General features: G+C 40.0%; 1 protein-coding gene across 1 annotated transcript; it reads right to left on the bottom strand.

The window, feature by feature from the left end:
* Positions 1-32,780: 32,780 nt before the first annotated feature.
* Positions 32,781-56,442, bottom strand: LOC311590444 (vomeronasal type-2 receptor 1-like; the record flags this gene model as incomplete). The annotated part of the gene is made up of 6 exons (XM_084769418.1): positions 32,781-33,763; positions 35,697-35,820; positions 40,798-41,028; positions 47,973-48,845; positions 51,291-51,579; positions 56,210-56,442. 6 exons carry the CDS (start codon positions 56,440-56,442, stop codon positions 32,781-32,783), a joined length of 2,733 nt encoding a protein of 910 aa, XP_084625544.1.
* Between the last annotated feature and the right edge of the window lie 15,647 nt (positions 56,443-72,089).

Here is a 72,089-nt window from a genome sequence, read left to right as displayed (position 1 = left end):
CGATGGAGCAGGTGTGGGAATGGACATCAGAGCCCTCTGGCACCATAAATATTATTCAATACTTCATGGTCATGCATGACACACGTATTAGAAGTAACATCTGGAACACAGAGCAGACACCTGTTTCTTCTAAAAAGGAAGCTGGCCAACAGCATGCTATGAATAGCAAATATAAACAACCCAGAAAGCCAAAGAAGATTTTAAAAACTGACCAGAATGCTTACCCAGACAGTAGAAATTCATTCTGAGCTTTGAGTTGGTGTCAGTCATCAATTTCTAGTCATTATTAGAAGGAATGCCATTATTAGATCCAGCCATTAATTCATATATTTTAAATTCACAGTTGGACACTGATGTGCATAGTTTAACTCCACTCAAACCTTTGTGTGGTGCGATGATGTGCTACCTATCATTCTTTCTAAATTCATGTTATACCTCTGAAAAGTTGATTGACTATCACCTCCTATCCCAGTGATTTTATTCAGTTTTTGTAGGCTTTGTACTTTTTTAAACCTAATTTGTTTGTGGTTCTTCAATGCCTATACCTCCTTTCCAACTCACCTACCCTAGATAGGTGGAAAAGATGTTAATGGGGTATAGGAGAAGTAGACCTTTTTAAGACACAGTTCCTTGGAGTGATTCCACTCTTCTTCGTGAGAATTCCAGCAGACCCATTAAACACCAAACCATAAATTCAGCAAAAGTGACTGTAACCACAGCAGCTGAAACCTGGAGCAGCTGCTGGAACCCGGAACCTAGAAATGTTCAATGGAGCATTTCTCTCTAGGAGCATCTGTAAGCAGAGCAATCAATGTACAGCCAAATGATACAAAAACCAAACAGCCAAGCCTCCCTACTAGGATGTTTATCAGCTGGCAAAGACCATTCTCCCTCAAAAGGCAGTTTCTCTTCTAGGGCACAAACACCACGTCTCCTCTCACAAGTCTGTTTCCAGTGGAAAAACACTGCACACCCTCAAACAAGGCTGTTTCGCATTCTACACTTAGGATCAAAACAAAAGCATGTTTACGTCCACTACAAGTTTTATTGATTCATAGCATGTAAGTGGTCAGTTTGGAGTATAAAATGTGTCTCGGCACAAAAACAAACAAACAAACAAACAAACAAACAAACAACAATTTCCATAGCAGAGGTTCTAATATGATATGTGAAGTAGTTCAAGACTGGGAAAATATGAGCCAGACATACATACCATCTTCGTATTAGTTAAAACTCAGGAAAGTTCTTAAAAGCTATTGAAGGAATGGTATATCTGTGCTATATTTTTTAAATTAGAAAGTAAGAAGTCAGTTATGTTGAATTCTTTTTTTATTAAAATATTGAGTTTATTTTGGGTGTATATTTGTCTCCCTACCATATGTACATCTGACCACCACTGCTACTATGTCTTATCATAACATTCCACACATACTTAAAAACAAGTCAAAAGAGGTCCATCCCTGAAACCTGAACCGGCATTTTAGATAACACTTTCCTGGCAACTGAACCTGCACAACACTTATCACATCCAGTGGGGAAAATCTCTCTCTTTGCATTATAAAAAGGACAGCCGGATATCAACTGTTACAGAATGAAGTAAGATGGAATATTTCAAACGATTTAAACCATTTCCTTAAAGAGACTTCCGCCACTGCAAGAGATCTTGACTAGACTTCCGGTCAGTCACCCAGAAGCAATTCCTCAAGTAATGAGTGAATGAGCATGGCTTCCACTTTGGGAAGAGAACCACCTTTTTCTATACTTCATTGTATTTTTGTCTTAATGTCTTCTACAGAACTAGGTCTTTTTTGGAGTTTAAGGAGTTTTTTCCTGTCTTTGTTTTTTTTTTTTTTTTTACCTTATTAATTTATTCTTGTTACATCTCAATGGTTATCCCATCCCTTGTATCCTCCCATTCTTCCCTCCCTCCCATTTTCCCCTTATTCCCCTCCCCTATGACTGTTCCTGAGGGGGATTACCTCCTCCTGTATATGCTCATAGGGTATCAAGTCTCTTCTTGGTAACCTGCTGTCCTTCCTCTGAGCGCCACCAGGTCTCCCCCTCCAGGGGACATGGTCAAAGTTGAGGCACCAGAGTATGTGAGAAAGCACTATGGAATACTATTCAGCTATTAAAAACAAGGAATTCCCGAATTTTGTGGATAAATGGATTGAGCTAGAAATGATCATAATGAGTGAGTTAACCCAGAAGCAGAAAGACTCAAATGGTATATACTCACTTATATCTGCATATTAGCCCAAGGGGCATGTCCCACGAAAGCCTCACTTACCAGGAAACTGAGACAGAGGGGAGGACATTCTAGTGGGACTCTAGATGAGAGAAGCATGGGAGAATGGCAAAGTAGAAAGATCCAGAGGGTTCTAGAAGCCTACAAGTAGAACATTATGATAGGCAGATTTGGGCCCAGGGGTCCCGCTCAAACTAAGGCACCAGCCAAGGACAATACAGGCGGTAAACCTTAGACCCCTACCCAGATCTAGACAATGGACAGAACACTCTCCACAGTAGAGTGGAGAGTGGGATATTACTTTCTCACATACTCTGGTGCCTCAACTTTTCCTGTCTTTGAAGAACTCTTTTTTAAAAATATTATTTACTTCTCTTTTATGTATATATTTATATTATTACACATAGGTAAAATAAACTACATACTGCAAGAAGAACCACAAAACAATCAGGAATTATATTCATGTTGTTTTCATAGTGTTTTGACTGTCCGTATTTGGAAACCTTGAAGAAAGAATCTTTCCTATCTTGGTGAGTCTAAAATTCTGAATGTAACTCAATATCTGTCATATCTCATCTCTATCAACTTAAAACATATATCTAGACCTAAAAATATCTCAACCCGTAACAACTAAGCTTAATTGTGAAACTAAACAATTTGGTCTTCAACCCCATCAGAGACTTGAGAAGGAGTAAAATTAATTACTTGAATAAACAGAAAGTGCAGGTTAGCAGCTTCCAAATTTAAAAATAAATGACTGAGACAGTTTGCTGCCTGGAGAGTGATCCACAGCTCTATAATGTTGGAGCATCATCTTCAGCCTTGTGGCCCAGTGTCTGACAGACATATTTGTGAAGCAGGAACCATTGAGGACTTGCTTACCCTGTCTTGGCAGAGTTTGGCTGTCAATTCTGCCTGTATCCAAGCTTGCCAAGTTTTAGGTAGAATTCTGTCAGTGGCTGAAATAAGGCCATTTTCCCCAGGGACTTGTTTGTCATGTTTGAAGCCATCTCCATAAAGAGGTTCACTGATGCTCATCATCATCTTTGAGGTAGGCTGGATCTTGCCAGTAGTTAACAAGTCTTGTTGTCAAAGAATCATTAAAACAATATAAACATCTTTAAATGCCATATTCTGTAGGACTCTGAGGTTTTTTTTAAAGACCTTCTTTAAGTATTTTACCTTATCTATTGATAGAATTATACCTATCTGTTACATCTAGGATGAATATTCTTGTGATATAAATAGATAAGTAATTAAAATGACTGTGGTTTGATCAGTTGACAATTAACTTGTCTAACTTATTTATCCTAAATAGACTGCAGTAGGAATTTCAAAGAATAGGAGGTAAACCTTGTATTCTACTTGGGTGGTAGAGGTATTATACTTCATATTAGAGTAGAAATATGTATAATGTGTGTGAAGTATAATCTTAAATTTGAATTCTATATCAATGTATCAAAATTAAACTTATTTTGCATCAATATACAAATTTCTATACCAATGAATTAAAAATAACCCTGTGAGCACAGTTAAGGCCTTAAGTTGAGGAGGTGACTCAATAATCCACTTTTTGTCCTATCATCCCTATATATTTGAAGAACTCTTGACCCTTTGATCTGATCTTAGTGTTCATGGTCTTTTCAATGTTAGTTTAATTTCTGCTTTTTTTTTCTGCTGTATCTCCTACAGATTTCTTCACTGAAATTTTTTCTTCAGTTTCCTCATCAAGTTTTACTTTTTTTCTGCAAAATTTTGTTACCATCTTCAAAGGCAGATCCCTTCCCAGACATACTTAAGAGTTTTACATCCTCCTCATTTTCATCTTCTGACTCTGCATCTTCCACTACAATTGCTAGCTGTCCACTAATGTGCACAGGCCCTGAGCCACACTTCAACCTTAAGACAACAGGTGATGTAGACTCAAAGTCCCCAAGGAAAACTGTTGGTTGTACAGACTTTTTCAAAGTTATCAGTGTCCATTGCTTTTACCTCTACAAATTACAATTTGTCTTTTGCCCCTGACCCTAAACTGATCATTTCTAATGATAACTGGTTCTCATTTTCAACCTTATCCACTTTAAAGTGATAATCTTTGTGAGCCTTTTGTTCACAACCAAAAAGGTAGTTCTGAGGCTAAGAGAGCTTATGACTAGGTCCATAGAGACTTCCAGGAGCCAGAGCAGAGTACTTTGTGTGAGAGAGGCTGGGCAAAAAAAACCTGCCCACTGCTCCATGGAACAGACATGAGAGATGGAATCACTCCAAGGTCCCCTCGAATTCTTGAAATATCTAAGTTTTGTTTGTGTAACTGTTTCATTACTTAAATTTCATTTGTTGCCATTTCTCATTCATTAATATAAAGTAATATATCCTTAGGACAACTGAAAAATACACAAAACGAGATTCCAAGATGGCGCCGACCAGTAGGCATCATAGCTGATCTTCTCTGAGGAGACCAGGGACTTGAATGGAACCACAGACTGCTGGATTTTGAGAACTGTAGGTGAGTGGGGCCCCAAACTCCGCAGACCACCAGGGGGTCCAACCCCGGGACAAGCGACAGCCCCGAGGGCTAAACGCACTCCCCAAACTCTGAAAAGGAATCCACAAGCAAGCTGTAGCCAGCACAAAAAACCCAAATTCGCCATTTGGGGAGGAGATTTTCCGGAGCCCCAAGCCTGAGGAGTCTCAGCGAATAGGGTGAAACTACCATTGATCCTGTACATCCACACCGCGCCGAACTGCGGACGGCACCTGCCTAACCCGGGTGGAAACACAGGTGGCGAGTCTCACCAAAACCAACTAGATCTGGGGACCGCGTCAGCGTCCTGCGCTCAAGCTGAAGCCAGACACAAAGGTTTGACCCTGCAAACTGGGGCAGTTAGCAACCGGCGTGGTCTGCTCCCACAGCCCAGTGGGTCCGCCCACGTTATAGGGAGCCGAGGGTCACGCTTGCAGGGACTAACTACTGCCCTAAAGGGAACTGGCAGTACTCCCGCAGGAGATTCACGCCAGCGGTCTGAACTGCCTTTGGTGCCAGCTGCGTGGCCCGACTGCCGGCAATCCCCAAACAACTGATCTAACTGGGCCCATCTTTGTGGGCCTGCGACAGATCCACCCAGGTTATCGGGAGCTGTGGGTCTTACTGGCAGGGAATAACTGCTGCCCTAAGGCGACGCACGCTGCCTTTCTCTAGCAGAAAGGGAAAATACAGGAGATTTGTCGCCAGCCGAGGGGACGAGCTGCTGGCTCTGACTGGGCTCTACCTGAACAATAGACCTAGCAGGGGTCATTCTTGCGCGCCCTCGTTAGGACCGCCCACTTTATCCGGAGCTGTGGGCCTTGCTGGCAGGGAATAACTGCTGCCTTAAAGCGTCTGGGAGCGATCTAACCTGCTTTTGTCCCCAGCCACGGGGACGAGCTGCTGGCTCTGACTGGGCTCTACCTGAACAATAGACCTAGCAGGGGTCATTCTTGCGCGCCCTCGTTAGGACCGCCCACTTTATCCGGAGCTGTGGGCCTTGCTGGCAGGGAATAACTGCTGCCTTAAAGCGTCTGGGAGCGGTCTAACCTGCTTTTGTCCCCAGCCACGGGGACGAACTGCTGGCTCTGACTGGGCTCTCCCTAGCTGTATCCCACAATATAGGGAGCTGAGGCTCATATGTGCAGGGTATAACCGCTAATTTATAGCAAGCTGGGAGTGGCCTGGCATACAGGGGCGTGGAAACTGCTACCTCCTCAGATACTGCCAGTGGCCTGAAACCGTATGGTTACAGGCACAGATCCTGTAATCTCCAACAGGCAGATCCTAGCTGTGTCAGCTCCTGCAGACCCAGCAAGAACTCCCAAATTCATGGGAAAGGCTGAACGCTCCTAAGACAGCTACAACCCAGAAGATCTGATCCACCTGGGGTCTTGGCTACAAAGCAACAGGAAAGACAGACAGCTGGGATCAACCTACACAACCAGAGAGCTTGTGTGCTGACCTCACTCTAGATCCCAATACTGCTGACTTGAGATACAGCAGTAAGGGGAAAAGGCCCAAACAGAAACCTACTTCGCGGGACTCAGCCTCGAGCCTAAGGTGTTGAGAAAAATCTACAGGAGTAGAATCTGAATCACCAGCCTGGTCCAGGGAAGTACTCCCTGTTCCCCACAGGTAAGGGCACCCTACCTATAAGCAGACATCAACTACCCACTCCCAAACAGGGAAGGTCACTACAAACCACCTCCCAACATTAGATTCACCAAAATGACAAGGGGACAACGAAAGAATGCTAACAAAAACCAAAACAGGATGGCATCTCCAGATCCCAGCAATCCTAATGAAAACAACCTGGAGAACCCAACAACAATGGATATACATGAAAACCACCTCAAATCCTTAGTAAGTAAGATGATATTGGAAGAATCAAATAAATTTTGTAAACAAATGCAGGAGGAAGCAAACAAGAGGGCTGATGACTTAAAAGAGTCATATAAAGAGGCATTTGATGAATTTCAGAAAAACACAAATAACCAGATGAAGGAAATTATTAAAACAGTTCAAGACCTGAAGATAAAAATGGAAGAAATCATAAAAGAACGCACGGAAGAAAAACGCGATCGAGAAGCATCAGAAAAGAAAGCAAACATCTCAGAGGTGGCCTTATCTAACAGATTGCAAGAAATGGAAGAACGAATATCAGGACTTGAAGATACAATCGCACAATTGGAAACAATCATCCAGGATAATGCTAAATCTGAAAAGTTCCTGACACAAAGCGTTCATGAAATAAAAGACAACATGAAAAGACGAAACTTGAGAATAATAGGGATAGAGGAAAGAGAAGGTAACCGACTCCACAGCCCAGAAAATATCTTTAACCGAATAATAGAAGAAAATTTCCCCAATTTGAAGAAGGAGATGCATACGAACATACAAGAGGCCTACAGAACACCAAATAGAATAGACCCAAAAAGAAAATCTTCCCGCCACATAATAATAACAACACAAAATATACAGAACAAGGAAAAAATATTAAAAGCGGCAAGAGAAAAAGGACGAGTAACATATGAAGGCAAACCTATCAGAATCACTCCTGACTTCTCAGCAGAGACCATGAAAGCCAGAAGGGCCTGGACAGAGGTTCTGCAAACGCTAAGAGAACACAGATACCAGGCAAGACTACTATATCCAGCAAAATTATCAATAACCATTGGAGGTGAAGACAAGATATTCCATGACAAAAACAAATTCACACAATACCTAGCAACAAATCCGGCTTTACAGAAGTTACTAGAAGGAAAACTCCACCCCAACCGGTCAAACTACAACCAAAAATACATAAGAAATAAATAACTACACCATTGCAAAATCACAACTTCACAAAAACTTGATTGTTATAAATACCAAAAATGAAGGGACTTACCAATCACTGGTCATTAATATCTCTCAACATTAATGGTCTCAACTCTCCAATAAAAAGACACAGACTAACAGAGTGGATGCATAAACACGACCCAACATTCTTCTGCATTCAAGAAACACATCTCAACCACAAGGACAGACATTGCCTCAGAGTGAAAGGTTGGGGAAAAATATTCCAAGCAAATGGTCACAAGAAACAAGCTGGGGTAGCTATTCTAATATCTAATAAAATAGACTTTCAACCAAAATTAGTCAAAAGGGACAAGGATGGTCACTTCATACTTGTCAAAGGTAAAGTCAACCAGGAAAACATCACGATTTTGAACATCTATGCTCCGAATACAAGGGCTCCGACATTTGTAAAAGAGTTATTAACAAAGCTTGCCCCATTCATCGATACCCACACATTAATAGTGGGAGACTTCAACACCCCACTTTCACTCAAGGATAGGACTTTGATTTCAAAACTAAGCCGGGAAATAACTTCATTAACCAATGTCATGAATCAAATGGATCTAACAGATATCTACAGAACTTTCCACCCAAACGCAAAGGAGTATACCTTTTTCTCAGCACCCCATGGAACGTTCTCTAAAATTGATCACATAGTTGGTCACGAAGCAAACCTCAACAGATACAAGAAGATTGAAATAATACCTTGTATCTTATCAGATCACCATGGTCTAAGGCTGGACTTCAACAACAATAGAAATAACAAAAAGCATACCAACACGTGGAAACTAAACAACTTTCTACTTAATGACACATGGGTCACGGAAGAAATAAGGGAAGAAATAAAAGACTTCCTGAAATTCAATGAAAATGATGGAACAACATACCCAAATTTGTGGGACACATTGAAAGCAGTGCTAAGAGGAAAATTCATAGCACTAAGTGCCTTTAAAAAGAAAATGGAGTCATCCCACATAAACAACCTAACAACACATCTGGAAGCCCTAGAAAAAAAAGAAGCAGAAACACCCAAGAGGAGTAGACGCCTGGAAATAATCAAACTCAGAGCTGAAATCAATAAATTAGAAACAAAGACAACAATCCAAAGAATCAACAAAACCAAGAGCTGGTTCTTTGAGAAAATTAACAAGATAGACAAACCGTTAGCCAATCTAACTAAAAGACAAAGAAAAGCTATCCAAATTAACAAAATCAGAAATGAAAAGGGAGACATAACAACAGACACCGAAGAAATACAAAGAATCGTAAGGACCTACTTCAAAGACATTTATGCCACAAAATTTGAAAATTTAAGGGAAATGGACAAATTTCTCGACCGATTCCATTTACCAAAATTGAACCAAGACCAGATAAACAAATTAAATAGCCCTATTTCGCCTATAGAAATAGAAGCAACCATTGATAGTCTTCCAACCAAAAAAAGCCCAGGGCCAGATGGTTTCAGCGCAGAATTCTACCAGTCCTTCAAAGAGGAGCTAATACCGATACTATTCAAGCTATTCCGAAAGATAGAAATGGATGGAATATTACCAAACTCCTTTTATGAGGCCACAGTCACATTGATACCTAAACCCCACAAAGACCCAACAAAAAAAGAGAATTTCAGACCAATTTCTCTTATGAACATTGATGCAAAAATACTCAACAAAATACTCGCAAAGCGAATACAACAGCATATCAAAGACATCATTCACCATGACCAGGTAGGCTTCATTCCAGGAATGCAGGGATGGTTTAACATACGGAAATCCATCAATGTAATCCACCATATAAACAAACTGAAAGAGAAAAACCATATGATCATCTCTTTAGATGCAGAAAAAGCATTTGACAAAATCCAACACCCATTTATGTTTAAAGTTCTGGAGAGATCGGGAATACAAGGCACTTTTCTAAACACAATAAAGGCTATATATAGCAAACCAATAGCCAACATTAAATTAAATGGAGAGATACTCAAGGAAATCCCTCTAAAATCAGGGACCAGACAAGGCTGCCCACTTTCCCCATACCTCTTTAATATAGTTCTTGAAGTTCTAGCCAGAGCAATAAGACATCAAAAGGAGATCAAGGGGATCCAAATGGGAAAGGAAGAAGTAAAATTATCCCTATTTGCAGATGATATGATAGTGTATATAAGTGACCCCCAAAATTCCACCAGAGAACTCCTACAGCTGATAAACACCTTCAGCAAATTGGCAGGATACAAAATAAACTCAAAAAAGTCAGTAGCTTTCCTATATACAAATGACAAACAGGCAGAGGAAGAAATTAGAAAAATTACTCCCTTCACGATAGCCACAAGCAATATAAAATATCTAGGAATAACCCTAACCAAGCAAGTGAAGGATTTATTTGAAAAAAACTTTAAACCTCTGAAGAAAGAGATTGAAAATGACATCAGAAGATGGCGGGATCTACCATGTTCGTGGATTGGAAGAATCAACATAGTAAAAATGGCCATCTTACCAAAAGCAACTTACAGATTCAATGCAATCCCTATCAGAATACCTACTAAATATTTTGAAGATATTGAAAGAACAATTCTCAACTTCATATGGAGAAACAAAAAGCCCAGAATAGCAAAAACAATCCTTTACAATAAAAGATCCGCTGGAGGAATCTCCATACCTGATCTCAAGTTGTACTATAGAGCAACAGTAATTAAAACAGCATGGTACTGGCACAGCAATAGGCTAGTGGATCAATGGAATCGAACTGAAGACCCAGAGATGAATCCACACACATTTGCTCACCTGATTTTTGACAAAGAAGCCAAATCCATTCAATGGAAAAACGACAGCATCTTCAACAAATGGTGCTGGTCTAACTGGATGTCTACATGTAGAAAAATGCAATTAGACCCCTATTTGTCACCATGCACAAAACTCAAGTCCAAGTGGATTAAAGACCTCAACTTAAAACCACAGACATTAACCCAGTTAGAGGAAAAAGTGGGGAAGAGTCTGGAACTCATAGGCACAGGAGACAACTTCCTGAACAGAACACCAACAGCCCAGGCCTTAACATCAACAATTAATAAATGGGACCTCATGAGGCTGAGAAGCTTCTGTAAGGCAGGTGACACTGTCAAGAGAACAAAGCGACAGCCTACAGACTGGGAAAAGATCATCACCGACTCTTCATCTGACAAAGGTCTAATATCCAAAATATATAAAGAACTTAAGAAATTAAACACCACCAAACCAAATAACCCAATAGAGAAATGGGGCGCAGAGCTAAACAGAGAATTCTCAACAGAGGAATATCAAATGGCTGAGCAACACTTAAAGAAATGCTCGACCTCCTTAGTCATCAGAGAAATGCAAATCAAAACGACACTGAGATTCCATCTTACACCCATCAGAATGGCTAAGATCAATAACTCAACTGACACCTCATGCTGGCGAGGGTGTGGAGAAAGAGGAACACTCCTGCATTGCTGGTGGGAATGCAAACTAGTACAACCACTTTGGAAAGCTATCTGGTGCTTTCTCAGAAAAATGGGAATAGGGCTTCCTCAAGACCCAGCTATTCCACTCCTTGGAATATACCCAGAGGATGTACTACCACACAACAGGGACATATGCTCAACCATGTTCATAGCTGCCTTATTCATAATAGCCAGAACTTGGAAACAACCTACGTGTCCCTCAACAGAAGAATGGATAAAGAAACTGTGGTACATTTACACTATGGAATACTACTCAGCTATTAAAAACAAGGAATTTCCAAAATTTGTGGACAAATGGATTGAACTAGAAATTGTCATAATGAGTGAGTTCACGCAGAAGCAAAAAGAGCTAAATGGTATATACTCACTTATATCGAGACACTAGCCCAAGGTGTACGTCCCCATGAAAAACTGTACCTACCAGAATAATGGGTAAGAGGGGAGGACATCCTATTGAAACTTTAGGTGTGAGAAGCCTGGGAGAAAGAGGAAATGGAAGGATCCAGTGGGTCCTGGAAAACTACAGGCGAGTCTGGGCCCTGGGGTCCTCCGCAAACTGTGGCAACAGCCAAGGAAAAAATAGGCAGTAAAAACCTTGAACCCCTACCTGGACTAGCCGATGGACATTCTCCACTGTTGAGTGGAGAAAAAGATCTAACTCTCACACAAACTCTGGTGCCCCATATTTGATCATGTCCCTTGGATGGAGATGCCTGGTGGCACTCAGAGGAAAGATAATAGGTCACCAAGGAGAGACTTGATACCGTATGAGCATATTCAGGGGGAGGAGATCCCCCTCAGACACAGACATAGGGGAGGGGAGTAGGGGGGGGAAGTGGGAGGAAGGGAGGGATGGGAGGATACATGGGATGGGCTAACAACTGAGATGTAATATGTATAAATTAATAAAAATGTAATAAAAAAAATCTCAAAAAAAAAGAAAAAAAAAAAAAAGAAAAATACACAAAACGAATGATAAAGTGGTCCCATCATCTACTTAACTGATTTGGCTATCACCTACAAGATCATTTTTATGCATACTTTTTAATGAAAAGATCAGACAAGCATAGTAGCACATACCTTTAGTCCCATACTTAGGAGACAGATGTGGAAAGATCTCTGTAATTTCAAAGCAGATTTAGTTTACAAAGAGAGTTCCTGGGTATTTGAGCCTATACATTGAGACCTTGTCTCAAAAAACAAACAAACAAAAAAGCAAAACTGAGTTTGAAGCCAGGACATAGAGGCCCAGACAGAGTAACACTGTCTTAAAAAATAAAAAAAGAATAAAAAGGAAAAAAGAAAGAAGAAAGAGAAAAAATTAGAAAAGAGTTTTTATCAGAAATTCTCTCCTGGAGACATTTATAATTAATAACTGATTTTGAATTTTCAGGTGATTTCAGCCCCTAGAGTTGAGTTTTAGCTTGTTTCCCACTCATCACTATCTCAATGTTTGCCACTTTAAACATCTTGTATTTAGTAGTCTAAAAGAACACAGACTTACCCTGTTATAGTTCTGAAAACGTTAAGTCTAACTAAGGTCCACTGAGTTAAGACCAAAGTGCTAGACAAGCTGCCTCCTTGAAGCTCTGTGGAGTCACTTCTTTGGCTTCACCACAGTCCTGCTGATGTAGGTTATCTTCCAGATAGTAGCCCCATCTGCTGCTCTCTATAAAGGCACCTGTGAATAGATCACTTGGCCCACCAAAACAACCACAGCACTGCTTCCCTGCCGTCTTCCTTCCCCACTGGCTCTTACAAGTTTTCTGCCTCCTTGCCCACATAACTTCCTGAACCCTAGATAAAAGGGATTTGATGGGAACGTTCCACTCAGGAATGAGTGTTCCAACGTCTCTCACTCTCTGCACATTGTCCAGTCACTGTGTGAGTTCCCATGTTCCTTAAAGAGGAAGCTTCTCTGAGAGAGACACAGATCTATGGCTATAGCAGAGTCTCATTAAAAATAATTTTGTAGCTACATTTCTTTAGCATAACATGATGTACTCATGGGCCCCTGGTCTATCTAGTCTCAGCTTCTTGACCACCCAAATAGTGTCAGGAATGGGTTCCATCTCATGGAGTAGACCTTAAATTCCACCAGAGAGTGGTTGGTTACATGCATAATGCTTGTGCCACAGTTGTACCAGAATATCTTGCATGCAGGTCACCATTATAGATAAAAATCTTTGGGATTGGGTTGGTGTTTACCTTTCTCCTCTGGTAACACACAGAGTACCTTACAGTACCAGTAGAGGTAAGGCTCTAGTTAGGACTTTTTTGTACTCCTGATATATGTATCACCAACTGACTCCCAGCCTTGGTGTGGGTACAGGGTTGCCAGGTAGAAAGTATTTTCAGTATTGTCATTTGAAACAAACAAAAAAAAAACATGTAAATAGGTATAAGAGGAGGCTGAGAGGATCCACTGGAGGGAGGAAAGGTGGATCCATTGCAAGTCTAGGCAGAGTCTCCATTCAACCTACCACACCCTGTTGTCCTGCTCTGGTTTGGTTCTCTATTGTGGTAAACAACAGGACAAAAAGCAACTTGGGAGGAAAGGGTCTGTTTAGCTTACATGTTACAAGTCATCACTGAATTAAGCCAAGGTAGGAATCTGAAGATAAGAAATAAGGGAGAGACCACAGAGGGATGCTGCTCTTTGGCTTGCTCTCCTTCGCTTGCTCACTTACCTTCTTACTTAGCTCGGACTCACTTGTACAAGACAATCTTAGGGAGACAATTCCTAGATTTAAATTCCCTCTTCCCTGCTGACTTTAGTTTGTGTCAAGGTGGCAAAAAAAACTACCTGGGACACACCCTTTCTATGCAGGTATCTTGTTTTCTTTCTTTTATTTTCTTTCTTTTTAACTGTAAAGTATCCCTCTTTGTGAAGCTCCTGCCTGGCTTCTAAAGGCAAGTCTCTCTTTCCCTGTAAGCCCTCAGCATGATGCCTCAAGGGTGACACATTCTCCCTCTGTAATGTGAGCCTCAAGGCCTGATTATGGCTCCCAAAGTTGCAAGACCTTTTCTCCTAATGAAGCTCATTTCTAAAGGGTAAATTCATGTTAGCTACTTTCCCAAACTAACCATTGCCATATTCTCTTTTCTAGAAACATCCACCCAGGCACACAGACATCTTCCACTGTCAAATAGAATCAAAAGTTGCTTATAAAATGGAGTCTCCTGGGGCAAGGCAAAGTCTGAAAGAACATTGCTTTACACAATATGGAGTGACTTAGAGCCGAGGACAGCCTGATCTCAACACCTTCCTCAGTAAAAGTAGCAGCTTGACCATGTGTAACTAGGCACAACGTTCGTTTCTCTACTGATTTGGACAGTTCTGCATAGGAAACACGATGAAGATTAGTGTGCCCATGCATGTGCTGTCCACGGCACAAGCATTAACAGGAATTCAAACATTAACTGGGATTCAAAATGGTCAAAAAGCTGAAGAAATTATATTAGGAAATGTAGAAGGCATGGAATGTCTGACAGACTGCGGCTGGCCAACGACTATGATCCAGTAGGGGTTCACCATGATGACTATGAAGACTATGATGTCTTGTCAGAGCACCCAACAGAGTTTGTCATCAGTATACTTGGGACATGAGCTTTCCTTAAATTCAAACAACCTCTGAATGCTCTGTTTGTGCTGATGAGAGTTGATGAGCTCAGGTGTTTTCCTTGCTTAGGGGGCAAAGACAAGTCTGGACAGAAGCTGTTGCTATTCCTAGACAAGAGCCTGACTATTGCCTGTGCCCTTAGGGATCTGCAAGGACAAAACAAGCAAGCGACAACAGAGAGGCATACAGTCACATCTGAGACCCAGCAGGCGATGTGTGTTCACATGCAATTAAACACCATGGTGACTTGTACCAGTATTCATATGGCATTTTTTTTTTTTGCCTGAGTCAGGAACTCTAAAATATTAGTTCAAAATACTATGAAAGAAACAATCTCACCTTGATAAGCAATAAAACACCTTTCCTACTGCTAGCTCTGGATGCATTAGTAGTAGTGCACCATTGAGTTTGAGTCCTGAAAAGACTCCCTCAGAGAGCCAGAGAATTCCTGACTCATTAGGACCCTCAGAATCAAAATAATAATAATTAATAATAATAATAATAATAATAATAACAACAACAACAACAACAGTAATGTTATTTGGTATAAAGATCCCTGCTGTATGATACGTGGCCTAGGATCCCAAGAGAGAGTCAAGGAGTGAAGAGACCAGAGCTAGGATCTACCATTCTGGACTTCACTCATGACCTTCTTTTCATGGATCTAAAACAGGACATGGTCTCTGGTGCCTGCATCTCAACATGCATTTGACTTGTGAGTTCATATCTGTCATGAGCTGAAAATAGAAGACAACCAAAACAGTAATGTGAGGTGGTGTGCTGACAAATGAGGCACTGAGCACCCATCACTGTACAATTTACAAGAGACTTCATACCCTATGAGCATATACAGGGGGAGGAGGTCCCCCTCAGCCACAGTCATAGGGGAGGGGAGTAAGGAGAAAATGGGAGGGAGGGAGGAATGGGAAGATACAAGGGATGGGATAACCATTGAGATGTAATATGAATAAATTAATTTTAAAAATCCCTTCCACTGAGAACACAGAAGTGGCCTTTTGTCACCTTTGCTTGATCTTTGTCGATTTCTATGGCACTTGGTGGATGCACTGTGATCTGGATAGAAATATATAAGTATTCTGAAGGCTCCAAACTGGATACCAGATGCTGCTGCTCAAATCAGAAGGCCCCCTCAACCTGAATCTAATTCCTGAGCTAGAGAAAGACTAAAGAATGAGAAGACCATATGAAAGTGTAACATACCAGTTTTGAAATAACAATATAACTTAAATTATGTTGATAATGTGTGGTCTCTAGAACATCATTACCTAAGAGGATTAGGACAAATCACTGTGGGCGATAAACAAAGAGTAATTGCTCAGAAACAGCTGCCTTCTCACAAGAGAGGAATCATTCTGAGGTATGCTGAGAAAGCTGGGGACTAAGCTCCTGAGATTAAGAAGGAGTCTCATAATGTTTGCAGTGAAGAGTGACTATGTGATGATGTGAACCTCTACACTTTGGAAAATGAAGATTCTCTACACACTTTGCACACCAATAGCACTTGGTCAACGCAGGAGTGTCACTACAGGGTGACTTATGACGATGAAGCCAGGTCACAGTTCACCAGAAAGTTAGAAATAAAATCCTTTCTTTTTGGAAACTCTAGGGTCAGTGAGAGATGAACTATGCTTAGCCAATAACTAAGGAATCTTACAACGAGGATGAGGTGAAGCAATGAGCATGATAGTGAGGTGTGGCCCAGGAGACTTGTGACCCTAATGGTATCATGTGAAAAATGTGTGCATGTTGAGGATTACAGCTGGAAAAGCACAGGTGGAAGAATTGTTTTTAAAAATGAGAAGCAATTTCTTTCAGTGTTTTTTTTTTAATTTGGTAGAAAAATAGAAACCTTTTACTCATAGCCTATGAAATAATATAGAGAAATATGAAAAAGTTAAAACCTACACAAAATGTAGCCCTCTAGTGTGTTGTGTGAGCATCTATTGGACCAAAAAATATAGAAACACAAAGATGACTGGCTATAAGACAATAAGAAACACTAATGTTCCCTTTCTTTTGACTTCTTGCTCACAGTGACTCCTTTTTAGCCTATTAAAGAAACTAGATAGGTGAAGAACTATAAAATACTAGTAAATTGTAGAAATTTGGGAGATAGTTCTAAGTGTTGTTTTGTTATTTGTGATTTCACTTGAACTGGGTTGTTTTCTTTGGTCAGTGAATGCTTTCAGGAGTGTGGCCTACAGGACCCCTGTTTCACATCAGTTGTCTAGAGTACGGCTGATTCCAAATTCCCTATGCAGCGCTTAGAGTTCATCATGAGTTTTAATGTTATAAGTAAAATGTATGTATCCAATTGTTGTTGTTGTTGTTTAGATCTCTACTGGTTCCTTAAAATGTCCTTTGGAGCAAAACCATGTGCTCAAATGTTCCCCACATTTTCCATGATTCAGAAACTTGAGTTCCATACATTTGCCTTCAAATTTCAAGATTTCTTTGTTTTTAATAACTGGATAGTATTACATTGTGGGAATGTATCACAGTTTCTTTATCCATTATTCAGTTGAGGGACATCTAGGTTGCTTCCAGATTCTGGCTATTATGAATAAACCTGCCATGAACGTAGTTGAGCCAATGTCTTTGTATAGTGTAGCATCTTTCATATATATTCCCAGGAGTAGTATGGCTGGGAATTATTCCCAATTTCCTGAGAAAGCACTAGAAGGTTATTTTGGAAGTTGCCTAATCATTGAAATTATTATTTGAGTGGATATTGTTCCATGTTATACTATTTTAAAATATATTTCTTTAAGGTTAGTTTTATATAATTTGCACTCACCATTAACAATCCACAGCTCCTCTGCTTTCACCCAGTCCCATCACGCTCCAAGCATTTCAGACTTTGTCCGTATAACAGAATTCTCCTAGTGTGAGAGTCCCCTTACAAGACTCACTCTCTGTAGTATTCAGAAGCTAGGGTGGACCTAATCTAGTGTTAATTTCATCTTGTCCTCACTAACTTTAATGGTAACTAGTTCAGAAATTCAAGGTGATACTTGGAAAAATTTCATTCTGAAATCAGCAACTTTAGCAAGACACTAGTTTCAGGTAGCTATCTATTCAATATAAAAGAGGAAGACCTTATATTATTTTTAAAAATACTACACTCCTTGGAATATACCCAGAAGATGTTCCAGCACACAACAAGAAAATTTGCTCAATCATGTTCATAGCAGCCTTATTCATAATAGCCAGATCATAGAAATACAATGAAATGATACAAAGAAAAAAGCATTTTATTTCTTGCTTTTATTATCACTTCAGATAAGTTGTATCTGTCATATTCTAAACTCTAGGATCCCAGTAAGATGTTCTATTGAAATAGTTTCCAATATCAATGATGTCATATTATAACTCTTGCAAAATGGTATTTCATAGTTTAAGATTTTATTCACTAGGCTAAGACTACATTATGAAAGGCCAATTCCCAAAGCATCAGCATTTGCTACAGAAGCAACTTAAAAGGGAAGGCTGAGCCAGGTCATCATCCAGCTTTGCATGTACCATGGAGCTCACAGCTCTACTCATCCAGAATTGTGGACACTGTGGTGGCGTTGAGCTCACTGCTCACAGACGCTGAGGTCAGCTGGATGCTCCTGTCTACAGTGGGGACTCTTCCACCTACAGTTTCATCAGTGTTCCTCTTTGGCCTCAGCAAAATAATGAAGCACTTGGGAAGAAATATACAGCCTAAAAGGCCATAGCTGGATGCCAATATGGCAAATATTTCCACGGCCACTTTGAGTTTGCCTCAAGTAAGCAGGGACAAAAGAGATCCAGACAATAAAAAAAGCCAGCATTTCAAAAGTGGCATATTTCCCTTCATAATAGTTATCCAGCAGCTGGCGAGCCACAAAGGTTGTAAGGAAACACAGCAAAGCCAGGAGGGCATCAAACTCAAATATGGAGCACAGAAACTCTATAGAGCCTTCACTGCATTCGAAGATGATCTTTACATTTTGAACTTCAGTGTTTTTCAACATCCTTGGAGGCTTATATCCATGCATCTCATTTTTTGAAAACTCATTGTTGTGATCTGTGTTGCAGTGGAGATTGGTGCATGTGCAGCTTACTTTGTGTTGGAGCTTACTTGGTAGTGGGAAAATGGCTTTGGTACCAACAGATCCTGGGCCAGATTGTGAGTTGTCTTCAATTTTAGAAATTGAGCATTTCTTCTCAACCTGGCCTTTCTTGAATTGGCCTTTTCCAGTGATGTGCTCCTTCTTTGTCTTCCAACTCTGTATTGAGTAAAGACTTATGTGACTTCATCAACCCCAGAACAGACAAGGAATGAGAAGGTCCCAGCTACTGGGGTGAACCAACACAAGGATTGGGACTCACCTGGCTAAACCCATTGTGTTCTCAGTCTCTCATCCAATATTCCCTTGTGGAGGAGACTCATGTTTTAACCCATTCAAATGTCCCCAAATCTAGATGTTCATTTGATTGGGTGATAACAACAAGGATAAGAGGGAAAACAAACCTACCATCCATGGTCCCTTAGGGTCTGGATGGAAGCTCTAAGATGAAACATTGGTAAACAAGAAAAATCTGTTTGAGGTGAGGTTATAGCAGATGATGGAATGGGTTGACTCAACGTTAATTTAAAGATTCAGGTAAGGACTGGTGTGTCTTTTCAATCACTCTGACTCTTGGTTATTTCCTTTCAAAAATAATTCTTCTAGTCACAATTCTCTTCAGCAAACACTCCTAACAATCCCTTAGCACATGCTTTATTAGTTCTTTGGAGATCCCTAGGAACAAGATTTTTCTCTCCTTGGCTTATTTTCTTCAGATCATTAATTATAATGATAATATAATTTTAACATATTAGATAGTAATGGCAGAAGCTATTGAAGCCAGCATGTAAAATCCCAGATACTATGCTCCAATTACAGCATGCATCTTACTGAATGATGCTTAACTCACGTTGTCTTCCTGCTGTTCTCATGTAGAAACATGAATGTGGGACTCTTATATTTTATTCTGCATCCATTAAAAGAGAAATACCTTTTCTGTAGTCGATCACCATATTCTTTGCAAGGACTTCTACATGAAACAATGCCAAAACCTCCTCTTTTAGTTTTCCTTTTCACCTGAATCCTAACCATACTTTATATCTTCAGCTTAGTAAATATTTTAAATTTAATATCTAAAAGTAAATATCTCTATTGACAATTTGGAATTTTCCTTCCTCCCCGTGTGCACATTCTGATATGTGCAGAGGAGTTGTCAATGCTGAGGTCTTCCTCAGTCACTCACCACCTTATTGTCTGAGGCAGAGTCTCTCCTTGAACCTGGATCTTGACTTGACTAGCCCAGCTGGCAAGCAAGCTCTGGTGCTCTTTCAGTCTTCTCCTATGGAGCATTGGGATTGCAGAATGCCACCACACCACACGTTCTGTGTGGGTTCTCAGGCGTCTAATTAGGTCCTCATTCTTGTAAGGCAAAGACGTTACCAAATGAGCCATCTCCCCAGACCATTCTATTTAGTTTGTGTTTTGGATTATATTTCATTTTCATTTAGTGTGCAGCTGCTGAGTTCCTCTGGTGTTGTATACTATAAGAACAGGAATGAGGAGCCTGTTTTCAATTTCTTTACTTAGAAAATGTTAGTCTATGTAAGGAAAAAGAAAAGAAATAGAGCATGGTGAGTTAAAAAAAAAACAGTGATGGCAATAGATGTGTGAGCAGTGAAATTCAAAGAGCGTGCACCTAGACAAACTGACAGCTGCACCAAGGCTTGAAAGACCATAGAGATGTGGGGGAGCGATGCAGACAGAGCTGGTGAGAAGTTACTCCAGCCAGAGGAAGTTAATACAACTAGACAAACATTCAATGATCGAAAGGATCAGTATGTTTGGAAGGCAGAGCGGGGAAGTAACACAATTAAAGAAAAGTAAAAAAAAAAAAAAAGAAAAAAACAAAGAAAAACAAAACAAAACAAAACAACAACAACAAAAAACCAGAAGAAACCAGAACACAAAATGCTTTACCATCCTGTTTCCAAGCTCACGCTGATGAAGTTATACTTCTTCAAAAATAAGTACTGCAACGTCTATTAAAAGGAAGATGAAATTTCATTAGAAGGGAGAGAAAACCCCATCTGCTTTGAGCCTATGACTCCACCTCAAATCAATAGCTCTTCACAATGGAAAAAACCTATCCGCCCCAAACTGAGTTCTTTGTAATATTGAAAAAATGGAATAATCTTCTAATTTCAGTGGTGGCCTGCCAGGTATTGGAAATATTTTCTGTTATTAATAAACCTCAACTAGAGAAGTGATATAGTAGTATGAATAGACCAGCCAGTGAAACAGGTATTAGGCAACTTACTATAATTAAAACTGCATAGATGGGCCTTTAAAATATTAATAGGGAAAACATCTCAATGCAGATATGTGAGGCTCAGGTGAATGTTCTTCATTCATTGATTTCTATTTTTATCTCACAGTACTATTACATACTATGTATTATTGTTTTCCTCAAACATGTAAAAAGTAAATTTTATTCACAAGACTTATTTTCTTCTTTAACTCATCCTAGGAGTAGAAAAACTTCTCTAAGTGATGTTGCCTGCCATGGGATTTCCTAGAGGACAATAAGTGGGAACTTGAAACAAAGCAAAGGGAATAAGATGCCAGCATAGCAGTTAAGTATATTCTATAGGAAAGATATTTATTTCTAAGAAAGCTAACACCTATACAGAAAAAAGTGATAACATGCTAGATTTGGGAGAGAAATTCCATAATATCTGCCATGTTATTATGCAGAATTAAGTAGACTTTAATCCCAAGGTGGAAATGTTATAAAATGTTTTCAAACTCCTATTCTTATAGATAAATGACATATAGATATAGATAGATGATTGATTGATAGATAGATAGATAGATAGATAGATAGATAGATAGATAGATAAATCAAGTGAAAAAAACGGTTTGTGGAAATACTGACCAATGAAATCTACAAGTGACTATTTGAGCTGAGAGTGGCAAGAGGAACAGAAAGTGCTCTGTCTTTGAGAGAGCTCAGTAATGTTTGTGAGTCTCAATCAACCAAACAGGGCATGTACATCCAGCCATGTCAGAGCACAAAGTGGGTCAAAGGTGACTAGCTTAGCTCAGTAAGTTGGGAACTCATTTACTGATTCTTTCAGAACAGTCAGTCCAGATCAGATAAAAGGAATGAGCTTCCTATAATTTAAGCAAGTTTATATCAAGGGACAGAAAGTCTTAAATCAGTCATATTTGTTTGACACCAGTATCTTCTGGATGGATATCTATTCACTAGTCCATCCCCAGGACTTCTCTGATGCTCTGCACCACAGCCAAATCAGCAGATAGGAATTTGTACAATAGTATGAAGAGCAGGGAGATTGATTTCTTTGGTCAATTCTTAATTCCATTTATTTATTTGATAGATCATTCACATGGATATGCTTTCAAAAAGAGAGGCTATTTTTGTTGGCTTGGGTTAATTTTTGAGAGGACGTTTTTGGTAGTATAGAATAATATATAATTGAAAATGAGCTCTACAGCTGGAGCATTCTCTGTGCTCCATCTTGAGGTCATTTACTTATTTCCTAGTTTGCTTCTCTGTTGCTGTTATGAAACAGTGACCAAAAGCAATTTTGAATGGACAGGGTTTGTTTCATCTAACAATTCCCAGGTCACACTCCATCACTGAGGGAAATCAGGGCAGGAGCTCACAGCAGGAGTCTAGAATCAGGAACTGATACGGAAGCCATGACGAACTCTACTTACTGCCTTACTCATCTCGCTTTCTTATACAACTCAGGACCATCTGCCCAGAAAAAAACCTCCTCAGTCACCAGATTAGGGGTCGTGCACAGGTGATTTTCAAAGACAAAGCACTGTCCTCTCACTCCTACACTTGAGTTTGTCTAATATCCATCTACCTTCATGACTTTATCACCTAAAATATACCTTGCACATAATCGATGTTCCATATTTTAGTGGAAGGAGTAAAGTTACAAAAGTAGCCAACCACTCAGTTTGCAAGGCACAGATGAAATGTTTCAAACTGAAATATGAATGAATTATTTGGTGTGTACATAGCAGCAAAGGTTGATGAGGGTGGAAGGAGTCTTTGGAGAGAGACACTACATTGCCAAGATAGTGGGGGCAGCAAAAGAAATATGTACATGAGGTAGGGAAGGCAGGTGGAGAGTGGAATTGAAAAAAAGTTGTTGGTAAATCAAAATGGGAGAAGAGGATTTCAAAAAGAGTTTTTGATACCATTCATCTACTTCCTCACATTGGTTTTCTCTTAAAAAAAAAAAAAAGCAGGAATTGTTTCTGTTTTCAGCCTTCACTCTACTCCCCATTGACAACCGTTGTGAAGTGAATATGTTTGGAGCATTTAAAAGCAGAATATTTATAACTTTTAGATAGAATCACTAACTATGTCTATTAAACAATCTTTGTGAGATTCAGCCTTTAACATTTTTAAAAGAATGTTATTATCCCCTGACACTTTTGGAAAACAGATTCAGATACAAAAGTCACAATATAAAAGTTGGAATAAACCACACATGTTTCAGTAGGGTAACTAGTGAAGCAAATAAGCCAAAAATCTCAGATCTTCACTGATCAGCATCTCATGTTAACCCTATGTGTTAGCTCTAGCCAAGCCCCTCTCCTGGCTGGGCCCTTCGTGGCAGTGATTGAGGATGCTATTGTTTTCTGTTTGCCTACTCTCTGTCTCCTCACTCTGCCCTATGACCTCAGAGTTTCATCCTGGTTAATGTTGTCAACTTGACAGAATCTAGAAACATCCTAGAGATGGACCTTTGGGTGGAGCTGCAAGAGACTATTTTATTTGTATTAATTGAGATAGGAAGATCCACCCACCATAAATGGTACCATTCCCTGATGGGGATCTCAGATTGTGTGAAATGGAAGAAGGGGTGTGATACTAAACTGGTATCTGCTTATAGATCCTTACATCACAATCTGACTTCAAATCTACTTCTGCATCCTCCTTGCAAATGCCTTAGTGTTTGTTCACATGAAACTACCAAGCATGCTCCCAGACAGATGCCATTCTGCAGCGTAACTCTGAGGATGATGTTTTCACACCTTTTGAGAATACATATAATTAAATCATTTCCCCCTCCCCTTTTCTCTTTCTAAACCCTCACATGTATCCCCCTACCTTGACCTTTTTTCAATTTCATGATCTTTTTTCTTTATTTATTTTTACATACATACATATATCTGCATATATGTATATATAACACATAAATATATCCTTCTTATTATGTATAATGTTGCCTGCATGTATGTTCTCAAGGCTGTCTGCCTATTTGGTATTAGATAAACAACTGTTGTGCTCGTTTCTGGAAAGGACTATTGCTCCAGTTCTGAGCGTGCTCAATTTCTTGGAGATGGTTTTTGACACTACACTTCAAAGCAAAGCCTAGAGTGTTATTTGTGCCATTACACTTTCACGTTGCTTCTGCTATGTATATTGGCATGTTCCTTCTACTTCAAGTATGGCCATTTCCTCCTTTCTCTGTTTCAATTTCTCTGACTATTTGCACTGGGGTGGACACGAGCTGAGCACTGCACAGAGAGAAGCTGGGTAAAGCCCACAGCTCAGTTCCCAGTATGACCAAAGGCTTTCCACACACCTGAGCACAGCCTTCTGCAGATCACTGTAGCCCAGGGGAAGGAAAAGGTTTATAGAAATAAGGCAAACAAATACCTGAGGTGAGGCTGTGGTAGCTTCCCCGGGTCTGGGTCTCTTGACACAGCTGTTCTCATGTCCATAATGCACATTCACTCAGGACTGCATCCACTCCCCGCCATGTTGTAGGAAGAACAAGGCCAGAAGAGGGTCTCCTCATAGTGACAATCCAATTTCAAATACCAAGCCACTTCACTTCCCTACCAGGAAGGATGGGAAGGAAATAGTCAGAGCAAGTCATACTCAAAAATGACTCTCTTTACCTGGAGATATTTTTGTTCTGCTTGCAGTGGAAATAAAGGGCTTATGAACTGAAAGGTGGGTGGTGGGCTATGTGTTTGTATTTCTTTGACTGTAAAATATTAAATCGTTTCAACCTTCATCTTAAGGTTGTTTACATTTTTATTCTCTGAAGTGTCTACTTAAATAATTCTCATTCCACAAGCTACTTCTCTCTCTCTCTCTCTCTCTCTCTCTCTCTCTCTCTCTCTCTCTCTCTCTCTCTCTCTCTCTCTCTCTCTCACACACACACACACACACACACACACACACACACACACACACACACGCACATATAGAGGGAGGGAGAGAGCGAGAGAGAAAGAGACAGTGAGACACACACACACACACACACACACACACACACACACACACATATACAAAGAGAGAGGGAGAGAGAGAGAGGAAGCTGTATGTGTAGATTGTGGCAAGCAGAGCCCAGAGGAAAATTCACATTATTCTCAGAAGGATGAACACAGGACAGTGTCCTTTGTAAGCAGAATTCTGTTCATATGTCTTACTATAATATTTTGTTCTGATCATCTTAATATTGGCTAATTTTTATCTTGTATTGTCTCACATTCATAAGTTAAACTTTATTACCAGCGCATATATATGGAGAAAAACAGTACACTTACTATTTGGTTCTATCCAGGGTTTGTAGAATATTGAGTTCTTGAAACACATCCCTGGGAATTGCTTTTATACGCTGCACACTAACAGCGAGCTTCACTAATACCTTGGATTTTTCCTCAGCTGCCCAGTGCCAGGGCAATTTGTTCTTTCCAGTTACTTTTGACCATCTGTACCACCTTTAAAATATGCAACTCTGGGGAATCTCTGTATTCCTATTGCATTTCTGCTGTATTAACACACTAGACACTTCTCTTTTATGAATCTATTAAAGAAAATGGAGTTCATCTTCAGTAGATTTTAAAGCACTGGTAGTCATAAAGGAGGGAAAAGTCTCTGTAAAACTACTTCAGTGTCTGGCAAAATAAAACTCAAAGTGTCTGACAAAAGAAAAAAGCCCTGAAGCCATGAGTTACACTCATGAAGAAGCCTGAACCAGCTCTGCCATCATGAAAGAGAAAAAAAAAAGGCATTCTAAATGGTCTTCCAGAAGCCTCTTCTGCAAATCAAAAGAGTCTTAAAAGCTATTTGTCCAAGATATCCCTAAAAGTGCAATGGTCGTACTCCCACATCGGTGGTAACCAACACCTGTATATTTGGACTTAAGTCCCACTCAACAGCGTGGAAATGATGCCTGATCCTACAAACCTAGCCAACATTTTAGGGCTAGTGAGATCATGGACCTTAGAAAAAAATACTACCACCACTTTGTTAGACTTGATTAATAATACCTTACTGCATTCTAGATCTTAGCCTTTCATGACAGCTAAGTGTACTCCTCATCAAAGAAGCTTCTCTTCATAGCAAATTAACACCATTAAAACACAAAACTAAAATTAAACACAATTCAGAGATCAAGCTGTGGTAAAGAGCCTAGCCACAATGGATACATCTACTTGCAGCATGGCAGCTCTCTCTCTCTCTATCTATCTATCTATATGTGTGTGTGTGTGTGTGTGTGTGTGTGTGTGTGTGTGTGTGTGTGTGTGTGTATTCCTCTGTTGCTAGACACCTAATGTTGTTATTGATTTACCAGTAGAGCCTAATAATGTTTATTATCAGGCCTATAATTATTATTATGGCAATATAACCCACTAGCAATCAATCAAGACACAGACACTTGTGATATTTTTAAATAGCCTTAGTTAACTTGGGGCAAGGCAGACATTAATTCTCTAAACTACTTTCCTTAGTGGGGCAGATATGGAATCCCTACCCCAATCCCATGCCATCTGCTTCTAATAATTTCTACTACCCTACCTCCCATCCATAATCCCAAATACTTGCTAATTATCATCATCTGGGCCAAATCTTCATCCACGCTGGCCATGTGCTTCTCCTACATCTAACTCCCTCTAACCCATCTCTTCTCCAGGTCTCTTCTCAGGTCTCTCTTCTTCCCACAATTCTCTCTGTCTCCCCAAGCCTGGGAACCTCATTTGCCCTGCCCAGGTGTAACGGCCTTTTACTACTTAGCATCAAAATTCATCAGATCAACCTCCAACAATCTAACGTTGGCTTCATTAGCTATTGTTAACATAACATAACATAACATAAACATTAACATTCAAGGCTTGGTGATGTGTTGACCTGGAATCCTTTGAATAAATCCTGGGATAGCTAGATCATATGGTTAGTATGTTTTCATTTTTGGAGACACTTCATCCTAAATTCTATAGTTTTGGGAGTTCATTTTCTTGTCATCCCGTGTTATTTGCTTTCGTAACTGATTTTTTTTCCTGGTCATTTTTTTTTTTTTTTTTTTTTTTTTTTTTTTTTACTTTCTAAACTGTGTCGGTTAATAACTTCGGCCCACTTGTTGGCTGGATTGTTTGACTTCTTGCTTAATTTTTTTAGTTCGTTTTAATTTGTAGCTTTTCTTCATTAGTTAATTTATTTAATTAATCACTTCACAGCCATAAGGCAGACCCCTCCATTCTCTCCTCCCAATTCCACTCTCACATGCTCCTGCCCAATTACCCCTCCCCTTCTTCTTAGAGAAGATACCAACTCATCCTGGCACATCAGCAGGACTAACTGCTTCCTCTCCCACTGAGGCCAGACAAGTTGGCCCAGCTATGGGAAAGTGGTCCAAAGGCAGGCAACAGAGTCAGAGACAGCCCCTGCAGCAATTGTTAGGGAACCCACAGGATGACCAAGCTGCTACATATGTGTATGGGGCCTAGGTCCAGCCCACACATGCTCTTTGGTTGGTGGTTCAGTCTCTGTGAGCCAGCATGGGCCCAGGTTAGTTTACTTTGTAAGTCTTCTTGTGGTGTGCTTGATCCTTCTGGTCCCCTCAATCCTTTCCCCCCATCTTCCACAAAAGTGCCTGAGCATGGCTTACTGTTGGGCTGTGGGTCTCTGCATCTGTTTCCGTCAGCAGCTGGATAAAGCCTCTCAGGAGACATTTATGCTAGGTTCCTGTCTGCAAGCATAGCACAGTATCACAAATAAGAGTCAGGAACTGGCTCCCTCCCATGGGGTGGGTCTCAAGTTGGGCCAGTCATTGGTTGGCCGTTCCCTCAATCTCTGCTCCATCTTTACATTGGAACATCTTGTAGGCAGGACATATTTTGGGTCGAAGGTTTTGTGGGTGGGTTGGTTTCCCCCTAACTCCACTAGAAGTCCACCTGGCCACAATGGGTGGCCACTTCAGGATCCATATCCCCTGCTGCTAAGAGTCTCAGGCAGGGTCACCTCGTAGACTCCCAGGAGTCTACTCCTTCCCGGAGGTGTCCCCCCTACTGATTTCTGTTCTGTCTTCCAGACTTCTCCCTCCACCTCTCTCCCCACACCTGATCTTCACTCCAATTCCTCTTCTCATGCCCTCTCCTCTCCAACCCGGTTCCCTCCCTCCATCTACTTCAGATGTCTATTTTATATTATCTCCCTTCTCAGTGAGATTCAAGTATCTTCCCTTTGGCCCTGCTTGTTACTTAGCTTCTTTGGGCCTGTGGATTGTCATATGTTTATCCTGTACTTCATGGCTAATAACCACTTATAAGTGAATAATATCAAGTTTTTCTTTCTGGGTCTGGGTTACCTCACTCGGCATCATATTTTCTATGTCCATGCATTTGCCTGCAAATTTCATGATGTCCTTATTTTTAATAGATGAAATTGTGTAAGTGTACCACAGGGGTTTTTTTCTCCATTCTTCATCTAAGGGACATCTAGGTTGCACAGTTAAGCAAATATCCTTGTGGTTTGGTGAAACATTTTTGGGTATATGTCCAGAAGTGGCATAGGTTGGTCTTGAGGTAGAACAATTTCCAGTTTCCTGAGAAACCACCACATTGTTTTCCAAAGTGGATCAAACAAGCAGAGAAATCTACTTCTTTTTATATTCTACACATTACACTTCTGTCAAATGCCTATGCTTTTTTTAAATAGTGTGAATATTTTGTTTTATATCTATCTTGTGGTGTATTTTTAACATCAATGTATTTTATCAAGAAGTTTTGTACCTATGTTCATGAGTGGAATTAGTCTATAATTTTCATTTTGTGTTTTTTAATCTGGTTTTGGTATCAGTGTAACATTGGCTTCATAAAGAGTTTGGTGTGTTCCTTCCTTCTCTGTGCGTGGGAAAGTCTGAGCACACCAGCATTAGTTCTTTAAAGATCCGGTAGGATTCCACAGTGACTCCATCTACACTATTTTTTAGTTGGATTTTTAAAATGTGTGCTTCAATTTAGTTCCTATTACTTATTTGTTTGTTTGTTCGGTGGAGCCACAGCAAGACTGAGGCTGTGACGATTTTGTGTAGAGCAATCAGACTTTTAAAAAAAAACACTTTTTATTGGTTCTTTGTGAATTTCGCATCATGTATCCCAATCTCTTCCATCTGCCCGTCCCCTCATACCCGCCCTCTAACCTTGTAACTTCCCATACAAAAGAAAAAAAACCACACACTTTTGTGGAAGCTGTAGTGCATCACAATGTGTTCCAGAGCACACCCTGTTGTCTACATGTCTTTACTTGCAAATATTCATTGCAATATTCATATGCCATTGCTTAGGGTGGAGCCTTCTAGATTCTGCTACACCATCACTACTGGGTACTCACTTTTGGATATCCTTTTGTTACCCTGTATTGTGGAAATCCTACAGCTTTGGACCTGCAGGGCCAGCTCTTCCACTGGGATGCACTCTCCTGCCTTGCCCTGAATGGCTGACTCACTGGTACAGCCAAGGAGAGGCAGAGCCAGTTCTCCTGCTCTCATGTCCTCAGGGCCAATTCATCTGCAACCACACCATTGGGGCCAGCTCTACTATCCTGCCCTGGCAAGGTGTAGGGTCGGCTTTCCTGAGTGCTGCAGCAGGCGAGGGGCTGGGAAGGATCTCCTCCTTCCATATCTTCCACCTGCTCAGCCTCAACCCTCATGAGAAGAGCCAGCTCTACCCTGCTGCCCAGGTGAGCTACCGTTCCTGGTCTCCCAAGTTTTGAAGCCAGTGATAGACAATGCTAGGTCTCCCACTCTCATGACCCTGGGGCCAGCTTTCCCATCTGCCACAGATAGAAAGAAATGAGGTTGGGGGGTAAGGAGGACATTTCTCCATTGAAGAATATGTCACGTAGCAGAGAAGTTGTGGGGCCAGCTCACCCATGCACAATGCTCATGCCCTTGCCCCCCCTCTCTCTCTCACACGCACACACACACACACACACACGCACACACACACACACACACACACATACACACACACACACACTTATACTTGATGATGAAGACAGACTCCAGGAGAAAGGCTCCAACAAGCTTCTCTAACTTCACGCATACACATACATATATACATATATACATACATGGAGCTAAGCTCCAAGGAACAAGCTCCAACTATATATACATGATACATCTTTGGTAGATGAAAATACAGTCCAACCAACTCCAGCTACTATACACACACACACACACACACACACACACACACACACACACACACACATATATATATATATATATATATACATGTGGTGAATGGAGCAAACACCGAAGAGTGAGTTCCAACCAACTTTATTTTTCCTCCCACAGTCTATGTATTCCCAGCAAAATCTTTCAAGCAGTACAAAATCACAATGTGGTCATATTCTATTTTTCTTTAAGTGAATAACCCTGACACTTACACCACACAAAGATTCAACCAAGAAAGAAAATTTTAGACCAATATCCCTCATGAACATTGATGCAAAAATATTCAATAAAATATTTGCAAACTGAATCCAAGAACAGATAAAAAATATCATCTATCATGATCAAATAGGCTTAATTTCTAAGATACATGGATGGTTCAATATACAAAAATCTATCAATGCAATCCATGATATAAATAAACTGATAGAAAAAACCCACATGATCATCTCATTAAATGTAGAAAAAGCCTTTAACAAAATCTGACGTCCTTTAATAAAAGTATTGGTAAGATCAGAGTTACAAGGCTCAGATCCAGATGTAATAAAGCCAATATCAATGCAAGCTGATAGACAGCATCAAATTAAATAGAGAGAAACTTAAGGCAATTCCACTAAAATCAGGGGCAAGATACAAAGACCCACAGCCAAACTTTAGACAGAAATTGGGGAGTTTTGTGGATGAGTTGGTGGAAGGACAGAGGGACCCAGAGGGAACAAGATCTTCACAGGAAGACCAACAGAGTCAACTAACCAAGGACCATGGGGGATCACAGAGACTGAACGCTAGCCAAAGTGCATTCATGGATTGAACCTAGACCCCTACACATATGTAGCTGATAGGAAGCTTGACCTTTTTGTGGGTCCCCTAGCAAGTGGAGCAAAAGCTGTCTCTGTCGCTTGCTTTTGGATCACTTTCCCCTAGCTTGGCTGCATCTCAGGCCTCAGTGGAAGAGGATGTGCTTAGACCTGGTGCTACTTGATGTGCCAGGTTGTGTTGTTGTGGGAGTCTCCTCTTTTGTGAGGAGAAGGGGATGTAGTGAGAGGATAGGGACCAGAAAGAGAGGCTACAAGGGCTGCAGTAAGGTTGTAAAATAAATAAAGGAAGGAAATAGCAAAAAAAGAAAGAAGGAGGAGAAAAAGGAAGGAGGAGGAGGAGGAGGAGAAGGAGAAGAAGAAGAAGAAGAAGAAGAAGAAGAAGAAGAAGAAGAAGAAGAAGAAGAAGAAGAAGAAGAAAAATTGACAAAATTAAGTTATCTTGGAAACATAGTATGTTGTGGTATTGTTGTACTTCTACAGCCAAATGTGCACATGCCGTTTTGAGCATACTTTCATAAGTTGTGTTCACCACACATTTAACTCATATATATGTAAATACATATAGGTCATGTCTAAGTTTTATGACAAGGAGGCTGAAAAGATGTCTTGAACATTTACATATGGAAAGTAAATTCTAGTAACTGTATAATCAGTGGGCAGATTATCTATCATTGTATATCATTAAAATGATTTTTTTAAGTCTTGCATTCTAATCCCTGCTCTATGTAAACATTCTCTTCCTGTGCCTTGGATCTTTACCGTGTAATCTACTTAAGGCTGGGGTGGCATCTCAACTCCCTTTGTGTTTATTTCTCAAGCAGAGGAATGCTTTGAAACTCAGACATTTTGCCACCGTTCTCTCCCACAAAACCTGGAGCAGGATCTTATATTGCCTCAGAGAAGCTTATCTGCTCTCATTAGGAGCTAAAGAGTAAACTGAGTTTTGTCAATACTTTGATCACCTCAATCGCACCTATACACAGGGTCCTCCAAAGCACAAATTATCTCCCAGGAGTTCTTTAAAGCTTCTCCTCCCAGGAAAGTGTCAGAACTATAACTTTTTAAATTTCTTTTATTTTACATGGATTAGTGTTCTCCCTGTATGTAACCTTGTGTACCACGTGCATGCCTGGTACGCAAAGAGGGAACTGGCTCACTCTGGAACTAGAATTGCAAACAGTGTGAGCCACAGTGTAGGTGCTAGAAAATGGACCTGGGTCCTCTGGAAGAGCTGTCACTGCTCCTAACAACTTGAACATCTCTCCAGGCTTTGGAGCTGTAATTTTTTTAAAAGTACAACAAAGAAGCATCAGCAGGATGAGAGAAGGTCTCTTTGGGTCCTGCATATACTTTGTTATGTAATACAAATGTCTAGATCAGATATTCAGGAAGAACCCCATGAGCCATTCACTACAATTTCTGAAAACTTGTGTTTGTTTATACTCTCTGCTTTAAAATCCTAGTGGACGAGTTGCCCATTTCAACAATAAGTGGCATTCTAAGATGTGCTAAATGGCTTGTCACAGAATGAGATTGCATTCACCATGGTAACCTTACACTAACATAGCCACAAACCAATATTACATCAGAGTATCAGCAGCTGCCTCAGAAGCAACGTAAAAGGGAAGTTGAGCCTCATCTTCCAGCTTTGCATGTACCATGGAGCTCACAGCTCTACTCATCCAGAATTGTAGACACTGTGGTGGCGTTGAGCTCACTGCTCACAGAGGCTGAGGTCAGCTGGATGCTCCTGTCTACAGTGGGGACTCTTCCACCTACAGTTTCATCAGTGTTCCTCTTTGGCCTCAGCAAAATAATGAAGCACTTGGGAAGAAATATACAGCCTAACAAACTATAGCTGGATGCCAAAATGACAAGTATTTCCACGGCCACTTTGAGTTTGCCTTTGGTGCTCAAGTAAGCAGGGACAAAAGAGATCCAGACAATGAAAAAAGCCAGCATCCCAAAAGTGATACATTTCCCTTCATAATAGTTATCTGGCAGCTGGCGAGCCACAAAGGTTGTAAGGAAACACAGCAAAGCCAGGAGGACATCAAACCCAAATATGGAGCACAGAAACTCTATAGAGCCTTCATTGCATTCAAAGATGATCTTTACATTTTGAATTTCAATGTTCTTGAACATCCTTGGAGGCTCCAACACCAAGTAAGCTGCACATGCGCCAATCTCCCCTGCAACACAGATCAACACAATGAGTTTTCGAAAAATGGGATGCATGGATGTAAACCGAGTTTTAGATATGGAGATCCTGTAGGCAAAAAAGAGTGAAATGGTCTTTCCAAGAATGGAAGACAGACAAAGGCAAAAGCCCAATGCCAGAGTGACCTGGCGGGCCATGCAGGTCCAGTGCTGTGGCTTGCCTATGAACAGCATAGATGACAGCACCGTGATGACCAGAGACACCTGGATGAGGAAGCTCAGCTCCCGGTCATTGGCATTCACCAGTGGAGTGTGTCTGTAGATCACATACACAACAGTGACTGCCAAGACCACAAGCGCCCCAAAGATGGAGAGGATGATGAGGGTGAACCCTAGGGCCTCCTCATAAGCCAGGAATTCCACTTCCTTTGGCACACACTTGTTCTTCTGTGCATTGGACCAGTCATCTTCACCACATGGATCACATTCAGTTTGACCTATTGAGAAAGAACAGAGAACTGACTTCAAGGGAACCCAGTTGTCACTTTTAACTTTGAACAGTCCAGGGCAGTTAAGGTTTCCAATGTTTACTGGAAACCTCTTATAGTATTATAAGATGGTGCCTAAAGATGCTGTGCCAGATTGAGAGCTGTTTTCAATTTTAGGAATTAAGTATTTCTTCTCAACCTGGCCTTTCTTGAATTGGTCTTTTCCAGTGATGCGCTCTGTTGTTTTACATAACAAAATCTCATTTATTCAATATTGCCAAAGAAGACTCATGATCCAGATGCTGCGATAGAAACCTGCTAGATTGAAGAGGCAGAGAAAGCAGATCTTCCTCCTCACCAGAAGTCCCAGAATGAGGAGAGAAAAAAAGGAAAGTCCAAAACCCAAGAGCCAAAAGCCCCATCTCTTCTCCAAACTGTCTTAAATACTCTTCAGCTCAATGGTCCTCCTTCTGGTTTATTCCCTGTCTGCTGGTTTCTTGCCCTGCCTCTTGAGCTACATTTAACTTTATTTAATCCTGTGTACCGAAATCTCTAGGATTAAAGGTGTGTGCCAGGGCTGAGCCACAGCACAATGTACCTTTAACGGTAAACAAAAATGTTTTTGAATTAAAAGTATGTGTTGTGGCTGAGAGATACAAAAGAAGAAGAAGAAGAAGAAGAAGAAGAAGAAGAAGAAGAAGAAGAAGAAGAAGAAGAAGAAGAAGAAGAAGAAGAAGAAGAAGAAGAAGAAAGAAAAAAAGAAAGAAAGAAATGAGTTTTTACATTTCACAATCTTTGGGTTCACAAGGAGTCAGATATACTGTAACAGTGTTCCTTTCTTTCTCTTCCAATTATCTATTTAGGAATGAGGTATATGTCTTTATTAACCCCAGAACAGCCCACAAATAAGAAAGCCACAACTACTGAGGTTTAACAGTCAAGAGGACAAGACCACAGCTTCTTAAACCCCTTGTGGTTTTAGTCTCTCATCCAATATCATCTTGTGGAAGAGACTCAGGCATGTTCCCATTCATCGTTGCACCCTCAGATGCACATTTGAATGGCTGATGAGGATGAGGATAGGAAGAAAAACAGAACCACCATCCAAGGTCCTGAGGCTAGCTAAGAAGGCTAAGTCTGGATGGAGTCTCTAAGAGGAAGAGTTGGTGAGTAAGAAAAAGCTGTTTGAGGTGACATTGTGTCAGATTGGAATGAGTCTACTCAAGGTTAATTTAAAGACTCAGGTAAGGACTAGTCTTTCCTTTCAGTCATTCTGACTCCTGGTCTGGACAGCTCTAGATGGAATTCTGGGTGGAGATTGGGGGACCTTTAGTCAGAAAGTTGTACAGGTTACAGGGTGCTTGTTTCTATTCACAGCCCATTTTATCCTTTTTACATGATTATTCTTGAGGGCCATGCGACAAAAGACATGTGCGTTTTTGTTCCTTCAACAAAAAATATGAATATAAGTAAACCTACTCTAACACATCTCACAAAACCAAGCCTGCCTAAGTCACCTAGAGAACAGCAGCTGAGCATGATGTCAAAGCAGTTCATGTGGCAGCAGCTGTGAAATGCATGTGCTTTCAGTGCCAAGAACCTTCAGACAATTGGATGACTTTTTTCCCAACATCAGGCAGTGTTTAGTCTAGTTCAAAAACAATTAATATGGAGATTTTCATATATTTACTCATATTTCCTATTTTATGTATTTTTTGCATTTCCTTATGAACTTCATGGTTGTAGATCTTTTTCAGCTGTAGTAGTTGCGTAAGTGAAAAACAATATTATGCTCTATGCACACTACACAAAGCATTTAGTAATCTGATAGATGTTAGCGATTTTGCTTATATCTTTTATATAAAATGTTTCCATGGACTTTTTTGTCAGTAAATGCTTAATTTAATTGCATTATTACTAATAAAAATGTGACCATCTCTACCTGGTTTCTCTGACACATATCCATCAGCGCATGGGAGGCAGTCAAAGCAGCATATCGGTTGTCCCTCCTGAGTCACTTTCCGGGTCCCTGGAGGACACACATCTGTGCAGACTGAATGGGGAAGCTAGCAAAGACAAAGACAACGGATATAACAAAAACCTGAAACTTCTTCACTTGTGAGATTTAGAAAGCTCTCATTTGCATTTCCAGGGAGATGTGTACCCTATTTATAAGAGATAAGCCCAAGGTATTGAGGGGGAAAAGAAGCACATGAAGCGTAGCAATATAGAGAGCGTAGACAGACTTTTGTTGAAGAAGGTTTGGAATTGACTCTGGAGATGCTGAATTAACTCCAATCACAGTTCTTTGCAATCTTGGTGATCAAGACTAAGCTAACATCACATGACATGCTATAGATGGGACAGTTTGCTAAGTTTGTTTCTGTTTTAAAAACACTGAACATTAATCACCCTGAAAACCTGAACTATATTTCCTCTCAGAAAAAAATCATCCCAACACAATATAAAATTAAAGAAGTTTCCTAAATGGTAGAGGGAAAAAGTCATTTTAAGGGAGGAAATTGAAAAGCCGTTACAAAATTGCAAAAGACGGATAGTCCAGAAATATTTTATTGGTAAGTCAGTTCAGTGTTTTGTAGCAAGCACAGGCATCTTTTTATATCATGTATTTTATAAAGTTGTATTCCTTAAAATACTCAATAAAGGTTATATTCACAATAAAATTTATATCTTAATCTAAGGATTTGAGAATGCTTCTTCTTTTTTACTTAACTTTTGTTCATTCAGTATATGTATGGTGTTTTTCTTTCCTCCCTCTCTTCCTTTCCTCAGAAAGGAGAAAAAAGTAAGAATCAAAACAAACAAACAAGACAAAATAAACAACCCCCAGCACACACACACATACACACACACACACACACACACACACACACACACACACACACACACGCTCATGTGCACACATCCCATGGAGTTCAACTTGTGTTATTTAACTATTTCTTGGCATGAGATCTACCCCAAAGTGTGGATGATATACCCAGCAACATTCCATTGCAGAAAACTGATTTTCTTTTTGCAATCATGTATTAGTTACAAATAATATTTTGGTTAGCAGTGGACTCGGTATACAGTTCCTACTTTCAGTACTGGTATCCCATCTGGCTTGATCTTATACAGTTCCTATGTGTGGTTCCACAGTCTCTGTGAATATATATTTTTATATGTATATATCATATATACATATTTGTGTATATATCCGAATATATGAGTATATGTATACATATATAATTTTATATTTATATATTATATAATATTTATATATAACAGAATGTATAATTATATCAGAACTGTTGTATCTGACATCATCCCCCACCTGGGACTCTTCAAATCTGTCCCTCTCCTCTTTTGCATAGTCCCTGTTGGCCAAAGGGATCTCCTGTTCCCCTCAAACATTACAGGCTATTGCTAAGGCTATTGGTTGCTCTCCATGATCTGATGGTAAGGCTTTATTGCTGAAGACAACATTTATGCTATCAGACACAAAGAAGTAAAGCTGGTGGCCAAATAAATGTTTTGCCCCTACTGACTAGCATTCATGCTGCTGGGAAGTACCCTGCACACTGCTGGAGGAGAAAATAATCATCAGTATTACCTAGGTACAAACCCGATGATCTATAGCATCAACCTCCTAGAAAAATATACTAGTGCAATAGTGGCTCAAATGTCATGAGATTTAATAATCACTTTTTATTGGACTTAAGGCCCACTCCACGAGATACAACTCACACCTGACACTGCTGAAGCAGCCAAGAACCTGAGACTGGCTAGATCATGGATCTAGGAGAAAATCTAAGTACTACTATTCTGGTTAAAGAACATGGCTCTGAAAATGACTCCTGATGACATACTGCTATACTCATAGGTCTGTGTCTTACTCAATCCTCATCAGAGAAGCTTCCTCCTGGAGTAGATGGAACCAATACAGAGACCCACCTCTGAACAATGGGAAGAGTGGGAGACTTTGTAATACTCAGTCCTAAATGAGAGGTCTTCATCAAACCCCCCATTATGTCTAATGGAGGAGTTTCTTAAAGGAAAAATAAAATACTTTTTCTGAAAGATTATAATAGGTATAAATCCCAGAATTTAGGAGGCCAACGAAGGAGGATCATGAATCTGAGGCAAGTCTGAGCTAATAGTGAGATCATGTCTCAGAAACAAAAGAATGTCTCCTTATAAGGTTTTCTATCTTTAAGTCATAAACATATATGACTTATGATATTAGTAAATGTTTATTAAGTGGATGTTGAATTATATTTGAAGCATTCTATTATACAAGTATAGCATCAAACTTAATAAATAAGATAAATAAAGTGAAATCTTATTGAAACAGATATATACTACTAGTTTTCTTTCAATATTAGTAGAATAAGAACTTGCAAGCCTCTTATGAGCAAACATTTTTCATTTCATGCAAACAGTGTACTGAGCACATAGCTCAAGGAATATCAAACAAACCATATTTCATTATACTAGAAGAACTGCCCTGAAATACAGATATTGTAAGTGACCCAAAACCTCTATCCTCACCCATAAAAAAAATGACCAAATGTAAAATTATGCCTCTTTATAAGTTTCCTATTCCAAGAAAACAAAAATGAAAAAATCACAGATTAAAATTCTATTTCAAAATAAATACACACACCACCACCACCACTACCACAAAATAAAAGAATACTACCATAATACATTGAACAATCTTTCCCCCCAGAAATTGCTCAGAGATGTGCAAAATTATCTTGGATCACAGATTTCAAAATTAAAGGCCATGTGTCACAATTGGAAATGTACCATTAAAGCTATGGGAGTAACCAACCACTTTATGATTGGATTTAAGATGTACTCCATACAACAAAACTCAAAGCTGGAACCAGTGATGAGGTACTTAATAAAAGCTGGGGCAGAAACTATTCCTATTAATTCTGTTAAATAGACCTATTATTAGATGGTCCTCTAAGTCTTTCTCTTTCTATTCATAAGTTAGTGCATTTCTCAGCCCTCCTCAGAGGGCTGCTTTGCAGAAGATGGAGCATAACACAGAACCCACAACTGGTCAAGGTACAGAGAATGAGAGACTATGGAGTGCTTAGCCCTGAACGGGACATCTGTATTACACTTTTCCTCCTAAGGCTCAGGGATCATTTAAGGGGGACAATGTGTTCAGACATGACAAGCCTGGGCACCCAAGAACTCGAAGCAACTGTGACCGCATGCAAAAGACTTCTAAGATTCTGCCTTATATTCATCAGAATGGCTAAGATAAAAACTCAAGTGACAGCACATGCTGGCGAGGATGTGGAGAAAGGGGAACACTTCTCCATTACTAGTGGGAGTGCAAACTTGTACAACTACTTTGGAAGTCAATCAGGCACTTTCTCAGAAAATTGGGAATAGTGTTACCTCAAGACCAAGCTATATCATTCCTGGACATATACCTGAAAGATGCTCCACCGTACAATAAGGACATTTACTCAACTGTATTAATAGCAGCATTATTCATAATAACCAGAATCTGGAAACAACACGGATGTCCCTTAACCAAAGAATGGATAATGAAACTGTGGTACATTTACACAATGGAGTACTATTCAGCTATTAAAAACAAGAAAATCTTGAAATTTGCAGGCCTATGGATGGAACTAGAAAAAAAATCATCCTGAGTGAGGTAACCCAGACCCAGAAATACACGCATGGTATGTACTCATTTATAAGTGGATATTTGCCTAACATAGGTATATCCTCTGAGAGACTCCACCCAATGGGCGATGGGTACAGATGCTGGGACTCACAACAGGACTCTGAGTAGAGCTCCGAGAGTGGTATAGAAGAGTAGGGAATGGAAGGACCCAGAGGGTTCAGGACCCCACAGGTAGATCTGGATATAGAGATGCCTTCACACATTGATGAACCAACTAAGGAAAACGCATGCAGAGATCCTACACTCCCTCGTCATACATAGCTAATGGACAGCTCATCCTCCAAGGTTGAGGGGTGGGGCACAGCAGAAAATGCCTCTGGCATGAACTCTGGTGCTCTAGATGTGATCATTTCCCCTTGCCTGGGAGGCCCTGCAGGCACACTGAGAAGGGGGATGCAGGCTGTCCAGAACAGACTTCATAGGCTGTGGTCAGATGGTCAGGGAGGCTCCCTCCTTCCAGTCAGAGGTCTAGGGGAGGGGAATATGGCAGAAAATGGACGGAGGGTGGGAACCAGAAGATATAAGTGAGGCATTAAGAATCGGGATATAATATGAATAAATTTTGAAAAAGGAATATATTCTAATGAAAACGTAATAACACACGGCGAATAGAAATGAGATAACGAGAAAGAAAAGGGCACTGAGAGAACGGATCAAGTGAAAACAATGAAGGATGGTAGGGAGATGCCTATTGGTGAAGGGTTTGTCATGCACGAGGGCCTGAGTTCAGATTCCAACCAGGCAAACACATCTGTAACCTCAGATCTGGTGAGAGAGCCAGGCAGATCACTAGCACTTACTGCCCTGGCAGCCTAGCTAAAAACAGTGAGCTCCAAATTCAGCGAGAGACCCTGGCTCAAAAAATTTAACATGAAGAGTGAGTGAGGAAGACTCCAATATTGGCCTGTGGTCTCCACACACATGCCCACATACACCCACAGGCGCACACACACACACACACACACACACACACACACACACACACACAGGCACATACACACATGCATGCACAGACACACACCTCACCACTACATCAACAGAAAAAGAGAACATAACACAAATGTGGTAAAAAATAATAATAATAATCATGGTTAGAGTGCTTGAGATGATAACATACTGAAACTAATGTTTAACACTAGAATCTAAGAAAAGATTTAAAAAATTAAAAATATGAATCTTTGTATATATTTAAATGTATTTTATTCAGGAAAATTTATTGGTAATTAGAATAATTTCCAAGTACTTTACATTTCATTGATATTTTCAAAAAATACATAAATGCACTTTTATAAATAAAATAAAATAATATGTCAGAGAAACTAACCTTTGATGACTCGGTGTTCCAAAATATTGTAGAATTCTTTGGAATGTAGAGCTCAAACATATTACGTCTGAAGCTAAATCTCCCAACATTCACAAAGGAAATTTCTCCATTATCATCTAACTGCCAGTTTAGGATATCATAGTGTCCAAATTTCAAATCTCCTTTATCATCCAGAGCTATCCATTTTTCATCATGTGTTTTAAATTTAATTTCCCTCATAAAGTGCATTAGCTGGAAAGCAACACAATGGAAAAAGGAAGAGAAGAAAACAATTTATAAAAGTTCAATGGTCTAAAAAATAGTTTTATAAAGAAAATCATTTCAAATTTGTATTCAGTTCTTGACGTGACAGTGCTTCTCCTTGGTCTCTCTCTTTTTTACCTACTGTGACGACCTCCAGTCACAGGTGCAAAGCGAACATGAAGCACGGTTGGCAACACGGAGATGTGCTGTCGATGTAAATGCACACTGCGTTATAAAGACTTCACTCAGAACTTTCTGGTAAGGTGGCCGGGTAAAGGCTGCCACTGTGTAAGCTAGTGAAAGTCAGAAAAGGGGAGAAATGGACTACGGAACAGAAACAAAAAGAAAGGAAGAGCTTCAGACATTCAGAGAGAAAGTGAAAAATACATGAAAGGTTCAAAGAAAGGAGATGAGCAACACACCAAAAAAATAAATAAATAAAAAAATAAACCAAACACAGCTTTAACCAGGAAGTCGCTGTGCATGGAAAAAAAAAAAAAAAAGAAGGTACCTCTAAAAGGAATGGTCTGAGAGGCATGCAGTCCTACCCTTAGGACAGGCTGTAGCCTTCAAAATCTCACTCCTCATCATGGAAACTATAGTGTGTCCAAACAGCTTTACTTTTAAATGTTCACTTCAATGAGGGGGGTTGCATGATGTGAAACTCACAAAGAATCACTAAATATATATATACATATGGGGGAAATCTCATTCCTCTAGCAGATGGGTCAGTGGTGGGAAAAGGCCCATTTTGTGACTATGCGTCTCGGAGACTAGCACTGAATACCATCTCCAGAGATGACCTATTGTTCAAAATGGAGCCATCCTGGGGGCCCAAGACTAGGGAATCTGTCTGTCATGGCTCCTGAGTGAGGGGGATGGATCAAGAAGTCAGTTGTGTAGAGCAAGGTAGCTAATGCTGACAAGATTAGGTTGCAGGATCCTTAGCATTGGAAGTGCAAAGCCCAACCTAGGTTAAGAGCAGATTTTACCAGCTGACACTAATTCTGGAGTCTGATAGCTCTCAGGCTGAGGCCGGTGGGCACATCAAACTCTGGAGTCACCTATTTGTTCTCCGTGGCTGTAGGATTGAAGTGCCAGAGGTGCGTATGATACCCACAGCTGCATCCTTACGGGAAGGCTATTTGGGAGTTCTTGAAGGTGGGAGAGACACCCTGTATCAACCTCAGTGCTGTGGTTGCTTCCCACACTCGCTGTGCACACAGGATAACATCTCAGTTAAAGCATTAGCACCCCAGAGACACAACCTAGGAGGGGTCATGGGGGCGGGGTGGGGAGGAGCAGAAGAGCACCTCCCCAGCTCAGGGTGTATAAAGCAAAGTGTGGACGACAGCAGAGGCACCTCTAAGCAAAGAAGATGTGCTCATTAGGCACAGACAGCTCTGATGGGTACAGGATGCCTGCCCATTACTGAGCACTACAACATAAACCATAGAGAAAGAAGAGCCCACATAATCAAGTGTCGCTTTTGGAGTGTGCATGAGGGTGGGCATCTCTTGAGGAAGTTAGGTAAACACACATACACACACACACACACACACACACACACACACACACACACACAGTCTCTTTCTTCCCTCCCTCGCCCCACTCCATTCTCTCTCTTCATATTCTTTTTTTTTTTTTACTACATTGCCATCATTTTTGTTACTCTGTTGTGTTATTTAAAATTTCCATGTTTCTGTTTGTTACTCATCTTAATAATGTATTAAATTTGTGTACAAAAATTTTCATTATTGGGATTTGTTTTTTCTGTTCACTGGTGTCTTTTGGTGCGTTTGTACTTTTTTTCCGGCTTGATTGGCTGGATGGTTGTTGATTTTTATCTTTTGATGCACCCTATCCATGTTTAATATTTTAACTTACTGCTTTTTAAATGCTCTTACTGTATTATTTTATGCCCATTCTTATATTTATTTATTGAAGTTTTTATTATTGGGTTTTGGGGGGGTTGCATTTCTTTTATTCTATTTTTCTAATTTCTCCCTTCTTTTTGTTTTCCCCTATATCTTTCTTTACTCTTTGTTTTCTTTTCTTTTATCTAACTTTATTTCTTCTCTATTTCTTCACTTTCTCTGCCTATTTCTATATCTTATCCATTTACAATTATTACACGTGTCCTAATTACTACTTCTAATTTACAGCATACTCTTTAGTAGCTTTTTCATTTTTAATTTTATGGTCAATGATGATGGATCATTGGGCTGCAGTTTATGACTAACACATTTCTATATCTTTCTGGGTTTGTTTTATTGCTATCACAACAGTTTGAATCCCCCTCACTGAGTGGTGCTGAGGATTGAGCCTAGACTAGTAGCCTGATCAATGAAAGAATTCTGAAATAAAACCAGAAGAGAGATTCAAACTACAACACAAAACAAGACCTTGGAGAGGTTTGTGGGGAGATAGTTATGGAGTGCTGACCTCCAGACATAAAGAGATATTGTACTCTTGAACTCCCAGAAGCTGTGATTACCTGCACAAGATCTTCACAAAGCTGGACCAGCTCCTGTGATGGATGACAGAGGAGATAATGCAGCCCCAATCCCTCTGAGGGATGTTGTTGCAGATGATGGTCGCTAAGGGAAATAGGCTTATTTTTTAGTAGTCTAGTCACTGGTAAGGTGTACCTCCTTCTGTGAACAAACTCTCACTTATCCTATAAACAGCCCTAGTGAAACTGACTAGAACACACACACACACACACACACACACACACACACACAAAGACATCAAAAGTAGGAAGTTAGGAACAGGAGAAGATACCTCAGTAAATGTAATTGTACATGTATAAAATGTCAAAATGAAACATATTATATGTAATAAAAATGACTATATCTGTTTGACTTACTTAAAATGAAATAAAACTGGGGTCATACAATAATTTAAACTAAGATGAAAAAAGAAGCTTGCTTGAGAGTGGTAGTGCACCCCTTTAATGCCAGCACTCAGGATCAGAGACAAGCAAATCTCTGAGTTCAAGTCCAGCCTGGTCCAGGATAGCCAGGGATATACAGAGAAACCTTGTCTTGAAAAACTACACACAGAATAAAATGATAGAAAGAAATAAATTAGTGGGGGAAATCTTATTCACATTAGCTTTAAGAAAAAACACCTAGGAATAAACCTAACCAAGGAAGCAAAATACTTCTACAATAAATACTTAAGACCATCCCCTCACTTAACCAGAAAGATCTCTGTGAGTTTGAGGCCAGGCAAGTCTATATAGCAAGATCCATACCAGACAGAGTGGCACAACAAAACCCTGTCTCAAAGACAAACAAAACTGAAGATACTAAAACACTGAAGGATCTTCTCTGTTCAAGAGTGACAGAATCATCATTGTGAATATTGCTCTAATACTGAAAATATTCTATAAATTCAATGCAACCCCCTCAAAATTCCAGTGGTATTCTTTATAGAACTAGAAAACATGTTAAAATTTGTTAGCATAAAAGATGCTCAAGATGTAATATAATCCTTAGAAGGAAGATCAATGCTATAGTATCTTTATTTTAACTTAACGCAAAATCTGGTATCAAATTACATTATAAAGCAGGCAAAATAAAATAGCATGCTACTAGCACAAGATAGAAATGGACTTGAACAGAATTAAAGCCTCATAGTTACAGCCACATAATGCTATACAAAATTGTCAACATGTACGTTGGAGACAGCAGGCTGTTTAATAACTGGTGCTGGGGATTTAGATAGCCACATGCAGAAAAGTGAAATAAGACTGGGTATTGAGAAGTAACAAGAATAAATTAATAAAGGTGAAAAAAATCTGCAAAAAAAAGAAAAAATAAATAAATAAATATGTATATTCTTGTATTTCCCTAAAAAAAAAAAAAAGACTGGGTAAAAACAACCTCAAGATGAATCAATGTCTTCAACGGAAGGTATAAAACTCTAAAAAATGTTAGAGAAGTAGGAAAAGCACTTATCAATATAGGCAAGGGAAGGGTTTTCTGGAAAGGACTACAGAAGTATGCAAAGAGGTACAAAGAGGTGTAAGAGAGGGAATTGAAAGAGAATGTATTCAAATAGCTGCCAAATTAAACACCACACAAGCATCCAGTCATTAAATAGGACAATGGCCTGAATAAATATTCTTGAAGGAAATCACAGTAGGCCAGAGAGATCGTACTTGTAACTAAAGCCCTGCAACCTGAGCTCACCCCTCAGACCCCTCACAAAGGAGAAGAGAAAACTGCTTCCACACATGTCCTCCTATCTTCACATGCACACTACAGCACGCATGTCTACATGCGCACCTACAGGCATGTGAATGTGCACACTCATACATAACAAATAATAATAATACAATAATTTAAATTTTTAAAAGAAGAAATATTAATGTTCAGTAAATACTGTCTTTTAAAAGATGGTCAAAATCCTTAGCCATTAGGGAAATAAAAACATTACAAGGTTTTGAGATTCTATTTCCCTGCACTCGGAATGGCTATCATCAAGAAAATAAATGGCAACAAACGTTAGTGAGCAAGTAGTGAAAGAGGAACCTTTATACACTGCTGGGGGAGTGTAAACTTCTGCAGCCACTATGGAAATGGAAGGATGGGTCCTCAAATAATTGCAAATCGAACTCCTTTATGTCCCACCTGTACCACCCAAAGCACTTTAAGTCAAAATATCACAGAGGTACTTCCACATTCATGTTTACTGAACTAGCCTAACTGTTCACCAACATATAATAGATAAAGAAGACATAGTAAATATTGAAAATGGGATTTGGGACATTGAAAGATCAATTCTCAATTTCATATGGAAAAACAAAAAAAAAAAACAAGTATAGCTAAAACAATCTTGTACAATAAAAGATCCTCCAGAGGAATATCCATCCCTGATCTCAAGCTGTGCTATAGAGCAATAATAATTAAAACAGCATGGTACTGGCATAGCAATAGGCTGGTTGATCAATGGAATTGAATCGAAGACCCAGAAATAAATCCACAAACCTATGGATATGTGATTTTTGACAAAGAAGCTAAATCTATTCAATAAAAAAGGAAAGAATCTTCAACAAATAGTGCGGCTCTAGCTGGATTTCTACATGCAGAAAAATGCAAGTAGACCCATATTTATCACCGTGCACAAAACTCAAGTCCAAGTGGATTAGAGACCTCAACATAAACCAGAGACACTAAATCTGTTAGAAGAAAATGTGGGGAAGATCCTGGAACACATTGGCACAGGAGACAACTTCCTGAACAGAACTCCAACAGCCCAGGCCTTAAGGTCAACAACTAATAAATGGGACCTCATGAGGCTGAGAAGCTTCTGTAAGGCAGAAGACACTGTCAAGAGAACAAAGCGACAGCCTACAGACTGGGAAAAGATCTTCACCAACCCTACATCTGACAAAGGTCTAATATCCAAAATATATAAAGAACTCAAGAAATTAAACATCACCAAACCAAATAACCCAATTAAGAAATGGGGCTCAGATTTAAAGAAGGAATTCTCAACAGAGGAATGTTGAATAGCTGAGAAACACTTAAAGAAATGGTCAATGTCTTTAGCCATCGGAGAAATGCAAATCAAAATGACTCTGAGATTCCATCTTACACCCATCAGAATGGCTAAGATAAAAAACTCAAGTGACAGCACATGCTGGCAAGGACGTGGAGAAAGGGGAACACTCCTTCTTTGCTGTTGGGAGTGCAAACTTGTACAGCCACTTTGGAAATCAACCTGGTGGCTTCTCAGAAAATGGAATAGGGCTACCTCAAGACCCAGCTATTCCACTCTTTGGAATATATCCAAAAGATAGTCCACCACACAAAATGGACATATGCTCAACCATGTTCATAGCAGCCTTATCCATAATAGCCAGAATCTGGAATCAACCTAGATGTCCCTCAAAGAATGGATAAAGAAACTGTGGTACATTTATAGTATGCAATACTAATCAGCTATTAAAAAGAAAGAAATTCTGAAATTTGCAGGCAAATGGATGAAACTAGAAATGATCATCCTGAGTGAGTTAACCCAAACCAGAAAGATACTCACTTATAATTAAGCACTAGCCCAATAGGGATGTTCCCTGAAAGTCTTTACTTAGCAGGAGGCTGTTTTAGATGTTGGGACTTCCTATTGGGACTCCAGGTGAGAGAGGTATGGGAGAATAGGGAAATAGAAGGACCCAGAGGGTCCTAGAAACTTACAAAAAGACCATCAAGGCTGGCAGATCTGGACTCAGAGAGTCTACCTAAACAAATATACTTACCAAGGGCAACACATGCAGTAAATCTAGAACCCTTATTCACATCTAGCCGATGGACAGCACATTCTCCACAGTTGTGTGGAGAGCGGGGACTGACTCTGACATGAACCCAGTTTCCCTATTTGACCACTTCCCCTTGGTGGAGAGGCGTGGTGGCACTCAGAGAAAGGGTAAGCAGGCTACCAGGATGAGACCTGATCGGCTGTGATCATGTGGTGGGGAAGATATCCCCTTCTGCCTCAGACATAGGGGAGGGCAATAGGGGGAAAGAGGGAGGAAGGGAGGAACAGAAGATACAAGTGAGGGGATAACAATTGAGATGTAATCTGAATAAATTACTTTAAAAAAATCATTTAATAGCTACATATCTAGTATGTAGTAAAAGACATAAGTAGTCATTTACCAGCCTATCTGGTAAAGGAATTATATTCAGTGAGGGACAATAATTCTATGTAAAACAAACCTGATAATCTTGTTAATAAATGGAGACTTAAGAAAATAAATAAATAAATGGAGACTTAAAACACACATTCAGGCAAAACACGCAAACCACTTCTTTAAGTGGTCATGCAAAGAAATTGTAATCATCAAACACAAAGTTACATAGCTTTAATTGCATGGATACTCAGACTGACCTGCTATATCATGAAGTAAAACAACTCACCTGAAAGAAATGAAAATCAGGTATCCGTGGACAATCCCCATGCGGGGAAATTGGTCCCTTTCCTTTTTGGCATTTGCTGAGCTTATCCAGGGCATGAGCAAAAACATACACGGCTTGTTTGACGTTGTTTGTGATTCTCAGCTGAGACACGTCCAGGTAGGTGTTTTTCAGATCTTCCAGCTTCTCCTCCCCAGTGCAGAGCTGGTCAGACATGTCATACCGTCTGTCTTCTTTACCTGTCATATTCACTCTGTGGTCCACATTGTAAGGCACACTGCTATTGGGCCAGGTACAGTTAAAAGCGGTTTGCCAGAATTCAATGGTCAAGACATCAGTGGGGTCCTTGCTAGGGTGTATATCATAAAGAAATTCTTTTAATCCGGGTATAACACTTCTGGGTATTGCAAATCCAATAGCTCCACCAAAATATGGGAAATACTCGGGCTTTGCAATGAGGGCTGAGGTAATCCAGGCTTCGCTGGCTATCCACGTCCTGTTAGTTATGTTATGATGAACCATTTCCAGCACAAAGGGGCTGAGGTCAATGTCAGAAGTAAAAAGCACAATGACTTTGGCAGTGGAACTCTTTACTGCCTTAACAGCTTTTTGCATTTTCTTATTGGAGTAGATTTTGGGAATGGTTTCAGAGAAAGCAACGCAGAGGTTGGCACTCTCCATTTTTTCCTTAAAGGCTTTTACTCCATATTTTCCATAATCATCATCAGCTGCAATAGCACCAACCCAGACCCAACCGAAGTGCTTGATAAGATTTACCATGGCCTCCGACTGCATCGTATCGCTGGCTACTACACGGAGGAAAGTTAGAAACTGGTTTGTGTCACTAAGCAGTGAACTGGAAGAAGTATAGCCCACCTAAAATTGAAAATATATATAGTTATTAGAAAGCCAGAGCCGAATCTTAAATGACAGCTTTTGGAATGCTGTGAGAGGGAGGAGGCTGCATAGCTCTCTTTTCCCTCACCTTTTCCCATGAGCCACCGCTCTCTACTCTCCTCCTTGATGAGTGGGAACTGCTGATCGAAGCCCTTTGGCCTGTACTGTCCACCCTAAGGAGCCTAGGGCAGCCAATTACTGATGAAATTCAAGGAACTATTTTTCATGGATGGCACTGCCAGGAAGGTCTTTTGCTCTTTCTTTATCCTTCCTAGAGATGTGGTCACTCCCCTGAGTCAGGGCGTTCAGGGTCTCGTGTATAGAAATGATGGAATGTGCCCATTCCCCATCCATTTGATAGCACTACCTTCTCTCGCTTACACCACGTCACTTCTCCACACCAGTTAGCTTTGTGAGTTTCTTTCCTATTTTGTTTTTCTCTTTATTTATTGCATTCTGCCAGGACTTCTGCATGAGGAGATGATAAAACTTAGAGTGGCAAAAGTAGTAGGTACAAGCCTGGGGTCTGAGCAATTTTCTACAACAAAGTTCCTCAACATTCTCACTTTACAGGCCCCAAACTAGGCACACGAAGAATCCGTTTTTGTCATTTTCTCAGTAATCCTTGTATGTATTTCCCATCTTTAGGGATTTGGTAATGGAACTTTGGCCACCATGGGTTGGTGACCATTTTGAGGGATTTTTGTAAGTTAATTTTTGTTAAGTTCTCCACATCCCTCACTCACTTTATCATGGCACTAATGCATCGTTTCTGGTAGGATCTTCTATCTTACACTTCCACAGCTCAGAACTGTAAACTCCTTCACGAAGTCAATCCACTCCTATGTTCTCTTTTCCTGGTCTTTCATTTTATCCTTAATCCTTTGGCTAATACCTACACTCTTCTTTAGAATCATATAACCAGCAATAGTATAGAAGCTACCTATGGGGGGGCACTTTTTTATTTCTTTTTAAATTTTTTAAAACTTTTTTTACGTATACATTTATATTATTACACATATATAAAATAAACTGCAATAAGCTAGAAGAACCAAAGAACAACAGGAATTATATTAATGTTACATTCATAGTGTTTTGGCTATTTGTATCTGGCAACATTGAAGAAAACATCTTTCCTATCTTGGTGAGTCTAAAATACTGAACGTAAATCAAGATCTATTACGTGTAATCTCTATTAAACTTGGTTGTTTAGGGATTAAGATGTTTTTAGATCTAGAAAGAACACTCTTTAAGAAGCAAAGACAGGGCTGAGGCTACGGATCAGTGGGTGAAGTGCTTGCCATGCAAACCTGAAGACGTGAGTTCAACCCCCAAATCTAGGTAAAAAAAGATATGCTTTGTCATACATCTGTAGTCTCATCACTTCTGTAGCAAGATGGGAGGCAAGAACAGGAGAATTGGCTAGAAATGTACTAGACAGCAGCAGTAACAATGGGAATCCTATCTCAACTAAACGTAAGGCAAGAAAAGACTCTAAGCTTGCCCTTTAACGTCCACATCTGTGCCATGGCAGTCATGTATGCATATGCTTGTTCATCTGAAATGATCTATAAAGTTGTTTCAGCTTTCTGTAGTATTCTAAAATGATATCCATTTTGTGACTTTTCCAGATCCATTTTAGATTGTGAGTGTGATGATTTAGGTCATAATAAACATCACAGAGAAAAAAAAAAGCAAAACACCTGCCTTATTCAAGCTATCAATCAGCCACCAAGTGTTTATCCAGTACTGCGGATCACGGTGACTAATGAGAAGTCAATAACTACTGCACCACACCTCAGTGCAAGCGGGATGTTCTGGACAGAGTAATCTCAAACCACCTCCCTGGAAGCCTCTGCTCCCATTGGCTGGGGCTTGATTAAACAGAGTCACTAGCATCACCATCACACCCATCCTAAGTTGTCTTTGCAGTTTATCTCAAACTCTTCCACACTTCTTATTTTCAACAATTTCTATGCAGTTTGTATGTCTATAATTTTGTTGGCTATTCAGAACAGAGTTTATTTGTGTTCACTTAGGCGTCTGGGATCTAGCTCTGTAGATCAAGCTGGCCTCCAACTCAGAGATCTGCCTGCCTCTGCTTCCTGAGTGCTGGTGTGTGCCACCATTTTTAAGTGTGTACAAGTGTGTGTGTGTGTGTGTGTGTGTGTGCGCGCGCGCGTGCACGCATGCATGCATGCATGCATGCATCAAACCAAAAAAACTAAGAAAGGAGGGAGGCGTGGAGTGGGCTTCTGATCCACATAACTGTAATTACAGGTGGTTGTGAACTACCAGATGAGTTCTGGGGACTGAATCTAGGTCCTCTGTAGGAACACCGGTGTTCTTAACCTCCTAGCCATCTCTCTAAGCCTAATTTTCATTTCTTTACAAGTAAGTGCTAGACACACCATTCCAAGATACCTGAGGCACATGAAAATCCAGAATTCTTGAAGTAACAACTGACAAGGACGATCCCCCTGCTCCAACCATTCCTGCCAGAACTGATCCAGTGCTGTTTTTAAAATTGGGTTGGAATTCTTCCTGCCCTGTAAGAATCACCATGGCTGACTCCATCGCTTTGGAGTTGGTATAGCAGGAATCAAAGATCTGATAGCCCAGAGTGTGGTTGGGCAGAATGTCCGTCCTCTCATTAATCTCCTTGATGGTGTGGATCATGGTTTTCATCCAGCGGAAACCCCGGAAGTTAAACCTAGAAAGGAAAAGCTTCTGTAAGGCAGTAGACAATGAGGGGGGGGGTGTAACTCAGTTATGGCTCTTCAGTTTAGTGAGTCGTGACAGCTTTTTGTTGAAGCAGCAGCAGGTACCTCAGTTGCCTGCACATGTCAAATTGTCACAAGTGACAACCTTAAAATACTCAAGTGAATTATATTCACTATTGATTAGTAATCCTGAGATTCAACCTTTGGATTATTTTTCCTATGTGTGTGTCTGTGTGTCTGAATGTGTGTGTGTGTGTGTGTGTGTGTGTGTGTGTGTGTGTGTGTGTGTATTATATGCTTGGATTTTCTCAAGTGGCCAATTATTCTTTTTCACAAAAATATTCTTCTAGTCAGAATTCTTTTCACAAACAAACAAGATGCCTGACAGTCCTTTTGCACATGTTTTCCTCACTCATTGGAAGTCCCTGGGGCCATGATTCTTCTCCTTACCTTGACCTATGTTCTTCTGAACACCCATTATAATTATAAAAGTCATAAAATATATTAAGACACTCAACAGGGGGATACAGAAAAACATTGCAAAAGTTATGTGTAAAACAACTTCAATTGCATAACCCCTGAGGTTTTATTTTTAATATGGAGACATATTTATTGGTTCTCACATATAAACACAAATACAATGCATTGTGCTTTTAATCCTCTAGATACTAAAAATCAGTGAGGCAGTTAAACACCACATTTTTAAAATTCCCCCTATATTTGTCAACAAACAATTATTTTTTCTCTTTTTCTCTCTTCAGCGTTAACTTTTTAATTTATTAAAGGCAAATACCCCAACATGACCTTATGTCTTAAAACTTACGCCTCCTGTCCAGTAATTTTTTTATTAAACATCCAACAACAGGAGAGATAACACAACATGTAAAAGCACTTGTTGCTTTTGCAGAGGATCCAGGTTTAAGTCCCAGCACCCACATGGAGGTTTACAACCATCCATAACTGCAGTTTCAGGTGATCTGACATCCTCTTCTGTCCTCCAGATGCTCCAGTCATGGCCATGGTGCACACAGATACATGCAGGCAAAACATCCACACATAAAAATAAATAAACCTAATAATTTTAAAATATATCAATAATAAATAGCCCTTTAGAACGTTGGAGCTTCCTTCTGTGTCACTTTGAGTTTATGGATAGGCTGTAGTTCTTAGTTTTCTCAAGACACAACAGTGAAAGAAGAAGCACGAGACTTTCTGGGTAAGAAACAGAGAACTAGCCGAGCATTTCCAGCACATAACAGCAGCCACCTAAGTAGATGAGGAACAAGGAAATTGAAAGGGACACCAGCCCTGGAGGAACTCACAGCCATGCTGAGGCTCAGAGGATGACACCAAAACAGAAGAAAGGACATTCAGACAGTGTTGAGTCTCTACGACAGGGGAGCATGTGAGTTTCAAGGAATGGAAACATGGATGTGATGAGAGGAGAAAGGTGAGGCTGGAGCAGTGCAGTGCAGGAGAACAGACCCAGTAGACACCACAGCACAGGATGCTGCGCCATGCCCCGCTGCTGTCTCCAGACTAACAATGGTGACACCTTCAACTCTTGAAATAAATATAGCATCATCTTTTCTTTCTTTCTTTCTTTCTTTCTTTCTTTCTTTCTTCCTTCCTTCCTTCCTTCCTTCCTTCTTTTATTTTCTTTCTTTCTTTCTTTGTTTCTTTCCTTCTTTTTGAGAAAAATAAAAATTCAATTCACAAGCTAGAAAAACATTCACCTGCTTTGAACCAACCCTTGCAAATTTAGCTGAGAAAGCATTCTTCCTATAGGATAAACGTTACCTGCCCCACCCCCACCCCCAGTGCAGTACAGAGATTTTTACAATACTGAAAAACTAGAACAAACTAAGATGTCCACTAATAGAACTTACTGTATACGAATATTTTCCTTCATAACATAATAATCATCCAACAAGTGATAGAGCAATGAGAAAACTATTCTGAATGCAATGCGGAGTATGAGGACTTTGTATAATAAAAGCTGCACATCAAGTATTTTTTAAAGAGGGAAAGCAGATATTTTAGTCAAGATTATGTAAAGAAAACATACAGTGTTTTTGTCTATTTTTAACACCACCAAAAATATGAAGTATTTTAAGGATTAACAAGAAAATTATTTTAAATCATCACAGGATAATTACTACAAAGATGGGATTTGGGATAAATTTCCCTTCATTCATTAATTTTTATTATGAGGTTCACAGTATTTCATAACATGTAAATCTTCCTTTTACGACTATCAAACAAAATGTAAAATATTCATTTCTTTTCCATTTCATTATTTTTCTCTATCCTCAAAAATATTTTCAAAATAATATAAAATCTTCCTGCTATGTACTTTTAACAGATGAACAATTGAAATTAATATTGCACTATACTTGTTTATTTAAGAATAAACAAGTTGAAGTTCTGAATCAGTTAGTTAAAGCTTATGGGTAAAAAATAACTTGGCCAGAGGGTCCTAGAAACCTACAAGAAGAACATCTTGACTGGTGGATTGGGGCCCAGGGGGTTCTGTTCAAACTACTGCACTAACCAAGGACAATACAAGTAGTAAACACCAAACCTCTACTCTGATCTACCCAATGGACAGGACATTCTCCACAGTTGTGTAGAAAGTGGAGACCGACTCTGACATGAACTCTGGTGTCCCTATTTGACCACTTCACCTTGCTGGAGAGGCCTGGTGGCACTTAGAGAAAGAATAAGCAGGCTACCAAGATGAGACTTGATAGCCTATGACCATATAGTGTGTGTGTGTGGGGGGGAAGTCTCCCTCAGTCATAGACCTAGGAGAGGAGAATAGGATGAAAGCAGGAAGAAGGGAGGAATGGGAGGATACAAGTGATGGGATAACAATTTAGATATAATCTGAATAAATTAATTTAAAAAAGAAGTTCAAATTCCAACAACCACGGATTCACTTCCCTCTGCCTTTATCTCTACATCCATAAAAACTTTAGTTATCTGGGAATTACCATCAAAGCCACAAAATATTTTCTAAAAAATGAAATTAATAAAAATTCACTGTATTAAAAAATAACTTGAATTCTGAACACTACAAAGACCATTGGAAGGAAAAGTTGAATTGCATGGAAGAATAATCAGGGGCTGGGAAAGCACTCAGGTTGGACGGACCAAAGGAACTGTTGGCAAATACTGGCGAAAAAAATAATACTAAAAATATAATTTTAAAGAAATTTATTTTTTTAACGTTATAAGACCAAGACATAGACACTCAAATCGTAATTTCGGAATTACACAAATCCCAAAATAACCCTAATTAAGGAATTATTTTAAATAGGACATATTTACTTCTCTTTATTCTTTCAACTATACTGTAATAACACATTATTTCTAAGGAAGGGAAATTCATAGTTTACCATCTTTGTACGTGCCTTTACCATCTAACATTGCTGGGAGAGAAAGCTTCAGACGTTCCAGTGAAGTGTAGAGAGCAAATTAAGTAAGTGCGTTTATAAAATACCTGTGTGTTAAATTATGATGAACTCTAAGTTCTCATTTCAGGTTATTGGGGACTAAAGAAGTGAAAACCCCTGTGGAAAATAAGACCCGAGCCTACAATAATCTAGTTGTAAGTGAAGTCCCATGTCTTCTTCCTCCATTCCCATCGCTTCCCGGTAAGAGTGGCAGAGAGTCACAGGACTGAGGAAGGGATTCATTGCAAACCTCTGTAGAGATGATTATTACACTTCCTACAGTGACATGTCAAATATGGAGCGTGAAGCATATCAAAGGAAAGCATGTGAGTAAATACGTGAAGCTGCCGTTATTGCTAGATGTTTACAGCATGCACTGACAACACTGATGCCATGAAGCTTCATAGAAATGCCTAGTGTGTTAGGTACAAGTCCCAGCTAAAACTGTACTTGTGTTACAGTTACAGCTATTTAAAGGATGAATATTCAAATACCTATGAATATTAATTTGTATATATTTATGAATTAATGAAAGGAGGCCAAGGAATAATACAGAAAGTGGAAAAGGGTTACTGAAAATAGTAAGTTAATGGTAATTTGCTTGCTTTTTTAAATTGTAGCATTCTTTTCATACTAAAGTGGTGTGTGTGTGTGTGTGTGTGTGTGTGTGTGTGTGTGTGTGATATGTACAGATAGCTGTCCTATCTACATTTTGCATTTCTCACAACAATTACTGGCAAATTCTAGTATCAGGCATGGATGTTATTTCCTGAGGAGGCAACAGCCTTGCAGGGTATGTTTTGCTCAGTTAAATCAGGGTGCCCCTGTAGTGTGCTTCTCTTGATATGAGTTTTAGTCTCTGATAATTAGAAAAAGCTGTAGTGCCACATAATTCTGCATCTGTTTTTCTGAGACCTCAGTGTGCACCTGAATCAACAGGCGTCTTCTAAAAGCACAGGTTCTGATTCTGTAAGGCTGGGTAGCAGCCCCTAGCTCCACATGCCCAACAAGCTCTTAGAGGCTGATGCTGAACCGCAGACACTGTGTGAGGAGCCACCACTCTGTACAGCATCAACACTCCAGCTAGAGACCCAAGCCCCATGCCCACCACTGCTTCCCTACCACATGGACTAAAAAGAAAAAAGAGTAAATAATGGCTTACCCTTCACACATGGGTGAGACCGGCTCCAAAATAGATTCATCTACAGGGATGATCCTGGAGTGAATAGGAAACAGCCCTGCAATGACAAGTGAATGGTTTTTGGCGTCTACATATCCAGTCAAATTAAACTTGGCCATCAACCTGCATTGTTTCTTTGGTTTGTTTTGAGCACCCAATTCAGCTAATAAAAATGCAAGGAATCCTAGAGCTAAGCATATCTTTCTGCTGGCCATTTTTAAAAGGTGAGTCTGAAGAAGTTGACTAGTGTGAAAATCACCTTGATAGAGTGTTTATGTGCGTCCCAGTGGACTTGGCTTGCTGCTACTTGCTACACAATATTCATGTCTTGCAATCACTTGCAATTTGTGGATCTGGACTGGGAGCTAAGTAACCTTTATAGAAGAAACTTCTGAAAATTCCTATATGCTTTGTAATAATAGAGGACAGAAATGTGGGTTCTGAGTTTCAGAGTTATCTTAATTTGTAGAAACTGTCCTCTCCTGTTTAGCATTGTCAGCTTTATTGAGTCTCTCTTTAGCTATGCAGTACCAAAAAAGGTTACAGCAGTCTCATTACCTGAAGACTAATATGCTAATAAACTACCACAAAAAATTCTTTAAGGCCTAGATAAATTTAATGAACTTTTCCCATACCTTCCATTTTCTTTATACTTTAATACTGGACACAATACTGTTCTCACCACACTATAGATTCAGGCCCGTGTCTCTATTTCTTCTGAAAATTCTCTCTCTCCCCTTTCCACCTCCCTCCAAGTTTTTAGCTCTATCCTCTTCCATTTCCTTCCCTTCCCTTCCCTTTGTCTCCCCCTTTCCCTCTCCCTCTAATATGTGGTTTGCACCCAAACAACTCAATTATAATACAAGGTTTACTTCCAAGACTTTGAAAGTACTAATGCAGGCTATTTAAGACAATTAAGTAATACAAGTTAATTGTTAGTTGATCCAATCATGGTCATGTCAATTACTAGTCTATTTTTATCACAATATGCATCCTAGGTTTTACAGATATATATGATTTTATAGATAGATAAGGTAAAATAGTTATATAAGGTCTTCAAAAACTTCAGAGACCTACGGAATATGGCATCTAAAGATGTTTTTAATATTTTAAAGGTTCTTTGGCAATAAGACAGGTTAACTCCTGGCAACACCCACCCTACCTCAAAGAAGATGATGAGCATCAAAGAGCCTCCTTTTGGAACTGTTTTCAAAAGTGGTAAACAGGCCTTCTTCCCCATGAAGTACCAAAAAAGTTTACAGCAGTCTCATCACTTGAAGACTAGGATGCTAACAAGCTACCATAGAAAATTCTGGGCAAAATGTCCTTGTTTTGGCCACAGAATTCTGGCTAAAAGTGGGCAAGCTTGGATTCAGGCAGAGGCAAACGGCCAAACCCTGACAAAACAGTATAAACAAGTCCTTAAATTTCCTACCTCACAAATATGTCTTTCACATATACTGGGCCAGAAGGCTGAAGTTGATGCTCCAACATTATAGAGAGTTTTGGGTGAGTGTTCAGGCAGTAACCCGTCTCTGTCATTTTCTCATTTTGAAGCTGCTAACCTGCACTTCCTGTTCACTCAGGCAATTAATTTTTATTCCTTCTCAAGTCTTTGATGGAGTTGAAAACCACATAATTTTGTCTTACAATTAAGCTTAGTTTTGGGGGATTAAGATTTTTTAGGCCTAGATAGATGTTTTAAGTTGATCGACAGATATTGATTTACATTCAGAATTTTAGACTCACCAAGATAGGAAAGATGTTTTCTTCAAGGTTGCCAAATTCAAATAGCCAAAACACTATGAATGTAACATTTTTATAATTTATGATTGTTTCATTGTTCTTCTTACTGTGTGTAGTTTATTAAATTTGTGTATAATAAGATAAGTATATATATATGAAATAAGTAAAAAAAATTTTAAAATTTTTTAATATTAATTTATTCTTGTTACATCTCAATGGTTATCCCATCCCTTGTATCCTCCCATTCTTCCCTCCCTCCCATTTTCCCCTTATTCCCCTCCCCTATGACTGTTCCTGAGGGGGATTACCTCCCCCTGTATATGCTCATAGGGTATCAAGTCTCAAGCATGGGAGAATAGCAAAGTAGAAGGATCCAGAGGGTCCTAGAAATCTACAAGTAGAACATTATGATAGGCAGATTTGGGCCCAGGGGTCCCACTCAAACTAAGGCACCAGCCAAGGACAATACAGGCGGTAAACTTTAAACCCCTACCCAGATCTAACCAATGGTCAGAACAGTCTCCACACTTGAGTGGAGAGTGGGATAGGACTTTCTCACATACTCTGGTGCCTCACATTTGACCATGTCCCCTGGAGGGGGAGACCTGGTGGCACTCAGAGGAAGGACAGCAGGTTACCGAGAAGTAAAAACTTTTTTAAAAGAAAAGAAAACGTCTTTACTGAGATTTAATGAGACATTGCGGAAAGTGAAATTCAGTTGTATGTCTCTAATCTGCAAGCTCTAATCTGCATGCTCAAGATAGCTATGGATGTCGTATGATGCTTATGACTTAAAGTGACCATTTTCTACTTTACGAAGTGTAGGTTGGGGAAGAATAAGAATGTGAGAGGGCTTCTTGCTTTAGTTTTTGCCAAATAACAGGGTGGTGTCGGACACAGGACACAGGATCAAGAAACTCCTAGAGGTGAAAACATAGGGCTGCTGATATGGTGAATGTGAGGAGTGAGAGAAGGACGCCATGACACGTGGTGGCACTGTTTGCCACAGTGCATGATGGTGCTTATTTGCCGTGACACAGAAAACTAAAAGAAAACATCACAGGGGAAGTTTTTATGGAATTATTCAATTATTGAATTGAATGGCTGCTCAGAGACCTTTGTAGGTCTGGGCTCCAAAAACTGTTGTACAGTTAAAAAGCAGTTTTTAGATGGCTTTGTTACCCAGCTCTTTCTTTTTATGATGTTAGAACTACTTAAACGACAGGAGAGTGAAAGGCTCCCGTGTGCTGCTGGGCCGCTGCCAAATCCTGCTCTGAGGAGTTCCTGTGATTCCCATCTTTCCCTGGTTGTCACAACAGACTGCAGCAAGCAAAATGTTCCACAGTAACAGCTGATCCAAGAAGCCAGAGAAACTAAGGACATTCTTCTTGGGTGTAGAAAGCACCCTTGTGATTGAATCTTAAAATCCGTAAATGCTCTTCTCGTCATCATAACACATTTGTTATTTTGTTTACTAAAGAGAAGAGTGGTAATTTAACCAAACAAATAATCACTTTTGTGAAACCAATGATTGAGTTTGCTTTATTCACTTGATATTCAAAGCAGGTGACTTGGTCATAATTCTGTATTCTATGAGCTGATATATTTTGTGGATATATATTATAGTATATGAATAGTTAATTGCAACAATGTGTTAAAACAACAAGAGTAACACATATTTTATTACCAAAACTGCTCTTCTCACTTACTTATTTCACTCTGGTGACAATCCTAATGAGTTCTTTTAATTAAAAGTTCAGATCAACAATTTACTTAATGGAGTAGATAAATGCAATAAAGTTGTCATTTTATAGATTTATGTATTTACAAATTACTTACAAACTGAATTCTGTGCTGAAGACATTGAGAGCAAATCCCTGAAGTTTAGAATGTTGGTGAGCAGAACACCAATTTGCATTTTCTTTAAATGTTTTTACATCTAATGACTAAAGGAAAAAGTGGAATGGAATATTAAAAGAGTGTTCGTATTTGCTGAAGTGTGGAAAGCAGCGGGAAGGAGCTTGAACGTTGCCAGATATTTGATTTCAGAAAGATTGTTTTGGAAGTGGAGTTGTGGGAGCAGGATCATGGTTAGAGCTTGGTGGATCCGACATGAAGGATAGCTCTCCAGTAGAGGTGATAGGCAGGCCATGGGAACGTGATGGTTCAGACGTGATGGGTAGCTCTCCAGTAGAGGTGATAGGCAGGCTCTAGGGCCTGTGATTCTGCAGTTGAGGGAGAGGCCTGTGTTAGAGATGGAAATTGCGGAGGTGTCACCACTTCTGTTACTGACCATGGAACACTGGAAATGAAGGTGGGAGAAGAGACATGCTCACCTGTCGAGAGCTGCGATGTTGCCACGCCTAAAGATGGCGCTGGCTTCCGCCTTCCACCCTCCCGACGGTGAGTGTTCTCCCTAGTAAACAAGTCCTTATATGGCTATCAGCACAGGCATCAAAGCCTTACGTCTCCATGACTCATTTCAGACCTATGGGGAGGCTACACGTGGCTCTCCCTGATTGGCTCTTGCTGAGGGTATAAGCCTTTGCCTGCCTGGGGGCGGGGCCATTCTCCGCCTAGCGAAGATGTTGAAGATTCATTCCTGAGTAAACTGTCTTGAGAAGGAACCCGGTTGTCTTGAGTCTTATTCCTGCTGGTCAGGAAGGGCACGGACACTCACCTTGGAGCATGGAAGAGGGTTCAGAGCAAGTAAAAAGGAGGGGATATGAACAGCCAGGGAGACAGGAGATGAGTAGGGGCATCACTGCACTGTGTGATGGAGTCAGGGGAAGGATCTTACCCGCAAATAGTAATTTTGATTTCACATCACAAGGGGGTGAATAAGAAAGCGTGCTTGTATTGCCATGTGTCTGCCTCAGTCAGTGGCTAACTGCTTCACTCTAATGCAGCTTTGGGTGCAGGATAAACAGTAATCCTCAGAAAGCCCTTTTTGTTGGGGAACACTGGAGCAGACTCTGATGTGCAGGGCTTTGACTCCATTAAAATAATGGCTAATGTAGGAGACCAGAAATTGGATCTTCAGAACTCATTAAATGCCGGGTGGGTATGGTATAACCCCAATATCTGTAATTCCAGAACATGCTGCTTAGCTAGACTAGCCATGTCTTAAGCCCCGCTAATGAATAAGGTAGAAAGTGATCTAGAATGACTGATTCACAGGGTCAACCTTTTTTTTTCAGAAGCATTTTCACATATATGCACATGAACCCACAGACATGGGGTCTTCTTTATGCACGAATTCACACCACATACATATGCAAAAGAAATAACTCAGATGCCAATTCTCATGATTAATTGGGATGGAAAGTGTCCCTTACACAAGTTCCTTTTGGATGCTTTGGTAAAATCTCCTTGTACTGAAAAACCTGTGTGATTTTTCTAAGAGAGCCAGTGTCAACTCCTGATGCTGGCTGCATCTGTAGTGGATGCAAACATGCTTTTGTTTTGATCCCAAGTGTGGGATGGGGAAACAGACTTGTAAGAGAACAGGTGATGTTTATCCACTTAGAAGTCAAACCACTTCATGAGTGGGGGAGGGGGAATTGTTTTTTGCCAGCTGAAACACATCCTTGTACAGACTCTGAGAAGAGATATACATATGAGCCCAAAACGAGAAGCTGGGGCTTTTTGGGTCTTGGTATTGTTTGCCTGTTCATCGCTCCACTTTGAGACACTCCTCGAGTGAACCGCTCCAGTGAAGGCTTCAAAGCTTTGGGCTTCGGCTGCTGTTCCAGGTTCCAGCAACAACTTTGATGGAACTGCTCATTTGCTGAAATTCTGCCAACTAAGCCAGGGGAATTGCTCCCAGGAACTGAATTCAAAAGTCCTACTTCTCCTGTTCCCATAAACCTCCTTTCTCTCCTAACTAGGGTAGGTGGGTTGGAAAGGAGGTATAAGCATTTAAAGAACCCCAAATAAAGTAGGTTTGGAAAAGGTGAAGCCAACACACATCTCAGTTCCTGTATGTAGTACCTCTGGGATGCACCATGACAATGCTGGCGTACAGGTCCTGCTCTTCTTGGCTCCCCCAAAGTGACTGCATCACTGAGGGGGAGGGGTCTACAAAAATCACTGACTATGAAGACCCAACACAAACTTGGGTAGTTATAGTGTCTGGGAGCAGAGCCCAGAAATCCTTTTCTCAGAAACAGCTTAGAAGACAGTAAGGATCTGGCAGGTTCAGGAGCAGAATTCCATGACCTGTGGCAGCACTATAGAACTGTTAAGCTGATGAAAAGAAAGTGCAAGTGCATTCCAACTGTGGGGGGCACTAAGCCTGAGAAACAGCCCTGCCCTTACCCTAAACCTCTCCATGAGCCTGTCCTTCAGTTCCTCCCTTTCTTTCCTCAGCTCCCAATACCTTCTGATTGTCCACTGTGCCACTGGCTGTCATCTGCTATGGACACCCATTGCTCTGACATTGTATTAATCAACACCCTGGCTCTAAAACAAGAAATGAAATACATAGCTTGCCCACCCCCTTCCCCAGCCAAATGCTGGGGTGAAAGGCATGCACCACCAAGCCCAACTGAGATGAATAGCTCAAGAGGAGGAGAGAAGTTTGGGGCTCACAATTTCTGAGGGTTCAGTTCACAGATACTTGGCTCCACTGTTTCTGTATCTGTGATGAAAGAGAAAATTATAGTGAATAATATGCTCGCCTCACAGCTGCCAGGAGACAACAGGGCAGGGGAGAGATGTGTCCACTCTTCAAGGCACGCTGTAGAACGTCATAGGTACGTTTCCAAGGAGTCTGGGAAACTAGAAGATATTTCCTGTATCTTCTTAGCTGTTAAAAGTTAAAGGCTCTTTGTGGTTTATACAACTAACTCACTGACTTAGCTTTGCAACTTTCTGATTCTTAGGCTTACCTCTTTTAGGACTCCCCACATACTATATTTATATTCTATAGATAACTTCGCACACCCGTAGCAGTGAATGGCAGAAGGAGCAGTATCACAGGCAAGGGGTGTCTATAATGCCTAACTGATCCTAAGAGGCAGTCTCATCTCCAAGGGCAAGAGTGGAGACGGTGAGAGGTAACTGGTGAAGGGGCTCTAGCAGGCCCTAGCCTGGCAAGCATGGCTCTCACAGGCCATGCCCTTTCCCTGTTCCTTCTTCCTTGCTAAACATGTTATATTACATTTCTAAAGGTAATGACCAAGCTCTATTTGACCATCCTTTATTTGGCCACTTCCTCCCCCTGAGGCTGACCACCAAAGTCTAGCTCTGAAAGTATTGAAGTCTAACCATCAAAAGCTCCCTTTTGGCTACTCTAATTAAAATACCCAAACAAACCACACCAAGTCATCCTAACATGGGCTTTTCCCTTTTACCTTTAAAAGCCTCCATTTCCCCAGGGGCCCCATCTGTCTTGTCTCTATCCAAAGGCAGTCTTTTGCCCCTCTGGGAAAAATATCCACATCCCTCTCTCCCTTGTTCCCTTCTCCTTTTCCCTCACTGCTGGGGCCTGCCCTGACAGTATCAAACAGATCCTAGATCAGGGAGTGAGGATCAAGAAATGGTAAAAGAACAGAAATAAAAAACTGAGGCAACATATTTGACCAAGTCTCCTGAATGGGGAGACCTGGTGGCACTCAGAGGAAGGACAGCAGGTTACCAAGAAGAGACTTGATACCCTATGAGCATATACAGGGGGAGGAAGTCCCCCTCAGTCACAGTCATAGGGGAGGGGAGTAAGGGGAAAATGGGAGGGAGGGAGGAATGGAAGGGTACAAGGGAGGGGATAACCATTGAGGTGTAATATAAATAAATTAATAAAAAATTTTTTTAATTAAAAAAAAAAAGAAACTGAGACAAGAGATAGTCAGAAACAAGGGATAGACTCAGGAGAGTTTTCAGTCAATACCACCACAGCCTTGGAATTGAACTCATGACCTCAAGCATGCTCAGCAAGTGCTTTACCCATCTCCCTATCTATCCCACATTCTGCTTTCTTGGGTGCTGGAGCAATCACTCTCAGCCTAGACGCCCACAGTGTATTTTTTTTTTATGAAAGTCTGAAGACCTTGAGTGTATAATTGACAAAAAATCTTGTTTAATCACAGTTTTGGTAATTCATGTGACTCTTATGCTGGAGCAGAGAGCACCTTTACAAACGGCTCCAGACACCTCACTCTCCGTGACCTGTCTTTGTCTCTCTTTCTCTGTCCTTTGTCCCTCTGAGACAGATAACTCTCCCTTGTGCTGAAAACTTGGTCTTGGGGTGTCTTGTGCCAAATACTGGTCCTTTTAAGTAGAGCCAAGCAGCATCTAAGTGTAAAGTATGAGCAGTGAAAGAAGGAGGCCAGTCACTCAGTTGTGTGCATGAGCCATGATCTCTTACAGGGTGTATGTGAGGGAGTGGAGGGAATGCTGTTTTATATTTTTAAAAATATATTCTTTTCAGATTTCTCCAGAATTCTGTTTGACCAACGATTGTGGTTTGAATGCAATGTGCCCCCATAAGCTTTTATGTATGAACACTTGGTCCCCAGCTGATAGTACTATTTAAGAAGATTGTGAGTTTTTTAATTGATTTATTTATTCACTCTACATCTCAATCATAGCCCCCCTCCTTTCTCTCCTCCTGGTCCCACCCTCCCTTCCTCTTCTTCCATTCCCCCTCCTCTGTTCCTTAGAAAAGTGGAGCCCCCATACCCAGGTACCCCAGCTCATAAAGGCGTATCATGACTGAGTTTGTCCTCTTCCCCTGTGGGCTGTTGATGCAGCCCGGCCAGGGGAAAGTTACCAAAAACCAGGCAAGAGAGTCAATATCAGAGACAGTCCCCACTCCCCGCACTAGTTTACCCACATGAATCCTGAGCTGCCTATTGGCTACATCTGTGCAGGGGGCCTAGGTCCAGTCCATGCATGGTCCTTGGTTGGTGCTTCATCCTCAGCAAGCCCTTCTAGGCCCTGGTTAGTTGGCTCTGTCGGTCTTTTTTATTATTAATTTATTCATATTACATCTAAATTGTTAGCCCATCCCTTGTATCCTCCCATTCCTCCCTCCCTCCCTACTCCCTACCCCTATGTCTGTGACTGAGGGGGACCTCCTCCCCCTGTATATGCGCATAGGGTATCGAGTCTCTTCTTGGTGACCTAATATCCTTCTTCTGAGTGCCACCAGGCCTCCCCATCCAAGGGACATGGTCCAATATGGGGCACCAGAGTTTGTGTGAAAGTCAGATCTCCTTCTCCACTTAACGGTGGAGAATGTCCTGTCCATCGGCTAGACTGGGTAGGGGTTCGAAGTTTACTCCCTATATTTTCCTTGGCTGGTGCCATAGTTTGAGGAGAGGGGAAGACATCCTATTGAGACTTTAGGTGTGAGAAGCCTGGATGAATGAGGAAATAGAAGGATCCAGAGGGTCCTGGAAAACTACAGGCGGGTCTGGGCCCTGGGGTCTGTTGGTCTTCTTCTGGAGCTCCTGGCACCTCCAGGTCCTCCTATTCATCCCCTCACATTTGTATAGCACCCCCTGACCTTTGCCTAACGTTTGGCTGTGAGTCTCAGCATGTGTTTTGATCCATTGCAGGGTATAGCCTTTTAGAGAACAGCCATGCTAGGCTCCCATCTGCAAGGATAGCAGAGTATCATTCATAGTGTCAGTGGTTGACTCTCTCTCACTGGGTGGGTCTCAGGCTGGGCCAAGCACTGGTTGGACAATCCCTCAATCGCTGCTCCATTTTTATCCTTGCACATCTTACTGGCAGGGTAAATTTGGGGCCAAAGTTCTTGTGAGTGAGTTGCTGTTCCCCTCCCTCCACTAGGGGTCCTGTCTAGTTTGAGGGTGTTTTCTTTAGTCTCCATGACCCCTGCTAGGAGTCTCAGCTAGAAACAGCCCCCTATTCTCCCAGAAGCATACCCTGTCTTAGGTCTACAGCTTGTCACTGAGAGTTCTCCTCATGGGTTCTCTTCTGTCTGCATGCCCTTTGCCCTCCTGTCCCACTCTCCCCAGGTCTGGAAGAGGTGCTGAGTATCTGAATGACACTGAGAATGGGCTTTGAGATCTGGTAGCACAGCAACACTTCCTGTCTCATTTGATCAGAATGAGACAGAGGAATTTATAAACAATAACATTAAAATATAATCATTTATAAACAACAAATCCCACTTTATTATTTTTTTTTTATTCTGCAGCCTTTTATTTCAGCTCATTTGCAAAATTGACATAGAACATAAGGCACCTGCACGGTTATAAAATCTAAAAACTCCCATTATCTACTGATAGATCAGAATTCAGTGCAAACTTCAGTGGCTTAAAACAACAGGCAGTTCTGATTGCTCATGAGTATAGTACAGCTGACTGGGAGAAACACCTGACAAATTTATTCCATGTTCATTCCCTGGGAAATCCATGCACCTCCCTGGAGCCTTCCTTGTTACTTATCCTCTCTGAGTCTGTGGATTACAGCATGATTACTTTACTTAACAGCTAATATATGAGTACTTATCATGTTTGTCTTTCTGGATCTGGGTTGTCTCACTCAGGGTGATTTTTTTTCCAGCTCCATCTAATTGCCTACAAATTTCATGATGTCCATTCTTCAGTCGAAGGAAATCTAAGTTGTTTCCAGTTGCTGGCTATTATGAATAAAGCCACTATAAATATAGTTGAACAATGTTCAACTTGTTGCTCCTTGTTGTAGAATGGAGCGTCTTTAGGGTATATGCCTAAGAGTGGTATAGCTGGGTCTTGAGGTTGATTGATTCCCAGTTCCATGAGGAACAGCCATATTGATTTCCATAGTGGCTGTGTAAGTTTGCACTCCAACCAGGACTAGAGAAATGTTGCCCTTGCTCCACATCCTCAAGTGTGACACAAAATATCACAAAATCTCAAAGTCATTTCGATTTCAGTTTCCCTGATAGCTAAAGATATTGGACATGTCTTTAAGTATTTCTCTGCCATTTGTGTTTCCTCTATTGAGAATTCTGTGTAAATCTATTTGTTGAAGTATAGTTGCTTCAGTTCTTTATATACTTTGGATTTTAGCTCTCTATCAGGGGTGGAGTAGGTGAAACTATTTTCCCATTCTGTAAGCTGTTCTATCCTACTGACAGTGTCCTTTGCCTTACATAACCCTTTAATTGCATGAGGTCCTGTTTATTAATTGTCCATCTTAGAACCTGCGTAATTGGTATTCTGTTAGGAAGTTGTCCCTTTGCCAAAGCAGCAAGGCCACTCCCTGCTTTCTCTTCTTCGGTCATATTCAGTATGCCTGTGTATGTTGATGTCTCTAATACACTTGGATTTGAGTTTTGTGCAGGATGATAGACATGGATCTACTTGCATTCTTCTACATGCAGGCATCCAGTTAGACCAGCGCCATTTGTTGAAGATGCTTTCTGTTTTTCCATTGTGAATTTCTGGCTTTATATAAAAAAAAAATCAGGTGTCCATAGATGTGTGGATTTATGTCTGTGTCTTGGATTCAATTCCACTGATCAATGTGTCTGCTTTTGTGACAATAGCATGCAGTTATTATTACTATGGATCTGAAATAGAGTTTGAAATCAGGGATGATGATATCTCTGGAAGTTCTTTTATTGTTCAGGGTTGTTTTTGCTATCCTGAGTTTCTTTTTGCTTTTCCATTTGTAATTGACTACTGTCCTTTCAGGGTCCACTAGCATGGGAGATCTTTCCATCTTCTGATAGTGTCTTCAATTTCTTCAAAGACTTTGAAGTCTTTAACTTGCTCAGTTATGGTTATGCCAAGACGTTTTATATTGTTTGTGGCTATTGTGAAGGACGTTGTTTTCTTAATTTCTTTCTCAGTCTCTTTGTCATTTGTATACAGGAAAAATACTGATTTTTTAAATTAATCTTATATCCAGCTACATTAAGGAAGATGTTTATTAGCTGTAGGAGTTTCCTGGAAGGATTTAAGAGGCTGTTTAATTATACTGTCATATCATCTGCCAATAACACTGCTTTGATTTCACACTTTCTAATTTGTGTCTCCCTGATCTCCTTCGGTTGTGTTATTAGTCTAGCTGCAATTTAATCTACTCTATTAAATAGATATGAAAAGAGTGGATAGCTGTGTCTTGCCCTTGATTTTTAGTGGAATTGCTTTGAATTTGATATTGGCTATAAGCTTGCTATAAAGTGTCTTTATTATATTAGGTATGTCTCTTTTAGCCCCTAATCTCTCCAAAACTTTTATAATGAAGGAATGTTGGATTTTGTCAAAGGATTTCTCAGCGTCTAATGAGATGATCATGTTTTTTCCCTTTGAGTTTGTTTATGTGATGGATTACAATGACAGGTTTTCATATGTTGAAACATTATATCTCTGGGATGAAGCTAACTTGGTAATGATGAGTGATCTTTTTAATCTGTTCTTAAATTCAATTTACAGATATTTTATTAAGCATCTTGCATTTATGCTCATAAGGGAAATTGGTCTGAAATTCTCTTTCTTTGTTGAGTCTTTGTGTGGTTTGGGGATATTGGGGTTACTGTGGCCTCATAAAATTAATTTGGAAATGTTCCTTCCATTTCTATTTTGTTGAATAGTTTGAAAAGTATAGGAATTAGTTCTTGCTTCAAAGTCAAGTAGAATTCTCCACTAAAAACTATCTGGCCCTGGGCTTTTTTGGGTGGAAGAATTTAGGGGTTCTCGGTCAATTTAAATTGTTTATCTGATTTTGATTTAACTTTGGCATGCAGTATCTGCCAAGAAAATTATTCATTTCTTTTATATTCCCTCCCATTTTGTCAAAAATGGAATTTTAAAGGATGTCCTTACGAGTTTTTGGGTATTCTCGGCATCTATTATGTCTGCCTTTTGTTTCTGGTTTTGTTCATTTGGATATTCTTTCTCTGTCTTTTAGTTAGTCTGAATAAGAATTGTCCAACTTGTTGATTTTCTCTAAGAACCAACTCGTGTATCATTGATTTTTTTGTATTGTTCTCTTTGTCTTTATTTTATTGATTTTAGACCTTAGTTTGACTATCTCTTGTCATCTATTGCTCTTTGGTATGTACTTCTTTTTGTTCTAAAGATTTAAAGTTACTGTTGTTAGTACCACTCCAGTGTTTTCAGTGTAGGCATTTAGCACTATGAACTTTCATCTTAATACATTCTTCATCGTGTCCCATACGTTTGGTTATGTTGTGTACTCATTTTCAATGATCCTAGAAAGTCTCTAATTTCTTTCTTTTTTCTGTTTTGACCCAGGGTTTATTCAGTGGAGCTGCTTTAAGTTTCCATGTGTATTAGGCATTCTGTTGTTGAAATCCAGCTTTTATCTGTTGTGTCTCATAGAATGCAGGGAGTTTCTATTTTCCTGTATCTGTTGAGACTTGCTTTATGATAGATTATGGGTCAATTTTGGAGAAAGTTTCGTAAGGTTCTAAGAATAAGGTATATTCTTTTGTCTTTGGATGAAATGTTAGATACATTTGGTTTATAATGCCTGATATTGCCAGCATTTCTCTGTTTAGTTTTTGTCTTCTTTACTAGACCATTAGTGAGAGTGGGGTGTTGAGGTCTCCTACTATCAATGTGTGAGGATCATTTGTGTGTTTTAAGCTTTAATGATGTTACTTTTACAAATGTGTGTCCCCTTGAGTTTGGGGCATAGATGTTAAGAATTGAGATTTCATCTTAGTAGATTTTTCCTTTGATGATTATGAAACATTTCTTATGCCTCTTTTCATCATCTTTACATTGTAGTTTATTTTGTTAGATATTAGAATGGCTACTTCGGCTTGCTTCTTAGGTCCATTTGCTTGAAAAATCTCTTTCCAATGTTTTTCTCTGAGGTAATATCTATCTTTGATATTGAAGTGAGTTTCTTGTATGCAGCAGAAGAATGGACCTTTTTTTCACTTCCACTCTTAATCTATGTCTTTTTATTGCAAAATTTACTGCATTGATATTCAAAGATATCAATGGCCAATAATTGTTAATTCCTGTCATTTTTTGTTGTTGATGTCGGTGGTGGTGATGGTGGTGGTGGTGGTAGTGGTGGCAGCGGCGGCGGTGGTGTGTGTGTGTGTGTGTGTGTGTGTGAGAGAGAGAGAGAGAGAGAGAGAGAGAGAGAGAGAGAGACAGACAGACAGACAGACAGACAGACAGACAGACAGAGACAGAGAGACAGAGAGACAGAGACAGAGAGACAGAGATTCCCTTCTTTTGGTTTTACTGGTGTGAGATTATTTATTTCCTGTGTTTTCATGGTGTAGTAAATTTTTTGGATTGGAATTTTTCTTCTAGTACCTTCTGAGGACTAGATTTGTAGATATTGTTTAAATTTGACTTTATTATGGAATGTTCTATTTTCATTATCTATGGTGAATGGCAGTTTTGTTGGGTATAGTAGCCTGAGTTAGCATCCGTGGTCTCTTAGAATCTGCAGAACAGCTGTCCAGGATGTTCTGGCTTTAGAGTCCCCATTGAGAAGTCAGATGCAATTCTAATAGGTCTGCCTGTATGCTACCTCTGCTTTTTCCTTTGTACCTTTTAATAGTTTTCCTTTATCCTATATGTTTAGTACTTTGATTATTATATGCTAAGGAAACCTTCTTTTTTAGTCCAATCTATTTCTGTTTTGTATTCTTTTTGTAACTTTATAGGCATATTCTTCTTTATGTTAAGAACATTTTTTTCTATGATACTGTTGAAAATATCTTCTGGGGCTTCTAAACTGGGATTTTTTTCCTTTTTCTATTCCTATTCTTAGGTTTTGTCTTTTCGTATTATCCTATACTTCCTAGATGTTTTATTTCATGAATTTTTAGATTGAACATTTCCTTTGACTTGTATGTATTTCTTCCATTGTATGTTCAATACCTGAGAGTTTCTCTTTCATCTCTTGTATTCTGTTCGTGAAGATTACATCTGTAGTTCCTGTTTGCTTACCTGGTTTTTTTTTTTACTTCCAGAATTCCTTTCATTCATGTTTGCTTTTTTTGCTTCTTTTTCCATTTTAATGTCTTAAACAGTTTTATTAATTTCTTGAAACTGTTTTCTGCTTGTTTTTTCTTGGATTTCTTGGCTTTCTTTAAAGGGTTTATCTGTTTCCTCATTGAGGACCACTATCATCATGATAAAATTGGTTTTAAGGTATTTTTCATCTGCTTCATCTGTGTTGGCTTGCTGTAGCAGGATAGCTGGGCTGTGTTGGTAACACATTGTACTACTGTTGTTGATTGTATCCTTTCACTGGAGTCTAAGCATCTGGGTTTGGGGTGATTAAAGTTACAGGTGCTAAGTCTGAATTTGTCTTTTTTGAATGGGTATTTTGTTCCTTGGTTTCTCTTTTCTCACTAGTCTTCTGGCCTGAGTACCCTGTGCTTAAGCAGGGGGTCTTCACCTGAGTGGAAGCAGGACTTCTGGCAGTTGTTGTGACATCTATTTCCATGTTGGGGGCTGAAACAGGGTAATGAGAAGGGGTGAGGTGCACAGAAAGAGTGTGTGGGAACCACAGGAGGGCGGTCTACCTGGACTCCTGGTGGCCAGTATGCCTCTTGTTTCCTGGAGGAGTTTTCATGCTGCAAGTCCCTTGCAAACAATGAAAGAAACAAACCGAGCTGTGTAGTTTTCATCTATACCTCCAGAAGGTAACCTATAGTCAGTGCCCTACACAATAAAATAAAAGATGGTTTTATGCAATAACAAGTATTTATAAATAGAGATTTAGAAAGTGGCTTTTTCCTTGAGAAATATAAAAATATTTCTAAAAGACAAAAAGAGGTTAATATAGTCATAAGAATAATTTATGTGGAATATTTGGGACAAGTGGGTTTGCTCTGCTGCCTGCTCTCAAAAGAAGCATACACCAATGAACTATAACTGGACATATGACATGTTCCTCAAGGTCAGCCACTGGTCACCAGGATGGGATCATTCGTTCCATGTAGGTCTTATGCCAAAGCCTTCTCTTCTCTCAGGGTGACAGGGGATGGTTTTGTTTAGATTTTGCTGAGCTCAACATGCTAAGGCAATTAGAGTCCCCAGAATTATCTTAACATGTGTTCAACAACAACAAAATAAACAAAGCAAACAAAAAGACAACCCCAGTGTTTACAGAGCCTATGCTTTCTTCATAGCCCACCTGTAGTTCTTCCTGGGTT

Source organism: Acomys minous, assembly GCF_964271855.1.
Source record: "Acomys minous genome assembly, chromosome: 19".
Classification (NCBI taxonomy): domain Eukaryota; kingdom Metazoa; phylum Chordata; class Mammalia; order Rodentia; family Muridae; genus Acomys; species Acomys minous.
Note: the sequence above shows the minus strand (reverse complement) of the source record. Positions and strands in the feature narration are given on the sequence as shown.